At 32.7% G+C, this 72,089-nt stretch overlaps 3 protein-coding genes across 5 annotated transcripts; 1 reads left to right on the top strand and 2 right to left on the bottom strand.

Moving 5' to 3' along the window:
- Positions 1-24,395: 24,395 nt before the first annotated feature.
- LOC143072214 (hillarin-like) lies at positions 24,396-34,253 on the bottom strand. 2 transcript variants are annotated; one of them, XM_076247050.1, is made up of 9 exons: positions 34,226-34,253; positions 32,590-32,675; positions 31,758-31,889; positions 30,311-30,540; positions 28,391-29,510; positions 26,949-27,114; positions 26,056-26,336; positions 25,260-25,445; positions 24,396-24,510 (listed from the first exon to the last, which is right to left on the bottom strand). In XM_076247050.1, the coding sequence occupies exons 2-9, from the start codon at positions 32,665-32,667 to the stop codon at positions 24,457-24,459; spliced, it is 2,247 nt and encodes a 748-aa protein (XP_076103165.1). In that variant the 5' UTR covers positions 32,668-32,675; positions 34,226-34,253; the 3' UTR covers positions 24,396-24,456. The 2 variants fall into 2 exon arrangements, with proteins under 2 accessions (XP_076103165.1, XP_076103164.1); XM_076247049.1 differs by lacking the exon at positions 34,226-34,253 and adding an exon at positions 33,160-33,244.
- A 2,343-nt stretch (positions 34,254-36,596) lies between these two features.
- LOC143072212 (nucleolar protein 6-like) lies at positions 36,597-71,402 on the top strand. 2 transcript variants are annotated; one of them, XM_076247046.1, is made up of 24 exons: positions 36,597-36,746; positions 38,189-38,362; positions 39,524-39,640; positions 47,627-47,806; positions 49,227-49,395; positions 50,148-50,273; positions 52,621-52,790; positions 53,576-53,696; positions 53,960-54,123; positions 55,694-55,809; positions 56,451-56,628; positions 60,229-60,348; positions 61,142-61,293; positions 62,294-62,325; positions 62,462-62,658; positions 63,139-63,259; positions 63,526-63,680; positions 64,007-64,170; positions 65,580-65,732; positions 65,930-66,027; positions 66,753-66,970; positions 67,661-67,861; positions 68,780-68,881; positions 71,204-71,402. In XM_076247046.1, the coding sequence occupies exons 1-24, from the start codon at positions 36,729-36,731 to the stop codon at positions 71,357-71,359; spliced, it is 3,402 nt and encodes a 1,133-aa protein (XP_076103161.1). In that variant the 5' UTR covers positions 36,597-36,728; the 3' UTR covers positions 71,360-71,402. The 2 variants fall into 2 exon arrangements, with proteins under 2 accessions (XP_076103161.1, XP_076103162.1); XM_076247047.1 differs by lacking the exon at positions 62,294-62,325 and having other exon boundaries at positions 62,430-62,658.
- LOC143072213 (uncharacterized) lies at positions 40,514-44,621 on the bottom strand. Its single transcript, XM_076247048.1, has 4 exons — positions 42,636-44,621; positions 42,036-42,286; positions 41,652-41,829; positions 40,514-41,162 (listed from the first exon to the last, which is right to left on the bottom strand). The coding sequence occupies exons 1-4, from the start codon at positions 44,095-44,097 to the stop codon at positions 40,918-40,920; spliced, it is 2,136 nt and encodes a 711-aa protein (XP_076103163.1). The 5' UTR covers positions 44,098-44,621; the 3' UTR covers positions 40,514-40,917.
- Positions 71,403-72,089: the final 687 nt, after the last annotated feature.

Here is a 72,089-nt window from a genome sequence, read left to right as displayed (position 1 = left end):
CTAATATAAGATTTCCAGAAAACCAGGGGTTATTTTTAGTGGTACCTCCTTTCGGAAGCTCTCTTCTTTCTTATATGATTTTGAATGTATGTTGAAAATTGGCATGCAGAAAGGTGACACCTATACAATTCAGGATATACCTAGTTTCTATGAAGTTAAACTTAAGGTAAAATATTTAGAAAGCTGTGAAAATTGCAAAATTTGGTTGAACAGATAGGGACTTTTAATTGGTGGTATGACACCTTTTCCATAAATTTGTAATTTCCAAGGGGTATAACTCTCTTCAAAAAAGTTGATTGGCCACCATTATAGAAAATAACAGTAACCCTAGTTATTTGAGATCTCTGATGATTTGTGATTAGGACATTTCGACAAATCACGATCAAATTTTAACCATCTTGACACTTACTCATTAGTATGTAGTAGCAGAAAATGAATGCTTGACAACTGAGTTAAAGAACATTTCTACCCTCTTATATAAGGGAACAGCAAGTCTCATAAAGTACATAAAATGCAAAAACTGAAGTGAGATGAAAATTATCATGAAAGTCAGTGAAGTTGAAAATTAAGTAAGAATGATGTTTAAGAATGAAACATATTACTGAAGCCAAATTAAAATCTGTGTGGTTCCAGTTACCCTACCTACTTTACATTTTAGTCTTAATAAGAGCCTACCCTAAAGATTTAATGGGGGGATTTTTCATTAAGTCGGAATAATTTGCTCCCATAGACTCAATGTAAAATAAAAAAAATCCCTACCTATCTACAATGTACCCTACCTTTTGTTTAGATGTAACAAGTTGGGCTCAAGTCAGAATAAATAGCTGTGCCATGAGTGCATGATATGCCCTTCGTCTTGTGTAAGAAGTTTTATGCAATAAGCAGAAATAGTTTTGAGATATAGCACGACATGTGAAACTAGAGGCTCTTAAGAGCCTGTGTTGCTCACCTTGGTTTATGTGCATATTAAACAAAGGAAACAGATGGATTCATCACAAAATTATGTTTTGGTGATGGTGATGTGTTTGTAGATCATACTTTACTGATCATTTTTGTTACTTACAATTTTCTCTATCTGTAATGAACTTGGCCTTTTAGTTACAGAGGAAAAAACTTTGTAAAAACTTACCAAAATTTACCAAATTAATGAAAAATGTTAAAAAATGACTATAAAGGGCAATAACTCCTTAAGGGGTCAACTGACCATTTTAATAATGTTGACTTATTTGTAGATCTTAATTTGCTGAACATTATTGCTGTTTACAATTTATCTCTATCTATAATAGTATTCAAGATAATAACCAAAAACGGCCAAATTTCTTTAAAAATTACCCATTTAGGGGCAGCAACCCAACAACCAGTTGTCCAATTCATCTGAAAATTTCAGGGCAGATAGATATTTACAAGATAAACAAGTTAACCCCTTGTTAGATTTGCTTTAAATGCTTTGGTTTCAGAGTTATAAGCCAAAATCTACATTTTACCCCTACATTCTATTTTTAGCCATGGCGGCCATCTTTGTTTGTTGGCTGTGTCACCGCACACAGTTTTTAAACTAGATACCCTAATTATGATTTTGGCTAAGTTTCGTTAAATTTGGTCCAGTAGTTTCAGAGGAGAAGATTTTTGTAAAAGATAACAAAAATTTATGAAAAATTGGTAAAAAATGACTATTAAGGTCAATAACTCCTTAAGGGGTCAACTGATCATTTTGATCACTTGACTTATTTGTAGATCTTACTTTGATGAACATAATTGCTGTAAGAAGTTTATCTCTATCTATAATAATTTTCAAGATAATAACCGAAAACGGACAAAATTTCCTTAAAATTACCAATTCAGGGGCAGCAACCCAACAACCCATTGTCTGATTCATCTGAAAATTTGAGGGCAGATAGATCTTGACCTAATAAACAATTTTTAACTGCAGACAGATTTGCTCTAAATGCTGTGGTTTCAGAGTTATAAGCCAAAATCTACATTTTACCCCTATGTTCTATTTTTAGCCATGGCGGCCATCTTGATTATTTTGGCGGGTCGCCGCACACAATTTTTAAACTAGATACCCTAATTATGATTTTGGCTAAGTTTCATTAAATTTGGTCCAGTAGTTTCAGAGAAGAAGATTTTTGTAAAAGATAACAAAAATTTATTAAAAATTGGTAAAAAATGACTGTTAAGGGCAATAACTCCTCAAGGGGTCAACTGACCATTTTGATCATGTTGACTTATTTGTAGATCTTACTTTGCTGAACATAATTGCTGCTTACAGTTTATCTCCATCTATAATAATCTTTTAGATAATAACCGAAAACGGACAAAATTTCCTTAAAATTACCAATTCAGGGGCAGCAACCCAACAACCCATTGTCTGATTCATCTGAAAATTTCAGGGCAGATAGATCTTGACCTAATAAACAATTTTACCCCATGTCAGATTTGCTCTAAATGCTTTGGTTTCGGAGTTATAAGCCAAAATATACATTTTACCCCTAGGTTCTATTTTTAGCCATGGCGGCCATCTTGATTATTTTGGCGGGTCACCGGACACAATTTTTAAACTAGATACCCCAATGATGATTGTGGCCAAGTTTGGTTAATTTTGGCCCAGTAGTTTCAGAGGAGAAGATTTTTGTAAAAGTTTACGAACGACGGACGCCGGACAACGGACGACGACGGACGACGGACGCAAAGTGATGAGAAAAGCTCACTTGGTCCTTTGGGCCAGGTGAGCTAAAATAGAAACTCAATAACTCTAAAATAAAATTTTGAATCATCACCAAAAAATATACATATCTTAAGATTAATATAACTAAGAAGTGTGTAAAGTTTTAAGCAATAGTCATTAATGGTTTTTAAGATATGATGAAACATGTGAAAGTCCCCCTTTTTTACAAAAAAACTCAATAACTCTAAAGTAAAATTTTGAATCACCAAAAAGTATACAGATCTTTAGATTGATATAACTAAGAAGTGCGTTAAGTTTTAAGCAATAATTATAAATCATTTATGCGATACAAAGTGACATGTGAAAAAGAACCCCCCCCCCCTTTTATACAAAAAACTCAATTACTCTAAAATAAAAATTTAAATCATCACCAAAAAGTATACAGATCTTTGGATTAGAATAATTAAGAAGTGTGTGAAGTTTCAAGCAATAATCAGAAATCGTTTTTGAGATACAGCGCAACATGTGAAAAAAACACACCCCTGTTTTAGTTAGAGTCCTATTACTCAAAAAGTTTAAATCCTATTTTCACCAAAAAGTATACAGATTGTTTAACCATCATAAGAAACAACTATCTTCAGTTTCATGAAATTTGGACAAGGGGTTCTCAAGTTACAGTGTGACCTGTGGATTCTGGACAGACAAAAAAGTCATACAGTAAGGGACAGACGGACAGAGGGAAGCCAGACATTTGTATACCATTATATGTCACATCAAGACGTGGGTATAAAAAGTGGGGTATTCCCTGTTTAAGAGTATTTTCAACTACATATCAGTTGTATTTGTAAATACTTGAAGCATTTCAGGAACAACAACGCATGATTAACTGAAGCATTGTTTTTTTCTACAAATAAAAAAATGCAAATCTTTTATTTAGAAATCAATTGATCAAGCTACATGCTCCAGTTGTAACTGACCAGAACTGAATTATGTTCACTTCTATTGAAAAAAATCTATTGGTTGAATTTAAATACCTAAGTGATTAACTATCTTTTTGTCATCTCATAATTTAAAGATGAACCTTCTTTCCTATTGCTTCTTCTGCTTCTGTCAGATAATAGCCATAATCAACGAACTGTTTATACTGCCATGGTTTGGTGCACATATCAGACCACCCCTCTCCCCAAAAATTTTAAAATTTGATTCAGCTTTGTTATATGATACATATACATGCCTCATACATTTTAGATCTTTTCATTCATTTTATTCATTTATTAATATATAAAAATGTGCAACATCTTTAAACTGTCTTTTAATAATGTTAATAATTTAAAAAAAAAAATGACAACAGAGTAGATTGGGGGTACTGTGTTTTTATATTAATCGGTTAATTTTAATTCTAGCATTTACCGGTCTACTTGACTCATTTGAATTTGTCAACTTTTATTGGCATGAGAAATTTGGACTTGAAATGAATATGGTGGATCGCAGGTAACAATAAAAGACATTAATCTAGCCATAAACAGAAGGGATGTGAAAAGTCTGCTTAGCAAAATACAGGTTAAAGTCCCTAAATATACTTAAACTTCGTTCTTCTTTTTGTGGTATCCATCTATCCATCAGATTGTTTGGTGTTTACTTACTACTGCGCATGCGTACTAGGATAAAAAAAAAATATTTATAAAAGAATAGTACCAGCAAAAAATAAATAAATCCTAACATGACATGTGGTTTACATACCTACTAAGGTTTACTGTTCTATATTGTAGATAATTGTAGGTGTCAACTTTTCTCTAAAATATTTAGTGTAGCGGAAATTAACGTGGGAGGGGAGGAGGAGATCACATTTGGAAGCAGTTAATTCCATTGAGTAATTGTTAAAGGAAAAAAGGAACTATTCCAACAGTAATTTTATGGCACTGCGACAATATGGTCACGTGAACAATTCAAACGAGAAAACTAAAGGCCTTATTTTATTTATGTCTGAGACTACTATAACACATTATAGTAATCTCAGTTTATTAAGTACATTATGAGTTTAGTTGGATTTTTTTTAAGTCAGCGTTGTTGTAAGGGAGCTACCATTTGATTTTTATGGGGGGGCTAGGATGAAAAATTTTGTCCTGCATTTTTTTTTAGTTGTAATCTCTGTCCTGCCTTTTTATTTTTCACTCTATTCGGTCCTGCCTTTTTTTTTTAGTTTATCCTGACTTTTTTTACCTAAATTGTCATCCTGACTTTTTTTTTTTGCAAGTGTCTCATCCTGCCTTTTTTTTTTACTCAAAACTCCTGTCCTGCCTATTTTTTTCAAATTTCATCCTAGCCCCCCCCCCCCCCCCCCCCCCCATAAAAATCAAATGGTAGCTCCCTAATATGGATGGCCATTTAAAAGTATTTAGCATGCCTGTATGATAAACAGTCATACCTAGTCGCACTCCGGGTCATCTCAAGTTAATTGTATTGTTCACCAGTATGAGGGTTCCAAACCAAGCAAGCCGCATACTCTAGTTTTGGTCGAACATGTACAAGTGTCGTAAGTAGGTATTCCTGAGACTTAATGACGTTCTTTATGTTTGGGATAGATGTTTTTATATTTCTTTGAACCGTTGACAGTTTATGCTTTTGTTTGCATTTGCAATAATATTGTTTGTGTGTTGATCAAGTCCATTTTAAATCAGCTTAAAGAGTAATATCAAGATATTATGATGAAGAGATGATTTTATACAGTATGACTGCGACGAATGTAATTATGTTTGACGGTAGTTTTCTTGTTTGAGGCAGTTAGAGCTTTTTCCTAAAGCATGTAGTTTAAAGGTTTGATTGGCTTGTTTGCTTTGTTTGAATAAACTTTTACTCAAGCATCAAATAACACGAAACAAGCCGCAGCCCCCACCTATATATTGAGTGCAATGTAAATCTTTAAGTTAAATTATAATGCTTGAGCAAAACGTTATACACACAAATCAAGCAAGTTCATATTAAAACCTTTAAACTACATGCTTTAGGAAAATAGCTGTAACTCGTTCTCGACATTTAAGATCACTGAACCTATATATATATATATATATATATATATATATATATATATATATATATATATAAACGTTAGCGTGTAAAAATCAAATTACGCCGTTAGTTACAGCTAGGTCATTTTTATGGTACCGGCGAAGAAAAAATAAGACGATTGATAATATAAGGAAGTTCCAATCATGCTTTTATAGTAAAATAAATAACCATTTACCCGACAAATACAATACTACTACCAATTAATAGATAGCCGGCCCTTAACCATAAATCGGGAAATTAAGGACGAACTATAAAACAGGTCTTCACTAAAACTTTAAAGTGTGACTGAATATTGAGCACTAGACTATAACTTAATTCAAAATTAGTTTGTCAATAGTCTATATATATATATAGGTCGACTCAATGTATTCAAATAAGAGGAGGGGGGGACATTACACACGGCTTCCGTAAGACAGGTAACGGTCAAGGATTTGGAAAACGGTCCTCGGACAATCCAATTTTGAGATTGAAGTGTACATGTGATACAGATACTTGTTAAAGAGTTTGCAGAAGCGGATTAAAGGGGGGTCACATTACCCGTCCCGTTTTTATTGTGGGGAAAAATGGGTGGTTATTCAGGGAATCACTGTCAAAGCATGACTGGACTGGGCCTCCTTTTAAGCAGTCAGTAGGCTGTCAACGTATATTTGTTCCACCTAACAGAAGTTCCACTGGAAACTTTGTTATAAACAATGTTATAATACCTATTCCTGTTGGAAAAAATATTCTATATACCATTTATTCCATTAGGAACATATACTGTAATATTTATTCCTGTGGAAATAATATTCCAGAATATTTTTTCCTTTTGGAACTTGTATTATGAAGGAACTTCTATACCGTGACAAGTGTTGTTCAAAACTGTTAGACGTATTCTCTCATATATTTTTTCATAAATATAGCATATAGAATATCATATTCAGCGCATTTTTAAACATCCTGGTCTAGACATGTGTTTCAAGGGATGTGAATATGAGTTCGCACCGAATAAAAAACACTCCCTGATTTAGAATAAAATATCAAATCCTGACATCCCGAAATTCGAAAAAAGTTATCCCTGACCCCAATGTGTCAATCCTGAAATCCCGAAATTAAAAACACCCAATCCTGAAGGTCCTGCCCCCTCTCCTGTAACTTGCGTCTAAAAAGATGACTGAACTTTAAAATTTTCCTCTAATTTGCTCCCCTTGAACTCTATTTGACCCCTTCCCCTTCAGTTTCCTCTACATTTGTTAAAAAGTCATATATACTTTTTGGTCCATTTAGTACAGTAACAGCTGTTTTGTGATTTTGATACGGTTTCCATATATTTGTGTCTTTGTGTATTTGAATAGGAAGGAGGTTTTGGGTCATGTTTTCCTAAACATCTTATTGCTATTTGTCTGCCATGACTGGATATCACCCAGGTTCCTGTAAAATTTTGACTTCACAATGCAAAATAACTGATGCCACAATGGAAACGGGATTGTTGTATGACATCAATAGTTAAAGTGGGACAGATCATCTGGTCAGCCGACAATAGTAAGTGATATTAAGTGACTTGAATCTAAGAGTCATTTGCTTAAATCAGTTCCAATAATGCATTGGACATACATAAATATGTAAGGTTTTTCTGTTGGTCAAATGACAATTTGTATACGACAGCAAAAAATGTTTTTGCGTCGTATAATGGTATGATGTTGTCGTCGTCTCTTCGTCCGAAGACACATTTAGTTTCCAGACAATAACTTTAGTTTTAGTGAATGGATGATAAATTTTAAATAGAAGGTTCAATACCACTAAAGGAAGTTTGGGATTGATTTTGGGGTCGTATAAAGCTGCACCCTGCGGAGCATCTGGTTGTAATATGTACAACAATCAAACATCAACCCACACCAAACTGAATGTAATTGAAAGACATCTAGAGGTCAATATACAGTCTCCAACAGAAGACAAAAAAAGAGAAAAATATAGCGAATTTGGGAGAATTTATATTATTTCATGGCATGTACATGCATTTGAAATAATTTTAAAAGATATATTGTTTCAATTTTTTTAGTTTTAGGTTCCACCTAGCTACCATTTTAGAAATATTGGGATTTCAATGCTAGTCTATTAGAGGGATATTTGATTTTCATTGGTTGTACATGTAGATATGAAATCTTATTTTATCATCGTCAGATTTGAAAATGACTTGAGGAATGAATTGTCTGTAAAGACCGAATGTCAGTTTTAGTTTTATATATACTTTAAAATTTTAGTCTTGCATGTATATAATTATGTGTACATATATCACTGATTCAGTGGCAATGGTAAATAGACACTGACAAGTCTAAGATAACATTTTATAGTTCTGAATGTTTGTTCATTAGTTGACTAAAATTAGGTGGAGATGCGTTCTTATTTCCAAAAGAGGGGCACTCAACCTATATCAATTTGTACATGAAGCAAATTGATAGTTGCTATTGATACTGAATGATTATACCACAAGAAAGTTTTAACCTGTGCATATATACTTAAAATACGATAAAAAAAAATCATGTCTTTTTCAGGACATCTGATCCAACCATGTAGTATGGCATGTTATTGAGATATGGTTTTGGTCGATGGATGTTCGTGAAGGACCTGTAGTACAAAGTATATCACTGGATTTAGCTCTTTGTCTAAGTATATTATTAAAGTACTTTGCTTTGAGCTCAGTTCATTGTTATGCAATTCATTCTTTGTGAAATAAAGATTTGACAGTCAACTCTCATGTACAAGGATTTGTCAAAGAAGTATCACTCTATGTACAATGTAAGTAATAGGGAGATAAAAGCATTCTATTTCGATTGTTCATTAGCCAAATTAAAAAAAAAAGACCAAATTTATCTGACAATGCTACTCCCGCAAGTGTAGTAATTAACATTTACTGTATCAATGTTAATTCACACAAATTAAGAAATAAACAAATGAATGAAAAATGTTCAACATGTACGATAAAATATAGTTTAAGAAATCGATTAGGCCAGATAGGCCTTATAATTTTTTTTTTAACATAATTGAAGGACCATTTACACTTAGGACCAAGTCATTAGTAGGCAGTACAGATACCTAGCATCATATTGCTACAGTAAATGTTAATTACTACACTTTCATACCTCAACAAATACTGTATTGGTACATGTATCACTTATATTAGTATCTATAACAGAAAAAAATGAAAAGAGAATAATTTTGCATAACCTTTTGAATACTATAACTTTTTAGATATTTAGACATATTAAGACTAATTAAGCTGTTGATAATATCCACTTGACATGCTTGAAATTCTATCAGATTACGTTTGGAGCAGTTATTAGTCTTTGAAGCATGGTGATAAAGGTTCTTTTGGTGAAATCATTGTCATATTGGTCAAAATTTGTCTTTGCTTCAACCAGATTTGGAGGGATATTATCAAAGATTGATAAAAAAAAATCAGCACAAAGGTTCTCTTCCTAGATCATATAGCCCCAAGCATCATGTCAGGCATTGTCATTACTAAAAACCAATAAAATTGAGAATGGAAATGGGGAATGTGCCAAAGAGACAACAACCCGACCAAATAAAAAACAACAGCAGAGGGTCACCAACAGGTCTTCAATGTAGCGAGAAATTCCCGCACCCGGAGGCGTCCTTCAGCTGGCCCCTAAACAAATATATACTAGTCCAGTGATAATGAACGCCATACTAATTTCCAAATTGTACACAAGAAACTAAAATTAAAATAATACAAGACTAACAAAGGCCAGAGGCTCCTGACTTGGGACAGGCGCAAAAATGCGGCCGGGTTAAACATGTTTGTGAGATCTCAACCCTCCCCCTATACCTCTAACCAATGTAGTAAAGTAAACGCATAACAATACGCACATTAAAATTCAGTTCAAGAGAAATCCGAGTCTGATGTCAGAAGATGTAACCAAAGAAAATAAACAAAATGACAATAATACATAAATAACAACAGACTACTAGCAGTTAACTGACATGCCAGCTCCAGACTTCAATTAAACTGACTGAAAGATTATGATTTCATCATATGAACATCAGGCACAATCCTTCCCGTTAGGGGTTTAGTATCATACCATCATAACATATATGAGAAGAACATAACCCGTGTCATGCCAACAACTGTTTTTAGAATAAATGTGTTTAGTTCCGATGCAAAGACCTTATCAGTGATTCAATATTAACGCCAAAATATGCAATCTTTAATGACTTGACACATATTAGAATACATGTATTCTAATATGAGGAACATTTCAACAAAAAATTTTACTTATGATACTGATGATCCACCACAAAATAATATAAATAGAACCATACAAATAGTAAGCAAATACATATAAAAAAGATGTGGTATGATTGCCAATTCTCCACAAGAGACCAAAATGACACAGAAATTAACAACTACAGGTCACCAATTGACCATTGACAATGAGCAAAGCCAATACCCCATTATCAGCTATAAAAGGCCCCCAAATGACAATGTAAAACAATTCAAACGAGAAAACTAACGCGGCCTTATTTATGTACAAAAAATAAACAAAAAAACGAATATGTAACACACAAACAAACGACAACCACTGAATTACAGGCTCCTTATATCATGTTATCAAATCTATATATCATCTTCCATTTAGAAAAAAAAACCACATGAAAAAAATAACCTATAATGTGTTGCTCTCCTAGCTACAAAATGAATCCAAAATCAAAGATGTGGAATATATTCGATCATAATCATTTGGTAACTAATGTAATTACCGTCTCTTCCATACACGTCTTGAACATAAAAAAACTAAATATTAAATAAACAATACTCCTAATGCTCAGGTTGGTTGTCATCGTGCAACGCCGTTGATAACCCCATATAGTTTTAAACATATTTATTTATAGTGGGTTGGGAAACAAGTTTTGCAACTTATATTAATCCATTTCCACTTTGCGGGTGCGAGTGCTGCCTTGTAGCGGCATTAGCCTACTATTTTTCGAAATCTACAAGGGTGTCTTTAACGTGCAAGAGATATGGCTCTCTCTTAACACGGGTCAGCCATTTATCGTCCCCTTCCGACGGACTATCATCGTTTCCTCAAGACCATACTCGCAGATGGATAACACCATCACTGTGCTTAAACGGCTGTGGGTAACTCCCTTTTGTCATAAGACACTGAGTGTGTCCACACTTGTTTAGAATATTAAAATTCTATTTAAGTATTTACCAAACTTCCGGTCTACAGAGTGAGCGTCTTCTGCTATACATGCCTCATCCGACAAGCTAATCCATTTTGACTGAGTTAGTTTTGAATTATATGACAGTGAATAGTTATACCAAGTTTTAAGATCAGACGTTTTATTTTTAGATACAAATGTAGAAGACAATACAATCTTATCATATCAATACAATTACATAGCTATGTTGAGGGAACAACATGGGAACGGGATAACTATCTTGTGGAAACGACAAAGCATCTTGAGGGAACAACATAATTGTTCTTTCATAGCTGCATTTTGCCGCCGTAGTTTATATAGTTTGATTGCAGTCAATCAAAAGCTGTGCTTTAGCTTTTCAGACCTCAATCTTATTAAAATAAGTTCTCATCACTTGCTCCTCGATTTTTTACATGTCGCTCACACGGCGACATATAAAAAATCGAGGAGCAAGTGATGAGGACTTATTTTAATAAGATTGTTCAGACCTTTGTTGAATTTGAAAATGTAAATAAATAATAAATAGACGGAACATATCTTATTGAAAGCAAACGATGTGTGTACTCTAAGCAGTACTGAATTTGCGCTGAAGCTTAACTTAAACGGTACCACTAATAGTCGATAACCACTCTGACTGATTTACTACAATTAATAATTCTGAAAATGTATTTTCAAACTGAACATGATTTGTTTAATAAATGATCAGTCTTTTAAGATGGCAGACAGACGTATTGTAATGCTTCTTTTCCGTCGCTTTAAAAATAACCGAGGACATATCAGCAAGCAATCTTGTTGTGAATCTGTGCCAAAAATTTCACCAGTAACAGGATTAAGAGGACGAACATTTGATATTTCCCGGGGGAAGAGGATTGTATTCTTTATTTTAACTTCTTTCGCAACGCAATCTAATTTTCGACATGTTTTACATGTAGCACAGGTACGGCGTTGTTCTGTAATGTCCCCTGTAGTATTGAGAACAGACACTTTTCTTTGAAATGGACCCTAGTTATAGCTAGTCCACTACCTACAAAGCTGAAAGGGGCTGTAGGTTTGCACTCCGTCCGTCTGTCTGTCCGTCCGTTATCAGTCCGGTTAATCAGTTTCACGATTTCCCCCCGTTATTTTTGAATGTATAGATTTGATATTTGGTACATAGTTTTATCCTGACCAATTATTACAGATCAAGTAATTTATTATGTTATATAATGTTGAAAGAATTGTTTAAATAGAAAATTTTAAATCTTACTCAAAAACGCAAACGGAAATGAATATGCATAAAGAAACATATAAATGTAAAAAAAAACTGCTGTTCCTTGCGGGATAGAGTGCTCAAAAAGGATTCAGAATGAGATGAACAATTGAATAAATATTCCGAGACTTTATTCACTTTATTCTCTTCATTCACTCGTTATTCACTTTATTCTCTTCATTCACTTTATTCACTTTATTCTCTTCATTCACTTTATTCACTTTATTCTCTTCATTCACTTTATTCTCTTCGTTCACTTTATTCATCTTTAAATGAAATAATATTAATATAAGATAAAGGTTTGTCTAAAAATCAACCTACATGTTTTTTTCATATATTTTCCTGACCATACGAGTATTTGGACCGCAATTGTATGTGTTTATGTAACAAAAAATGTGTTCCGGTGTGACATTCGTTCCGCTGGAGCTAATAGGAAATATTATTATTATTTCACAGAAAATATGTTCCAGCATTATAATTTGTTCCGGACCTAATTTTATGATTAAATGAGAAATAAGTTCCGAAACAAAATCATAGCTCCGTGAATTTTGTTCCGATTAATATTATTATAAGAGTTTTTAAAAAGTTAAATAAATTCCTGTGTTATTATTTTTAAACAAACATATACATATTTTAAAAAATCAATGAACAAGTTCCGCTCAAACCTATTTTCACAGAAACTTTGAGAATCAGAAAATAAGTACCTTTGCTTACTTCTAACAAAATTGAACCATACTGGAGCTAGAAGCGAATTATTTCACTATTCAACTTTCATCAATGTTTGGGTAAAAATCATACTTTTGTTTTGTTTTTATCTTGTAAAGCTAGTGCCCCTTTAAATGCATTTCCCAAAATATTAAAAAGTTGATTACGCGGACGTCGGAGAAGACATCACATGAACATGTATATTTATACAGTTCTTCTCCGTTATAGATTTATTCGTATCCGCAAAGTACCAAAGTATGGTAGCCAGAAAAAGAAAACAAGTTTTTCTATTTCATACTTTGTATAACTTAACTCTGCAATAAAATATTACATTACTTTGTGAGAAACTATATATTTCCAGCTGGACCCCTATAATGGTTTACTTTTACATATTGTTACTTGGATGGAGAGTTGTCTCATTTGCATTTGACTCATACCACATCTTTTGATATCTACATGTATGTGCGTTTTTCAATAAAAACGTGATTTCTTGTCCCAGCCACTTTTTAAAAAATGTGTTTGATCTTTACAAGTATTTTTTTGTGCAGTCAGTACATTGAATTAGATTTAACATTGTTACGCAAAGAAACATACTATTTTAGCGGGATTAATAAGATATTGATTCCTGAATGGTTCAAAATAACCAAAATGGCATGTCCCTAGACCACCTGTTCAACATCCATACTCTAAAATATTGTAAAAAAAGTTAGAAATAAGGCTTAAATTAAAATATTGTTTGTTTGCAGTTTACCGACCGACCCTTGAAAATCCTCCCGACTGTGAAAATTTTATTGCTTTAAATTTGAAGAAATTTTTTTTAATACTTCTATTGACGCGATCCGGAACTTTGGGTCCTTTCCGGAAATGAATTTAAGTCTGGGTCAATTACGCATTTCAAGTTCGGTTTTTCTTAGCTTCCCGTCAAGCGTTCATGTGACCATTTAATGATAAAGCACATGGAAATTGTTTACAGGTATTTATGAAGTCACGGAGGAGTACTTTACGCTGTCGTCTCGTGTCAATTTTAAGACAAATAAGAAACAAAAAAGTTTATTAGTAAACTGTTTGTACAGATTCAGGCACATGTAATGATGTGGGATGATATCATTGACGATGATGCAGCGGATATTCATAACTGACACGATAACCATTCTGTCTCAAACAAATCGGGCACAGGCACTTGTTTCTATCCATACGAAGGTCGACTATCCATATAAATAGAAGAAGGTGGCTAACGAATTTTTTTTTAGGTCACGACAGTCTCCGCTTGGGAAGCTTTTTCTACCCTTCAACTTAATGCTAAAAATCCCTACCTTATATGAATCGATTCAGTGAATATTTTCCTTTAACACTAAACTAATTTCATAATCCCCACAGTGTTCCTCTTCACGGTAATCTACTCTCAATTCACTAAACCATGTCCAAAAGTTCAACTACCATCTTTTCAATGTATCTACTTCCGGTTGACATCGCAGTAAATTTATTTTGTTTTCATTGACTCAGTTTCTTTCCCCTAATTCTTATGAATCTGAATACGTTTTTTACCTCCAAAATAAAAGATCGATGAAATTCTTTAGAGTTACCATATACATTCCCCGGGAATTCTCTAGTATTATCCAATTCATTCAAATTAGTTTCCGACTTTCTGATTTTTTTTAATCACAACGATAAATGTACTTATTTCGGTGAAATTTCATCTTTAAAAATATATTGATAATGAAAATAATAAACTGGTAATTTTACAGAATCATTTCGTTTTTAAAAAGATAGCATTCTGCCCACAACCGGAAGTAGATACATTGAAAAGATGGTAGTTGAACTTTTGGACATGGTTTAGTGAATTGAGAGTAGATTACCGTGAAGAGGAACACTGTGGGGATTATGAAATTAGTTTAGTGTTAAAGGAAAATATTCACTGAATCGATTCATATAAGGTAAGGATTTTTAGCATTAAGTTGAAGGGTAGAAAAAGCGTCCCAAGCGGAGACTGTCGTGACCTAAAAAAAATTTCGTTAGCCACCTTCTTCTATTTATATGGATAGTCGACCTTCGTATGGATAGAAACAAGTGCCTGTGAAATCGGGTACAGAATCTGTGGAGCCTGACTTTATGGAACCAATTTCAGTGGTTAAATAATTCGACAGTAGCTTGAAGTATGGCATATTTTCTACAAATCGTTGTGAAGACAACAAAGATGAAACCACTCCTCCGTGACTTAAATTTTCATGGATATCTGTAAACACGCCTGTACGGAGGAAGGGCTCATTTGAAATGTTAATGGATATAGATCATGCCAAATCAATAAGAAGCAACCCTAACTACACAAAGATGTAGAGAGAATGAATGTTTAGCTTGAAAAATAAATATACTCTCTCTATATTAAATCTATCTTCGATTGCAACGAGTATGCTCCTTTAGGATAAGGGGGGCTGCCCCACTCATTGCAATTATTCTCTTTCTTACAATATTAAATATACCCAAACTGTGTGGCCTGTGTGAATTCAATTAAAACATGTCCTTAGGAGCTATGCTGCCATTTCCTTTTATGCATTAAAAACATTTCAGTACAGACCATTTACTTTTAATGGGGTGCTATGGATTTCACCCCAAACTTTAGATTTCTTTGGTATTCATTAAAGCCTGGCAAAAATATAACCTTATTACATATAATTAAATATTGTTAGAAATATGAAAACAGTCGAATGTCTTAATACTTTTTTTTCAAGTTGCCTTTTTTTCAATTGAGGAAGATTCAATAGTTATTTTTTTTTATTAAAAATACACTCTTTAATACATTGTCTTATAAATCTTTAATATCTACATTTTTCTGATGAAAATACTCTACTCATGAAAACATTCTAGTCAAGAAGCATACATGTCTGAATATATTTCTTTAAAACAGTTCTAGTCATAATGACATTCCTTGTTTATAAGTGTTCCAGTATTTAATAATTATACCATATTTTATGTCATAAATTGGATAATGACACTATGTTAAAGTTTCAGTTTTGGTTAAAAAGTTTTTTATCTGAAAATGCCTGTTCATTTGATGTTGGTTTTCAACATGTCCAGTGACAGTGTTTGTTGTTTTAAAATGTTTTTTTTTCTTCACAAGAAACTTGGTTTAGTGTAACTGCTTGTTTAAACTGTATTTTGGCTGATAAAATAAAATATTTTTCCTACCTACCGACCCTTCAGTCTGAAGGTACAGTCGGAAAACTGCAAACAAACATATTTTTAAGGTTGGCCTAAATGTTATTTTTACTTAGTATAAGTTCAAGTATGTTTAGAGCCAACATATCTTAAAAAGCAGCTTTTGACAAAGGATTTTTTTAGTTTAGAAGGTGTGTCCCTGACAAAATGTCCACTACGAAAATAAGTCATTAAATTTTGCTAATAAACAGTTTTATAAAATCAATCATTGTCAATGCTTGCAAGAGATATAAACATTAGGGTCTTACAAAAGAAGTGGTGCTTTTATAACGGCAGTTTAATTGTTGGCAAACAAAATTGAGCACATCAAATGGACCAGAGTGATGCCGTATTTTTGTTAATGTCCACAACGAAACTGGTCAAATCTCCTTCGGTATCTGGTTTTAAAATTATGAAAAAAATATCAGTGTACAGCTTAGTACGCGCTTTGATTAATAGAATCTTTCTTGTTACTATTGCAATATAGGGATTGTGGGGGAAAATAAAACATGTGAATACGTCCACGACCAAATGGTCACCTACGAATCAAGTATGGCAGAAATACGTTTCGTAGTTGACACTACCACTACCATGCAGTCGTTTTTTTTTACTTTTTTTTTCAATTATATTCGTGCAGAACAGATAATAAGGGTTAATTTTCTTAAAAGTTACGCGACACATGCCGCTAACGGGAGTTGTAAGTTGTAAGTAAGTTTCATGTAATTTTCAGTATACTTTTATCAAAATAGAATAGGGTTGATGTCCACTGTGGAACTTTTTGTCAAATACGAAACGGTTTTGTCTATTACGAAACTCGTCAAAATGTCCACTACGTAACATGAGTTGTACCTTCATACATGTATATAAAGTTCTGTCTAATCTTTATTGATAAAATATGGTTCTCCAATTCAGAAAAAATGAGATCTTTCTAGTATATAAAGTAAAACAAACTGAAATGTAAATAGGAGACATTAAAATACAATAAGATGTACGTTAAGAAGCAGTTTCGAAGTGAACAAATGTCCCCTACGAAACAGTATATAAATTATGAAAATAATATCATTTAAAAGAGCATTTAAGACTGTACTTTTTACTTGCAAACAGGTCTGTAATATAGGTATTCAAAATAGTTCTTGAAATAAAGTTTAAGAGAAGTTGATTTTCCATTTTTTTAAGTCTGAAAGTTACACTTTTGTTAAATTTCGCCAATATAAAAGTGCACATGAAAAGGTATAGATAAAAGTTTTGAATCCGCCAAAATAATACCCGCCAAAATATATTGTATACCTGATTTAATGAAAGTTTTTTACACCCACGAAAATAACCCGCTATACGGTAAACCACCGTTGCACATATACATTATATAACCATTGAAATGTGTTACATGTATGAATTATACCCTTATTTCTTCAATCAGATTTTTATGATACAAAATATATCTATATCCCTGCTGGTATTTTTTTAGTAATGAAAATACATGCAAAGTTTGCTGCAGAGTGTACTTGCTCCTTGAACACTAAAACTTGTAATTTTCCATATTTTTATGTAACACATTTTTCACTAGTCCTGGTGACAAAAGATTTCAATCCTGAAAAATATGAAATACTCTGTAAGATTTTGTAACGTGTAACCAGGCGTTGATATCCCAAACGTCCGTTCCAGTCAATACTTGGATCCGAGTTGTCTACAAACAATACGGCAATACTAAAACTACAACTATCTACGTTATGCACAATTCCCTTAAAATATACACACTGACTCTTTGTCGAAATAAAGTTACAACAGACAAATATATATACAATGTACAACTATAATACAATGGAACAGCCTGTCCTCAAGATGGGACGATGTGTCACTAAAAGACAGTATGGCTGGTACAGTCTGTCTGTATCAGACAGTGTGTGCTGGTACAGCCTGTCCTCCGAATGGGACAGTCTATCAATTCCAGACAGTGCGGGCTGGTACAGCCTGTCCTCCGAGTGGGACAGTCTGCTATGTCAATCCTATCAACGTGTACGTCCACTTTGTACCCAGTACAAAGTGTCCTCTGAATATCAAGGCTCTTCCAGCACTTAATATATCCGACGTACGCTCTGTTGAAGGATGCCAGCTCATCGACAGCCAACTGACAGCCTCGAATGCCGTTTCTCACTCTCTTATATACCCCAGGGCGAATATACTATTTTCTGGATAGGGGTGTTCTCTAAATGTTACCCTTACGGAGCATAGAGAGTCCCTTGCGATCACCCCTATAACTTTCGACCCTGCCACTAATTTCCCCGCCAAACGTCTAAATCCACACAACGCTTCTTTCTGTATAAAATATGCATATATAATACAAGATTCTTCAGATTTATAACCATAACGACCAATAAACATTACAATTTTATGCAGGAAATCCAGCATCTATGTTAGAGCTATACTTACATGGTTTAACAAGGAGATTATGTGCAACTGATGAAAATGGTCGATTTTCTGCTAGAGATTTTGATGTAAAAAGAGCCTTTGTCAATTCAAAAATAAAAGGTATAGTGCATATATATACATTTTTATAGTTCATTTGTATTTAAGTTTTAAACAGGATGATCTTGCAAATAAATATTTTTTAGATCAGTGTGCCTTACAATTTTACGGACGCCTTCACGAGTTGGTTGACCGTTATGGAATAACCGTTTCACAAATGATATCGGATATATTCCTTACGTCGTAAGTACAAGTCCATTCCCTTGAATGTGACCTACCGAATTAGACTATTTACTGGATTTGTTATAACATGAGTAACATAACGGGTGCCACATGTGGAGCAGGATCTGCTTACCCTTCCGGAGCACCTGAGATCACCCCAAATTTTTGGTGGGGTTCGTGTTGCTTAGGTAGCAATACACAGTTAGGAAAAAAACTTAAAATTGACACTCAAAATTTTTAAACACCCTCTTTCCCCTCCTGTCTTACAAAGAAGGCTTTATATGTGTGTTATGCATGTATATACTTATAGAAAGAGAATCTCCATAGATTTGATTTCTAATGGTCATAAGGGTGAAATATAATCCCTCTTGGGTGTAACCATGGCAACAATCTGCATTTCTTAGATACAAAATATAGCAAAAAAGGGGGGTGAACATGTCACAAAAGTCTCCAAAATTTGGTCTAAAGGAAAATTTCAATCAATTACAGTGATACCTTTCCTGAATCCATAGGTTTATATCTATCAAGTGGTCCCAAAAAAAATCATATGCTTATCTGCTCGTTTTTCCATAAAATTGAATTGAAAAGATCGAGCGCAAAATCTTTGTTGATAAACACTACAATAATGTATGGACCTATGAACGGTACGGATAGGAAAATACGGACTGTCAATCATATAAATGGCCTATAAAACATGTTAAAAACAATCTTAATGTTCATATAAACCCACTAAGAAGGCTATATTATTCTTCAATTATCTAAAAATCAATTTTATTGTACAAAAACTTTCATATTTAAAAAATTCACAGGGAATTAAACTAAACTTCTAACTGTGTATTGCTACCTTAGGCCGTGTTCACACCAAACGGCGTGTACAGTAAACATGTTTACATTTGGTTTAATGTAATGTACACTAGTTTCACATTAAATTTGTTCACATCTATACACCTGGTTTAGTTACCTGTACATAAGATTTGTTCACACTTGTAAACTATATGTCATTTAAATTTTAATAACGTAGAACCGAATTCAAATTTTCGAACAACTTTTCTAGCAGTCAGGGAACGACCATTTAACTTTAAAAAAAAAAAAAAAGAGGATGGATTTTTCCACAATTTGATTTTTTTTTTAAATATGGTCATACAGATGATTAGAATGAACAAATATTCTGAATTCAAAGTTTTCCCATACATTATAGTGTAAAATATTGAATTGGTACCATAGAAAAAAAAAATATAAACTTTGGCTCGAGAAAAAAATCGGACTTAGACACACACCCTTTTTTGAGTAAAGTGGTTGCTCCTTTAAGAAAGTAATTTTGGATGATTTGCTGTACTTTAAAGATGTCTCGATTACGCATTAAAAACGTAGGCTGCATCAGCGTGCTTACTGACGAAGAAAGAGAATTGCGATGTTAAGGATCACTACATTTCTACTCTTTTCTGTTTGTTTCAAATGGTATTTTTTTCCAAGGAGTTTTTAGCACGGGAGGGGGTCATTTTTTTTCTTATTGTATTTAAACGGATCTGAGATACTACACAAACAAACAATTAACCTCACCCTTTTTCAGTGATGCATTTATGAGTGAATCGTTGTTTGAGTAAAGACCAGTGGCAAATATTTCTGTCAGTGTTTACGTCCAGTCGATTCGGGAAGGCCTTTTCAAATGAATCATGTGTTCGGCCATGATGATGGATATGAGTCTTGATAAGGGGTCATTAAGGCTACGTAAAGTGTTTTTATAACGAATAAATATATCAAGTTTAGACAAATATTTCTGTAAAGAACTTTATTGATAAGTGTTATAAGTATCAATTTTATATAAAAATCGTTTCTTTTTTTACATATACAAATGTACATGGGGAAATTACAGTTCTGAATGCCTAGTTTTGTGTACACTATCGACTGCATGTAGACACAACATGATTTAAACTACATGTAAACATTGAGTTTTATCAATGGAAACGTAATTATGTTTAGTTTATGTGTGAGTTACACTATAACACAACACCGAGTTTAGGTCAATGTGAACACGACCTTATTCTTTAGTTTTCTATGTTGTGTCATGTGTACTATTATTTGTCTGTTTGTCTTTTTCATTTGTAACCATGGCGTTGTCAGTTTATTTTCGATTTATGAGTTTGAATGTCCGTCTGGTATCTTTCCATGCGCGTAGCTACGTTTACGTCAAAACGCCCGGGCGTACACTTGAATTTGGCAAAAAAAAAATCATCTCAATAAAATTAAAAGAATTAAATAATAGTACATCAACCTTCTATGTCTTTCTTCAATGGCGTGTAATTGCGAATAAAAGAGACGAACATTTTTATCATATGATATATTTGTTCATTTTCTGTCAAAGTCTTAATATACCGTGAATTCTATACTCACTTTCCTTTTCTTTTTTTTTTTTTTAAAGCAATTCATTATGTGCTAAGATTCGATATGCGGTTTTCATTTTTTGTCGAGCCATTGCCATTTATGTCGCAAAAGCGAGACATTTCGATCCTAAATTTCGTCAGCGGTGCCAATATTATAACTATGTACACTTAGGTTCAGTATGTTGTGAAAGTTTTAAGATATTAATAACTTTAATTGTCAAACCTTCGTAAAATTTTACGGTAGCTGGACAAAAACTGTTGATGGTCAAAAGAGTATCCAGAGTATAATGACGAAATTATATATGATGAGTTTTCCCGTAATTTATGGATAAAAGGAATTTCTTTTTGCATTTACAGTCTGAGGTTAAAATGTGTTACATGTCAATTACTTTGTTAAACATTCGTCGAATTTAATGAAACTTTATTGAAGGTTTTTTATGGTTAATTTCAGAAGCAAACTTTTTTTCGTTCAATTTTCCGTGTAACTGTTATAATGACAGACAGACTTTAATATCTTTACGCAATTTAAATCAGACGATCTGGAATTTTTGTCACGTTTGTTTCGAGCGACATTGATGTGTCCTTTGTAGACGATACGAGCATCTGGCGCAAGTACAAAATTTCAAAGCTGGTATCTATGATGAGTTAAATTTCGTGATAAATTTATAAACCTCCATAGTTTGTCATGAAACTTGTGCAGAAATTAATATTCCTGACCAAGACAAAATATCTAATGAAAATATTTGATTTGTTTAAATCCTGTAATGGACTGATAAATTATTTTTCGCGGGGAGAAATCCCAGGCGAGAACCAGGGTTCCATAGAGAACCCTTTACAAATTTTAATATTTCACCTAAACAACTTATTTACGAAATTTGCACATGAAAATGTGTTTTCGTTGATTGAGTGCTTTACCCCACGGCCCCCTAAGGCTTTAATCATATTTGAAAGTAACTGGTATATGCCAATGACCGTCATTAAATTCTAAATAAACACAATGAATAGATAAAACATCAAAAAGAAACAATTTTTAATCTAAAGAATGTTGTTATTGATGAGTTTTTATTGACAGGAATGGTAATATGTCATTCTCGATAACGCATAAACTTCCGGAGTCTTCACCCCCGCTAATCTACTACCAACAGGTTCTTTGGCCTGGATCCGCTTGGGCCTTCAGACCCCTCAACAAGTTTCGGGCGTACACGTAAAAATGACCTAGCTACGCCACTGCTTTCGTCCCTCTTCTTTAACAAAGTAGAGTGGAAATAGGAATATTTTATGAAGCAGATAGATATAAGTTTAAAATATTATAACACAGGTACGTAGTTAAAATGTATTTTGGAAATACTTTTTTTTTTTTAATTGAGTAAATAATATTTTGGCAATAATTGATATGCAATTGGTTTTTTTTTGTCATCTGAAAAACTATCATACAATTTTACGGAGCATCGCTAGGGACATGCAAAGAAAAAAAAATATTGTGCGCACAAAATAATATATTGTGCGCACGAAATAATATATTGTGAGCACAATTTTAAATATATTGTGCTCACAACTTAAACATATTGTGCGCACAATATGATATGGTGTGCGCCCAAAATTAGGAAAACAGTTTTCACTTGACCGTATCGACTCCTGACATGAATACTGAATAAATTACGTTTATTTCGTCTGAAACTTGGTAAACCAACAGATGCGTCGGAAGCCTCCACTTTATATCAGAGTTTATTAGATCGAACCTATGTAGACTTTCTTGTAACAAATATACAACTACTATTTGCACTTATGCATTATACTTTATTTCTGAAAATCTCAAGATTTTGTTTTGTGTAAAGTATGTCAAATCCACTGAAAACTGAATACACGTACACAAGTTTTTTTTATCATTAAAGATGACCATGTTTGTTTATGATTAAGTACTGTTTTGACCCAAAATGTACTGTTCGTTATTGAAATGTGACGGTGTGTTCAGTCTAAGAAATTCACCATGAAGTTGTGATCAAATAGAGATAAAACTGAGTACATATATAAATCAAAAGATGCAATATGAGTGCCAATGAGACAGCTCTCCATCCAAATCATAATTTATTAAAAGTTAACAATTATTGGTTATAGTACGTCATGGTCTTCATTACGGAGCGTTGGCTCACACATAAAAGGTCCAAAATGACTGTAACAAAACGATAAAAATATATGAACCACACCAATAAACGACTACCACTGAATAACAAGTTTCCGACATAGAACAGTATGCTAATTATGATTTAGATTTTTTTTAAGAGTTGTGTACAAATGTCAGTTTCAGGCAAAGTTATGGATTCATTCTGATTAAAAGAAGAGAGGGCAAGAGGTCACTGGTGGTATCTATTTTTGATCTATTTCATTATGGCGGGGTACCTAATCTTCCGGCGCCCAAGAGAGACGAGGGAAGCGAACCGTTACCATTGGCCGACGAAGATGTGGGTATCCATTCATGACACAAATTCAATACATCGACAGCAAAAAACATACACAAAAAAGCAAAGGAACAGCGCTTGTATTGCTTCATCTCAAAGTCACAGTACGGCGTTCCACACGGAACAAAACAAACTCACATTAGCCCTTAAACCGATCTAAAGTGAACCGGTCTAGTTTAAATCGATAAAAATGTCCTAGTGTGAACGGGGCCTTACTCATTTCAATTTACCACTCACTAGCACTGGAGAAGCCGCTGAATGAGAAAGTACACAGAATGTTGATTAAATAAAGGTGGAAGGATGAAGAGTATAGTAAAGGGAGAAAGTAAACCCTTGTTGGTCAATCTTAAAGTATTGTTGGACCCTTATAAATCCTTCTATAAGTACTTTCAGATATACAGATAAGATAGAATTTAAATAACTTACTTTAAACATCATAAAAGTTTCTAGAATGGAGAATCGAAACGGGAAATGTGTCACAAAGGCAACGCAAAAAACAACCTCTAAACCACTGTGTTGTTGTCTTTTTGACACATTCCTCATTTCCATTCTGAATTGTATTCAGAAGGCCTTTAAAACAATAATGTATACTAGTTCAGCGAGACATACAAATAAACCAAAATTAGAGAGGCAAACATGAGTTACAAAGGTTTTCGTATATATAGTACTCAGATTAAAAAAATATAGAGGATTTGATGTTTCCAGTACACATTTTCAATTTGAACTCGGAGCACGGAGTGAAGTTTGCAAGTCAAATCTCATAGAACAGCATATATTCAAATATATATATATATATTCATAAATCAGAATTTTATTAGACTAATATAAAACAATCTTCGAAATAAAATGAATTTAGGATTTTCTTTGTACTATTTCTGGGACATATTCATTTATCATAGTTGTAGCCTGAAAAAGAAAAAAAAGAAATTTATACAGTGAAAATTATAGATCACACATGAATAGGTTCAAAAACACGCAATACTAAACATGAAACAATGGCTGTTATAAAATGATTACTACATAAAAGACTAATTGTCGGTGTTAGAAATATGTAAGATATACACCAACACTATAGATTCATTCTGGTTTTTTTTGATCGACAAAGTAATCAGTTGATTGGAAAATTGATTGCACGATCGTTCATCCGTTCGCTTTACGTTTGACTGATTGGTTGGCTGTTCTTTCAATACGTTTATTGATTTATTGATCCACGAAGTGCCTCGGTTACAAAAACACAACATTGACTGCAAAATAAAATTCTTGTCATATAAAAAACTGAATGTTTTCATGTACTAGGTAAGATCATGGACTTTCTATACTAAGTATAGGGTAAAGAAAGTAAGATATATACCAAAATTAGATTCTATCTGATTGATTCAGTAATCGGTTTATTTGTAAATAGTTATTGATTGATTGCTCGTTGGTATGACTGATTGATCCACAATTTTGATTGATTGGCTGATCATTCGATACCTTGACTGGTTGATTAATCGATGAGTTTGTAACTAGTGTATTGGTGGTGTCGGATTGTAAATACAAAGTCACAATCTTTTTTGCTAATATGAACAAAAATTACCGAATCTTTACTTCTATACGAACATTTAAATGTTTGAGAAAGTATAGTGTATTGGAATAGAATGTTTTGCTATACTTGCCCACTGATAAAATGTTGCAGCACCAGAACTGGCTATCTGGACAGATTCTAAGTCATGTTTTGAAAGAATAAGTTTTGCTTTTTGTAGATTTGTCGTTTTTATCTTCGAAATATTTATATTGGTTATCTTTCTCTTCAGACCTTCTTTACCCTTTTTCGATATGAGTCCCTGGATGGTGGCCCATTTCTTAAAAAAAAAGGAAGAATGTTAATTGAATATCTAAGTTATATAGATATAAATTGTAGTACAGTACTTGTAATACACATGAAAAATGTTGTTATAGCAAATACAATACTTGTCAAATCCATGGACGAATTCAGGATTTTTAAAGGGGACTTAATTGTCGAAACGTAATATTTATGAAAAAATGTGATCGGGTTTATGCTTAAAGAGGATATATTTTGCAAGAAAAGGGAGGGGGGGGGGGGTGAACGACCTTAAGTAACGCCACATAAATCCGCCACTGATATCTATATCATTAATAATAATAAAGAGAAGAAATAACTACTCGACAGCTTTTCCTTGAATCTACCAAACTGTTAACAACGGGGGAAAATGTATATTAAGGTAGCGTCTAATTGTAACCCTCTGATCAAAATCAAAAAAGAAAGCATGGCAGTTGATCGCAAATAGTGTTCTCGCATGAAACTTCTCATGTTGGTTCGACCTGTTAAAGGTTTCAGCTGTCTATTTTTAGAGGTATCCTCGCAAAAGTATTTAGAAAATGCATCAGTTTTAGATATGTTACATTCTATTTTTTTTTAAAAGAAAGGAAAAGGAAATCCAATAAAAAGACCTTTAGCTCTCCTTCTTTATGACCCAGAAGAAGAAAGGTTGCTGCCATTACACCATGAATAGGCTTTGGTGGCTTAGGATAACTTCTTAGTTCTGATATTGTTTTCTGATCCATGTCTAACACAGCATGGTGTAATCTTTTTAGCTTCCTCAGCCTCGATCTCAATTCTTCTGCATCTTGATAAATCAATCCAAGATCCTTTTTCAGTGACGTTTCACTTAGGTTGTGCATAGTTTTATCTAGCTTTACCAAATCCTTGGTGGCTATAGCTTCTTGAATCTCTGAAAGGAAAGTGGATATGAAAAGTCATTGTTATATTTATTCAGTTTGGTCGAAAATGCATTAGTTATTTTCACTACCATACGGAGTATTTTTTTACTGGCTAAGATGGCACAAAAGTAGCCAGAAAAAAAAATGTATTAAACAAGAATTGGATGTATCAAATATAAGATAAGATATACAAATCAATGTATCGAAACATGAAACGTTTATTAATTACCACCTTAACTGTCGATGTATTACCTCTTATTTGGTCTTGGCTATGGTGAAGTTTTTGTTAGCTTTTTAACCTTTGCTATACGAAGTGTTTGTACATTTTAGAGCTGTTATTTCCTAACACATGTAGAGTAAAACTTGCTTGCTTTGTTTGTATAAACGTTTACTCATGCTTTGTAATTAAGATTGACATTTTATAACAATATAAATAAGCATAGTTAAACCTGTATATATTAGATTTTAAATTGATTGAACGTACAAAGTAAAAAATTATACAAATAAAGCAAACAAGCTAACCAAAGTATTGATCTACATGCATTTTGGAGTTAGCTCTAATTAAAAGTTTTAATTTCATTGTCTATTACTGACAAATGAAATTTTGGTTATCTTTTTGTTACCTTTATTAAGCCTTGTTAAGAGAAGTTTTCGCTTGGCCTTTGTGTATTCTCCTTTGTCTTTAAGACCTTTTGATTCAAATTCTTTAAGAGCTGCTTGTAAATTTGCTGGTGAGCCACTGTTTACTGCATCTAACAGCAATTTTCGAGTTTCTGCCATTTTAGGGTCCTATTTAATACAAAAATATATATTATTTCTGGTAGAACATGATTTATTCATAAGTTGTGATATTGGTTTTAAACCAAAGCTTTCCGTATTTGTGAGTACTCTTAGATGCATTTGAGACTTTTTTTTTTACTTCTGTACGTTGTTTTGTGTTCTTCATGCCAATCTGATGGGTTAAATCATTCATTTTCATCTCATTTTGCAGTTTGCTCTTATGTTTTGTTGTTGATATATCACTATCCAGGCGAAGTGGGTGGAACGTTTACAAGTATGTTTCATCCTCCATATTCTTTATTCTTAATGTACCAGTCCCAAGTAAGGAGAATGTAATCCAGTGTTTGTCATTGATTACTGCCTATTATATCCTTTTTATTATAGTATACATCAGTCTTTTTTTTTCTCATTTGAATTTTCCCCTCGTGAGTTATATAGTTAGTTACATCTGCGGCATTTGGTTTCTAGTTGATAGATTGATTGTTGTTTGCAGTGCTCACTATTTTCCTTATTGTTTTTTATTAGTGGAGGAAGCCGGAGTTTCCAGAGAGAACCACTGACATTTGATTGGTAAACCGACAATCCTAAATTAAGACTGGAGCAAAATGCACCTACCCCGGGCGGAATTCGCTCTCACAACCTCAGTGTTGACAGGCTAGTGATACAGTAAATGACTGCTCATACCACTCGGCCGCCGACGTCCCTAGTAGGTAGCTGTTTCATTGGCTATCATACTACATCTGCTTATTCTTTAATCAAATATTTATCGATAATTTAATTCCACATGAAAACTCTGTTCAAAACGCCAATGATGAATCAATTCAGGGGTAAAATAGTAAGTTAATGACATGTCTAGTTCATTAAAATATCTAAAGCAACATATTTGTAGTTTCACCTTATCTTTATGCAATCTGTAATAACCTAACTGTGGATTAATTAATATTCGTTGGATGCCAATTTTTGTTGATTTCGTTGGTACAGGGGAGCCACAAATATAAATGTTACTAAAGAAATCGGTAATGAGACTTTGCCAAAACCACGAAATTGAATATCCACGAATATGCAAATGTTCCACAAACCACGAAAATAAATGAATCCACAGTATTTTAAATAATGCATTACCAAAAGTCCCAAAAGGGAATAGATGCAAACTTTAAATGAATCATATTGAATACTCATCTCAGACATGATCATGCAATATTTGAACTTAATATCAGCAAACTGTATTTAATCAAAAAAACAATTAATCAAAGATCTGAGAGCACTGTATTATGGAACATCTTACCTCAATAACTGCAGTTCGTTCTAATAGATAATTACAAACATTTTCATACATCAATGTTCCTGTATCTTTACAAAAGATTTGAAGTGCATATTCCCCTTCTTGTGGTGGTTTCACTTTTACAACAACCTCGGCCTTATTCTTTGTCACTTTTACAAAGTCTGATAACTCTAATTTCGTTTTCGTTGATTGAGAGAGTTCTGCGTAGATATCACTGTCAGGATCAGCAGTAAATTTGAACAATGTCACTAGGGATTCATCGATGTTGACTTTTCCAGATGTTTCCGATAAAGCTATCAAATTGTGTTTTTCTAAATAGTCCCCTCTTGCACCCCATCCTATTTCCGGCACTAGAGGAAGAGGAAGACATTCATCCATGCCACGTTTACATGCCAAACAAAAATCACAGATCCATCCTGAATTGTTATGTTCGTGTTCATTAATATCTACACAAAAGATTTGCATTTTGTAAGTGCCAACAGCAACAGGCGGGAATCTCACTTCAAATATAGTTTCATTTTTCGAATAATAATGCAAAACAAACTTATCCAGAGAGGGGTATGCATATTCACCCTCGTCCTCAGGGTACCTTCTTCTAAATAGCTTATAACTAAACTTCAGCCTACTTTTATTTTTTTCTGGCATTTGTATTACAATTTTTATTTTTCCATCATTACAAACAACTTTACAAGATTCTGGTTCAATGATTTGTAACCCAAGTTTGAAAAAATGAGGTTGTAAAAACAGGTTAGTTTCAAAACCAGCCTTTGAAATAGGATCATCAAGTAGCTGCCATTTAACATCGTTTGGTAAACATTTGATAATAAACATTTCTGGATCTATTAAGAAATAAGAATCTTTGATCATAGGACTGACAATGTATGACCGACTTCCTATCCTGTCGCCTGAATGAAACTCTTGACAGTCCACCACTGTCCAAGCCCCCGTCTCATATCCATTCGAAGTCATTAATGACCAATGAGGATGAACGATTCTCCAGTTTCCATCCACAAATACGGCATTCCAAGAGTTCTTCATAGTGACGGTATCAATTGTGTCTCCAACATTATAGTTTACACCTTTCGCAAGACCGTGTATTACTACACAAGGTAGACCAGCTTTCCTGAAGTAGAAAGAATAAAATCACAAATAATATTACAAATTACTTATTCGATTCTCAACGTTTATGAACCAACTACTATTATTTATTATTTGACACAAATTGTTACAAACTGTTTTAAAATCTGAATGATTAAATAAAGAAATAAAGGCAACTTGATCTTACTAAAGTCTAGACCTACTACATGTATCACAACTCACGTATAATAAGGAAAGCGAATTCGATTCCGGCCTGAGATCTATACAAAAAGTCATCTACTAGTATATTATTTGGATTGATAACCAAAGAGACAAATATCTACCAAAAGCCTACAGAGCAGGATCTATGAACAAGAACAAGTCAAATCTAAACGTTTAAAACCTACACTATATATAGCATGCCGTAAAAGGCTCTAAGTTAGCAAAATGTGAAACAATTCAGAAGAGAAAACTAATGGCCTAATTGTTAACAAAAAAAAAAAAAAAAAAAAAAACCGAAAACCGAAAACCCGTAATAACAGACAGGAACAAATTTCTAAGATACATTTGGTCTCAAAGCTACTTTATCATTTCACCTTGTGAATTTCCGAAAATGCTTGTACCAAGCAAGGAATGTTTTCATTTGTTCCCACTGTGTTAACTGTTATCAGCATTTTTGCATTTGTTGTTCACTGTTTTTACCAAAATCGAGGTGTTGTTAACATGTTAATGGACCCCTTTTGCACCCCCCTTATTGACAGCAATTGATTTTATCAGTTTTTATGGACTTCCTTTTTAAATTTGCCCAAGAGTTCGGTCGGTAACCCGTATGTTTAACATAATTACCTGCACATTATAGCGAACAACTGAGCATACGTTCCTTTGCGCATCCGTATGGCGTGAAGGTGTCCGACAGGAGTATCCAGGGACGGTATATCTTTCTGACATAACAGGAGAGGGACTTTTTGTTGTACAATCCAACAGAATATTGCCCTCACTTTAGCCAAGTCGCTTTCAAGATTATTCAGTAAATAGTCTAATAGTGTTGAATAATCATTGGCTGCATTCAATGATACCTGCAATATAGAAGAAAAGTTGTAGACAAACAGTTTATTCTAATGTTACTTAATTTAAAAAGATGAGTTTGTTAAAATCAGATGATTTGAATTTATATAGCGCCTTGCTGGCCATGTGAAGAAGGCTGAGAGCGATCATTTAAATTTGTTTCTGGGTTGCTTTATCGTTGACCTTTACCCTATATTCATTCACATTGAACAGTAAAGAACTGCAAGCAGTGTAAAAAGACAATCACTAAATAAAGAACACGAAAAAACAAACACAACAAACAAAAAAAAAAACAAAAACAAAAAACAATCAAAAAAACAATTGAAACATGTTGTTCATATTCTTGAATTTTATTTTATTAATGCTCAACTTTTAGATAAACAAAATTAATCTAGAAGTTTTCGGATACCATTTTGTAATTTTAAAATTAGGTAGTTGCAAAAAAAATCGAATACAAGATCGAGTTAGAACAACGATTTGCATTACAGAACTATACAGCGCGTTGTTTAGATTAAGTACGGTTCTAGAACGTGAAAAAAAAAACCAGAAGAAAGAACCTTAAATATGCTCCTGTGTGTGTTTTTGGCTAGTTTATTTGCAACATTCAGTTTTTTTAACAAAGAGATACTGATGAAGTGAAGAGACTAAGGACATAGTCAAGAACGAACAAATATAGAATACCAGTACTCAACATACCTCACGAGGACATAGCCAAGAAAGAACAAATATAGAATACCAGTACTCAACATACCTCACGAGGACATAGTCAAGAACGAACAAATATAGAATACCAGTAATCAACCTACCTCAGAGGACATAGCCAAGAAAGAACAAATATAGAATACCAGTACTCAACATACCTCACGAGGACATAGTCAAGAACGAACAAATATGGAATACCAGTACTCAACATACCTCACGAGGACATAGTCAAGAACGAACAAATATGGAATACCAGTACTCAACATACCTCACGAGGACATAGTCAAGAACGAACAAATATAGAATACCAGTACTCAACATACCTCACGAGGACATAGTCAAGAACGAACAAATATAGAATACCAGTACTCAACATACCTCACGAACAAATATAGAATACCAGTACTCAACATACCTCACGAACAAATATAGAATACCAGTACTCAACATACCTCACGAACAAATATAGAATACCAGTACTCAACATACCTCACGAACAAATATAGAATACCAGTACTCAACATACCTCACGAACATGCTGTTCTATCTCTAGGAATTCTTCTGGTTGAAATATTTGTGATTTAGTTGAAACTGGTGGAGCAGGATCGGGATATGTAAGGCCGTCCTCCTTAGGACCAACCTCAACACCGGGCAGTGTCTGAAAGTATTTATACAAATACAAAATAAAATACAATATCTTCCATTCCAAACTATATGATTTCAATTTATATCGATCACAAAGAAGACAAAATAATCATAATGAAAATGATTCGATATATATAAAATACAAGGCGAGCCTTAAATAATTATAAGATGAAAATGGAAATGGGGAATGTGTCAAAGGGTCAACAACCCGACCATAATTGATTAGTTATGATTCTAAATTACTTAAAAAATAATTAACGTAAACGCAGAATGAAATTGTTAATTGGAAAAAAGATATACTATTGTCGATATAAACAATTGTTATGATAATTATACTGAACCATTTGTTGTGCAATAAATCCACATAGAGCTTCATTCGTTTATTGACTTTTCAAATTTATACTTAAAATCACAGATGACGAATTCACGAATCACCGTGTAAGGATATACATAACATGAAGCATATATTTTGTAATTTAAAGTCCATAAAATCATAGGATACCAAGTTAATCGAGTTAAGCTTTGTGCACTGTGCTGTGTACACTGAAAGAATGCATAATTTAATAAATATTTTCCACAGTGTGTCATATAGTTATATAATTACTTATTTCACCTTTTCTACATCCCTCAGTTCAGTTTATGCTTATGTTTTTTTTTTTAACATTCCTCAAATTTGTCAATTTTCTTATCTCTTACTTACACTGAATACTTACACTTAGGCTAGGTTTAGAATTTACATGTTTGAGTAGCCTTTTTGAACTTCTTTTAGATTTTAGCTGGATTGCTGACATGGCCTCATCTATAATAACATATGTCATATCAGTATATGAATTCTTTCTGATACATATTTATGATGTTTTCACACCCCTGCCCGAATAAGCCATTACATTGTAACCTATTAGATATATCACTTTTATGTATCCATAAATCCTGTGCCTGCTTTAACCATAAAGATCTTTGTCGTTGACCATCAGTATTGTCAAGGCATAAGATAGTCTGGTTATTAATTATACCACATTTAGACACTTTTTGATGAATTTGGAATACGGTAAAAGATGTGAAAAACTGAAGTTGTCTGTGGTATTCAGAAAATGCAAAAGACATTACGTAAGTACACTAAGATGAAAGACCTATATAATCAATTTCTTACCGAAACAGATGACCGTTAGATTTTGGTTTTGTCTTTTTTTTATACAGAAAAATTACAAAAAAAAAAATGAAAAGATACATCATACTATTTATATATTTTGCCAAGAAAACAAGCTTCACCGGAGTATACTTACTTGGAACCTACTTCTATCCCATTCTTGCTACTTGCTAATTTTATAAGGTGTCGGACTTTCGTGGTTATGCGTTACTATTATGACGTCTCAAGTGGCGTTATGATAGAAATGCCGACGTTGGTTCATCAAAATAGATGTAGCCGTTATTAGTCTTTTTTAATTGTATCTCTATTCATGTTTAAACAAATACGTAATTATGAAATTATTGATATTTTCACACAAAGAATGTACATGTACTATAACCTAGTTAGTCCTAGTATAGTACTCGTATCTGAACTTTTTGGCCAGGCTTCGTGGATTTGCATATTCTGAGAAAAAATAAGGTAGACGTAATTAAGTTGAATGTGAAAGTCGAGACAAACATTGTTCTACGTGGAAATAGCGTGGAAGAAAACAGAATCACTATTTAGAATTCAACAGTAAAGTTCAACTTGGAATACTAAGCAGGTGCATGAGACAAACCTTGATCAGGAAATAGACATTCAAAATCTTTACAAAACCACCAATGACCGATTCGTTATATTCTTATCGTATCGCAGTTATTCGATCTGCAAAAATGAATATTTGAAAGAGTTAACATTAAAAATAAAAGTGCTTTATTGTTAGAAGCTACCAAGCGACAGTGTTTCGGAATATGCATGTTGTATGCTCCAATGCGCCGCCTCATGTCTGAAATATTTGCCACTAGACGTTAAGCAATATATTAATTTTCATGTCTCATCGAGAAAGAAAATACAATGATGAATATACATAAAACAACAAACCAAATGTCCCATTGTGATTCATCTTTTTGAGGTTGTATTGTCTTGTATGATATCGGTAGCTTTCCGTTGATTTATTGTTTATGCGATGGTGCTTGCAGTGGCGAATCTAGAAATTGGGGGTCCACTGTATAATCAACCATTTTTTCCCCAGATAAACCCCTCTTAATATGCCTCTGGCCTGTGAGCGACACACAGGCCTTTAAAAGTAAACAAAAACAGATATTAAGCCAGGATACCAAGCAAGGTAAGGACTGGGATTTCGCCCATGGAAAACAGACTTAAAATATAAAAGAAATATTTACCTATATATTACTGCATGACGAAGCTTTTCATCAATTCAGCAATATTTGATATCTATTTATTTGTTTAGATAAAAAAATAAACATAATTTCATATCAATTTCATATCGATATCAGATAACATTACCCGACGACAAGTGCACTGATAGATATTTACATATCATATATTAACAGTAATGAAAAATTGTATAATGCTAATGTCTATAGCAAAGAAAAATGCAAAATGTTAACCCGTACTAAGCTTACTCGGAAATTGTTAAAAGGAAACTTTGTCCAAATGGTTTATCCAAGAAATGAATAGGAAAAACGTCCAATCAAACAGTGTTTAGACGCCTTCAATTTTTGAAAAGGGGGAAAAGACCATGACTATTTTTTAGAAAGTGGTTTCAGAGCAAAAGATTAAAAAACAAATCAACGAAGAACGATGAAAGGTAACAGAAAATCTCTCTAATGGCGTTCGACCAGGCGAGCTGAAGCTAAAAATTATCAGACGTGTTCACGATTAGGCCTATGGATAAAACTAATTATATTGAAGTGAATATTGCAACCCAAACGACCAAAAAAAAAAAAAAAAAAAGAACATATCTTTTTAATTTTGGTCAGTGGAATAAAAATGGTACTGTACATAAAAAACAACAACATATATTATATAACATGCATGATGAAATCACTGTACAGAAAAGCATCCATCTCGGCAAATAAAATGGATCTATAAAAAAAAACTAAAAAAGAAAAAGAAACTATTCACACGAGAGCAGTCACGACAAATTATGTTTTAGCGTAATTCATTTTCTTACATTGTGGCATTGTAAATTAATAGGAGGTGAGTTTCTCGGGCTTTACCTTAAACTCTCATGGGAAAATATTTTTTTTAACTCCAAATTAAAACAAAATGGTAAAAGATACAACACAGATATTTTAAATACATGTCTGATATGATCAGGAGATTTTCAAAAACGATTTCAAATTAAACTTTATTGATTCAACAGGAAAAAAAAGATTTCAATTTGGGTTCCTATTACATTTGGTAAAATCCTAAGATTAGTCCCGGCTTCTACTCCAATATCTTAATACATAAAGACAATTTGATTATCTGATTGGTCAATATTCAGCTGTGATGCAAACATGAAATTATGCATTATAGAATTAGTTTCCAGCAGCTGCGAGTTTTAAATCGTTACTTTGTGTATTTGGTCTTCTTAGTAATTGTTGTGCCTTTTGTCGAGCCGATTAGTCAATATAATATACGGCGATGAGGTTTATTGCCCGACATTTATTGCCAATGAGACGACTATATAACCACCAGACACCAAATGACATGTATGTTATAGCAATAATTAGTCATTGCACGGCCTTCAACAATGAGCACACCAAATACCCAATAGCAAGTTATAGTGACGGTCTTTTTCAATTTTGGTTTATGTGGTACTTGCTGTTACACCACTGTCCAGGGTTAGAGGATGGATAAACACACCGCGGCACAATATATCACCACCACATTATTTATGTGTCTGTACCGTCCAAGTCTAGAGCCTGCACTCTTGCAGTTATTGTCGTTGGTCGTTGCCAGTTATATATTTTGCTTTCCGAGTCGGATTTAGGGTAAATAAGCTTCGCCTAGCGAGCGGGGGCACACAAATGAAACGGCGTAGTTGTAACCCGGCTTCATTCGATCAACATGATCAAGCGAAAACAAAAAAGAAGGAATAAGCGATTTTTTTCGGTTTGAGAAAATGACCTATTAAAATGGTTTCTTAGTAATTTTTCCAAATTGAGCAATAGTAGTTTCATAATGGAATCATAACGTTTCACTGATGATAATAGTGATCTCTTTATTTGAGGATGGTCTCCGCGAATTGTTTAATCGTAAACTTTTTTACTGACCCTTTTCTTATTTCTATCGTTTTATTCTCTATCTTTGTTTACAATTATTTTGTATTCTTTAAAATTTAGAACCCCATTAATTTCTATTCTACATTTTTGGGCTTAGATTTCTCTATTTTACCCTTTATTAACTTTTCTGTTAACCTATTCCAGACCCTCATATTTGCAGTAAAATATCATATCTATAATTGTTGAGCGAGGCAAGATAAATTTTTTAATGTTTTTTCACTAAAACCTGGGACTATTATATACTACTAGTATAATAGTCCCTCCCAGCTAAAACTTTAAATTTATATTCAGATATATATGGTAAACTTAACTTGAAAAAAAAATGATAATGAGAAAATACGCCTACTACACACCCCTCCGTTGGAGCACCCACTGCCATACGTTATATATCATTCGATGTATAAATTGTAAATAGATAGATCTAGATACGATCAGCTCACTGACAAATCCGTTTGATATCCATGTATCCGGAAACTATTCATGTCTGAGTCCTGATCCTGTTTTGTGATGTAGAAAGGAGAAACACGTTTTCTTCATCTAAATTGTAAACATTGTATTTTAAAACAGTTTTTGATGGTATACAGAACAAAGAATAGAACAGCATATCGGCAATATGAAGAGGAGACATGAAGTATGAATATTTGGAATTATTAATGAATGAAATGCATGAAATCACACATTAAAGAAAATAGGGGGAGGGTGTCGAAATTTATGGATGTGTTACATCCAGCAGGCGATATACCAACCTTGAACGGGACGAAATTAGAAGATTTGTGTTGATTGTGAATTCTGGTTTGCTCTAGATTGATTTGATTAGCTGATTTTTTTAACTTCCTGGATTTATTTTAATTTGACCAGACCTGGATACTCTTGATAATGTAGGTGCATTGCATGCAGATGTCAAATCTTCATCAGAGGAAGCCTCTTTTACAAAATAAAATATGCCTCCAAAATAACTAAGTGTAGAGCCCTGTTTTACTTGTAAGTTTTTTTCCCCTGAAGTAGACTAAAAACAGAAATATTGTGATCACAATTCCATAAATACATGTCATGCCTGTAGGAAAGGGGGAGGGGGGGGGGGGGTAGAAGGGGTCCTGATCCCGAAATCCCGGGCTTTAAAACACGAAATCCCAAGGTCCCAAATTTAAATAAATTTAAATCCTGAAATTCGGAAAAAGAATTCCCGGATCCCGAAAGGGTCAATCACTAAATCCCAAGCTTAAAAACACCAGTCCCGACAAAGGTCCTATCCTCCCTCATGTAGGGTTTACAGAATAAAGAAAAGTTAAAAAAAAAGAAGTGAATACAGAAAAATTAGCCAATAAATAGGAACAGAAAATAATAGAGTGCATAAGTAAAAAGATTAACAACGGAAAAAAAAAAAGAATTAGGAAAAGAAATGCTGATTACAGTAACAGAAATGAATGATATACACCCATACATGTACAAATGTATGTACAGAGGATGGTAAAAGGGGGGGGGGTCTGATTCTATTAGATTACTCAAGTTTCTGGAGGTAATATAACACATGTAAGTAACACATAATCGTTAATTCTTGCAGTGATACTCCTGTGACCTGGTTCACTTTTCTTTCAGAAAAAACCACTGAGCATTTGATAACATATCTTTGGCTATTATTGTGTGCTCTCTTAGTCAGCCAAATTAAGTACTAAGGAACCATGTACTGAGCAAAAGTCAGCACAAAACTTGAAACACGAAAATAACCCTACGTGTATACCAGTCTCTGTACCGAATGAAGAAATTATATAATTATTGAACTACATGTAATAGTATAACTCTTCTGGAGAATTTTACAAAATAAAGATTATTTTTAAAACTTGTTTAAAGAGAAAATAAAAAGCCTAAAAATTTAAAGAATACATATTTTAAGGACCCCATCAACCCCCTTGTGCACACTTTTTTTTTAAATAGTCCAAATACAGATCTAGAGATACTGTAGTTTATGCAATTTCTGAAATTTTCAATAGTCTTGTCCAGATTTGCTATAACACTATGGATTTTTAGCCATTTCAAAGTCAATAAATACTTAATTTAAAAATTGTATGTTTGTAGTCAAATGAAAACAATGGTCCAACAGACGAAGTAGAAGCATTAACAGAGGATGTCCCAGAAAAAAAGACAAAGAAAATTGATAAAGGACAGTTATATAAACCACTATCCAGTGATGAACTTCATCAGCTCAAAGATGCTGAAAATTTATTCCATTCAAATGTTTTTAAACTTCAGGTAGTTTACTTTTATCAGGAATTCAAACAATCTGCATATAATTTTCTGTCATTTGCCGTTGTAACTAAGATAAGCAGTATATGAAATCCTTTTCCAAACTATGATTTTTTCAGCTGGTCCAAACATTTTTAGAAATATAGAAATGTTTGCTGAAAAAGAACACTTTTTATTTTATCCCAAATTGTATTAAATACAATTGATTTATATTTATATCTGTACTTCCATGTCTCAGGTTGATCTTCTGTAAAGACAATCATCCATATTTTTAAGTGCTTTAATTTCTGAACACCTGATCATAAGCACATACAATGAGTTTATGGAAAGTCACTGGGATACTTCTTTATTCTGTCAAGGCTACAAATAATAAACAAATCACAACTGTAATCCAGCTTATTACCATGACTGCTGTGAATAGAAAAATAATGCATATTATATAAAATTTTGTGATTAAGTTAATTTTTGAAAATATATTCCCTTATTTGAATACATTCATGATTGAGATATAAGATATTTGCAAATAAGTTGATTGCTGAGGAGTATGCTACCAAGAACTTAGTGAGAAAAACAGTAACTGGAAAAATAGGTTGGTTTACAGCAGTCATAAGGTATGATTGCCAATGAGACAACTCTCCACAATAGACAAAATGACGCAGAAATATTTTTCTTTTAAGTCACTGACTGTACAAGGTATGGCCTTCAACAATAAGTAAAAGCCATCCTGCATAGTCAGCTATAAAAGTCCTGAAAATGACAAATGTTAAAAAATTCAAAAGAGAGAACTAACGACCTGATTTATGTACAAAATGATGGAAAAAAATGATATGAAACAACAAACAACAACCACTAAATGACAAGCACATATATAGAATATGGCAGGGTTAAACTAGTTTGAAGGTACACAAACCCTTCCCTAATCTGGGACAATGGTGTCAAAGTACAACATAAGAGCAAACTAGATTTAATGTAAATCAGTTAAAAATGGCTAACTTGTCAGATCGAGACAAAGCAGAAATACATCTAACAAAAACACAGATTGGACGTGACAGCCACAGACATTGCACTTATATAAATTTTCTAGAATACAGTTTAATAAAGTGAAATTTATGACTGCTTTGGTAAAATTGTTTTCTCCTTGTATAGATGTATTTTTCTTCCTTTCAGATCACAGAGCTGCTGAATGAAGTCCAGTTGAAAGGGAAAAGAATTTCAAGGATCCATGAATGTATCAAGGATCTGAAATCAGTACTATTACACTTGCCGAGAGGAAAAGAACATGATGTAAGTTAATACATAACAAATATATACTGTACATTAAGTATGATTTTGCCAAAAAAGACTCTTTATATATTTAGTTACTGACCCCCTTCATATCCATAGAGGGTTAGTAAAATCAGTAAGAGGTGAGGCAAAGGCGTTTTGTATAAAAATAAACAATGAAACACAACAACAGATGATGTCACCATTAACAGTAGACATGACGTCATGTCTAACTGGCCCTATGGAAGCTCTACTGGCTTGGGTCCAGCGGGTGAGTGCTTAAGTTGACAATTGAATTATTGCCAAGTGGTCAAATTTATAAGTGTCAAAATCCATAACAGAATCTGTAGAACTACTAAAAATATGGTTGTCTGAGATTAGGGCTACTCCAGAAAAAAATGTATGGGGGTTGGAAGGCACATTATATTAATAATACATGGGTGATGAATATCAGGCCAACCTTAAAATTATGTTTGTTTGCAGTTTACCGACTGTACCTTCAGAGTGAAGGGTCGGTAGGTAGGAAAAATATTTTATTTTATCAGCCAAAATAAAGTTTACATAAGCAGTTACACAAAGCAAGTCTCTCCTGCAGAAAACAACATTTTAAAACAACAAACACTGAAAACCTATGTGAAATAAACAGGCATTTTCAGATTAAAAACTTTTAATCAAATTTGAAACTATAACATAGTGTCATTATCAAATATATGACATAAAATATGGTATATTATATTGAAATACTGGAACACTTATAAACAAGGAATGACTAGAATTGTTTTAAAAATTAAAGAAAAATATTCACATTTCTGACAGACACATATATATATATATATATATATATATATATATATAGACTTCTATATATATATATATATATATATTCTTCTTGACTAGACTGCTTTGATGAGTTGAGTATTTCATCAGAAAAATGTAGATATTAAAGCTATAGATACCTGATCAGGCTTATTGTTTATTAAAGAGTGTTTTCAATAAATAAAAATCAACCTGGAATTGAATCTTCCTCAATTAAGAACAAACATGGGAACTTAAAAAAAATATATTAGACAACTGATTGTTTTGAAATTTCTAACAATATTTGTAATTGGTTCTTTTCCAAGAACCTACAGAGCATAAACTCTGAAAATAAATGGTTTAAATTTATAAAGAAGTATCAAGAAAATTGACAGTTCTCTGTCAAGTTTAAAAAAAATATGGTCCTGTAAGTGTGTCTATATATACATGTTCATTCATGACAGTTTTTTAACGTCAACAATACATCCATTGATTGATTAATGTTAGTTTTTCTTGGGGTTTCTTTTTATAATGGGTTTCCCACTATTCTTGCAATCATTACAAATAGGGAGTACAACTTTGAATTTGGCAAGTTCTTCAGCATCTTTTTCAGAATTAGGTGATGCACAATAACAACAAATGTCCTTCTGTAGTCTTATTGGAGTGTTGTCAGCATAGTAACTAAATTCTACAGGAGTTCTGCAATCCATTTGCAGCCTAGTGTGAACTATACCATGAAGTGTGTCATCTGCAAGATAAATCACAGTAGTTTAAATTGCAACAAAGAAATTACAACATTGAATCCATTTCAATTCAAAATTTCCAATAACATTGAGAATGGAAAAGGGGAATATGTCAAAGAGACAACAACCCGACCAAAGAGCAGATAAGTGTCTTTATGTACCCTTAGTATATAAAAAGTAAGAAGATGTGGTATGCCAATGAGACAACTCTCCATATACAAATGATATATATGCATTCTATTTTTTTTTAAACTGCTTCCGACAATATATAAAAACATTGAAATTAATTGTAAAAAGTCTGTCGGTTCAATGTTGCCCATGATCTTTTCAAGCATTTATATTTGTCATTAAATACAACTTGGATTACCAGGATATTTAACTCTTTTAATATGCCTTGCACTTTTGTATGTGTAAAATAAATATAGCTGTTCTCCATGTCAGATTTGTTTTTAAATAAGGAGTACTTACAAAACCTAAATATTAAAGTTTAATACCTTCTGGAACAATGATACAGACACAGGTATAATCATGTTTCTCTAACATTCTATTCAATGTCCTGGCTTCTCTGCTTGTTAAGGATTTTTTAGCATAGATGCAACGTGGTTTACCACACTCATAACATGCAACTGTTCGTCTGACATTTTGTCCAACTAAACCAGCATTACGAATGCCCTGAAAAATAAACAACAGATATTCCAGTGTTATTTTAAAGTATTAAACATGTGTAAAAAACCAGGATTTGTATTGTTCATTTTTTTAAAGTTTAGTTTGCATCCTGTTTGTCAGATAATAAAAATATATTTATAAATCGATTCATGTCTTTATAGTACTAGCTTTTTCTTGAAGTAATTATTTATCAAGACTACTTAAAGTTTTACCTGCATCTGTTCAGCAACAACTGATGTCTTTGTATTTTTAGCTGAAGGTTTATCAGACTCATTTGTGTCAGTTCCTAGTACTTTTTCAAAAGGTTCGTAGTGATTTTTGTCAACTTGCATCATTGGATCTGGCACCCATGGAAATGTAATTCCTGATCTAGAAGGACGACAACAGTTGATATTTTGACATTTTCTTATCTGGAACATGTAGGCTCTCTGCCGGCAGTGATCCTCAAGAAATTTCATATAATCTGAAATTGAAAAGTAACTCTTTAATATTAAATAGTTTCTGTCATTGAAGATATAAAAAAAAAATGGAAATGGAAATTTCATGACACTGCCTGGTTCTTTGGCTATCATTTTTTTATTATTATTGTTTTTGGACTTCAGCACAAAAGGAGAGGAATTCAATCCTGGCAAATTTAAATTTTAAACCTTTTCATATCTATTTGTTTTCGTGTTCCTGTCAGAGTTTTAATAAATTTGGACCCTATATTTTGGTAAAAACTTTCTTCAAAATTCAAGAATAATTCTTTTTTTGCAAATGAGAAAACTATGACAGAAAAATGAAAATTTAAAATTAAATTCAATTGCCCTAACCTGCTTTCTTAGATACATGTTTCTCCTGATATTGTCCCTGTTGTAAAGTTCCATCAACCATTTCTTTTACCAAATGTTCAAAAGCCTTTACATCTGCTAGGTCTGAAGGTGTTGGACAATCAAATGGAACAGCTTTCAATGCCACCCTTTTGGTCCTTTCAATTAAAATATCAATAACAGTCTGGACAGATTCTATCCATGAAGTTTTCAATCTTGGGTTCTTTTCAGCTTTAGACCTAATCTCACTCATCGAGTTGGCACTCTTTATAATCTGTTCCATCTCGCTATTCATTTCACTTCTAGTAAAGGCAACATTTTGCGCAGCAATATTCAATAGAGACATGATACGTTCCGCTGGATTGACCCAACTGTTCCCAGGTGCAGTGCGCCCCGCAACTAGCATATCAAGATCTAGTTTTTTAAACATGACTATAAGAGACAACTTAACTGCGTGGTAAGTAATGCGATGGTCTGGTCCTCCATCAGAGAAGAGAATAACAAGTGGTGGTACTTCTCCAGATGCTTGTAACATTTGACATATTTCAGTTGCATGCCTCCAAGGTGAACTAGGCATAAAAATCGAGTCTTTGTAGATAACAGATACCTTTCCTCTGTAAAAAGTGTCGTCAATACTCTCAGGTATGGAAACATCTAAGGAAACAGAGGGAGTGACAGACCCCTTGGTCTGTAGATCATGATCCAAAGCTGAAAGGGAAACATTGGATGGAACAATTGATTTCTTTCCTCTTACTCCACTGGAAACTGCCATGCCAGGCTCTCCATAGTCAATTTTAGCCTTATCATCAATGCATAAAAGCTTGCAGCAATCTCGAAACTTTATAGCAAATTGTCTTATGTACTTGAATACAGCTGAACAGTAGTGATCATCCTGATGTGAAACACGCAACTGTCTTGTTTGGATTTTAAATTGAAGTGGAATTTTGGATTTATACAACTTGGCAGTATTTGCATGTGAATTCTTTGGTACAAATGCATAGAGTATTGATGACTCACTGGGAATAGCAGAACCTGGTTCCAGATCCTTCTCTACTTGTTCCTTTAAATCACGAACCGACAGGTAAGTAGCCATGTGCTCCACATTATGACGTCGCTCATCTGCAGCAACCATCTGTTCAACTTTTTGATGTAGGTTTTCAAAAAAATCATTGAACGTGTCCCCGGGTCTTCCTGGATTTATATGTCTAAGATCAGTAACTAGATCTGAGTCTTCTGCAAGCAAAGCTTGCCTTACTCTCTCATCAAGAGCTTTATTCTGGTCTGCTGTTGCATCTAGAGTAAGTTCCCTATATATAGCTCTCAGTATATGTGGTGGAACAGTGTTGCCAGTTGCAGATACAGGTAAATGACAAAATTTGGTGTAAAACTCTTTTCGCATTTGGCGAGTGTGGAATTCAGGTAAGCTAGGTTTTAGTCTAGATACAACTTTAACAGCTGATGTCATTATTTCATCATCCTTTCGTCCTTCAGGTGTCTTCCAGAAAAAGACAACAGTACCAAATGACCCCCAGGTGAGTATTTCATCATATCAACAGGAAATGACAGTTGAATATGACTGAAAAAGTAGAACTTTTCTACACTTGTTTTAAACAAACAACCAGCATGTAATTTTTCATCAAATAAAATGTATTGATACATGTCTTTTCTGGACAGAGCTTCTTCTAAAAGTGAATATTTCTGGTTCAGTTCAGATCCATCAAAATGGTGTAATGAGGAATGTTCATCAATTTGACGGACTGGTCTGCTTAATTGATGACGTTTCTGTTGACAATCATTACTAGAATCAAGAAATGATGCATACGAATCAAGAGACAAGGCAAAAGCTTCAAGATCCTTTCTCAGGTCACCCCATGTATGTGTGTAAGATAATGAAATGAAGGAAAACAGTGCAGAGCTGTGGGTCTTCAGTTTTTCAGAAGAAAGAAAGGGTGCTTTCTGTTTCTTTTTCTGCCAATCATTAAAATTGTTGAAGTTATCAAGGAAACTGAAATATAAGAATACAAGTATTCAAAACATGGCATCTGGCATGAAAATATAGGTTTTGATATTTGGTTTACCTTTTTTCAAAAGAAATAGAATTTGAAATTTTAGAAGAATATAAATGCAACTCTTTGTTGTATTCCAGTGTATAGTTTTTATATAATAAAGGTCATAACTTGAAAAGGAAAATTTGAAAGAGCTTTCTATAGTGATGCTAAACGTTATTTTAATTCAATCAGTCAAAGCAAACTTTAGTTATTGTATGACATACGAAACGCTGCCAGACAGACTGACAGACGGACAGACAGACGGATTGCTATACTAGGGTGCTGCAAAAATGTACGGGGATCTAAAAACATTTGTATTAGTAAATATACCTTTGTGGTATGGGATGAATTTCTTTCACCAATGCACTGCGATCCATTATCTTTTGTTTATTGCCATCTAAATACCACAGAATATTGACAAGGTGATGTATTTCTTTATGTATGGTACCTTCTATCATTGTACTTGGAAAACAAGCATTACACGTCCACATATGTTCACAGACCTCATTGAAAAGTAATTCTTTTCCTGTAAAAAAAATGTTAATATTTAAACTGCAAGGTTTACAAAAATAAGGAGATGACAGTGGTATGATTGCCAATGAAACAACTATCCACCAAAGTTCAAATAATGTGGATGTAAGCAATTATAGGCATTGAATCGTACAGCCTTCAACAATGAGAAAAAAACCCACATACTGTATAGTTGACTAGAGGCCTCGACATGAAAAAAAAAGAAACAATTCAGTTGAGAAAACTATAAATGCCTAATTTATAACAAAACAATTTACGAAAAACAAATATTACAACATAAACGAACGACGACTACTGTCAGAACTACAGGCTGGAGACAGGCACATAAAAAGTGTAGTGAAATCAAGAATCAAGATTATCCTTTTCATCTAGACCAAGACCCATCAATGTCAGACAGTTCCTAATTTAATATGGACAGGTGCAGAAAACATGTGATGGTGGAGTTTTATAAGTACCCATTGTCCCGACCATCCCCTTTTCCATTGACAGATATTTATATAATGTTTATTATTCTGGAGTTACAGGAACTTGCCATTTAAGAAGGGGGAAAGAGGTGCTATGTTTTTTTCTTCAAAAAATAAAGAGAATGGCAGGAGGGGAAGGTTGAAAAAAATTGTAGATCCAGCATTTCATATGTGTAATAAGGGTTACATTTTGAAACATATGTTGATGCCAGACTCCATTGAAACAAAAATTTTAATAGACTTCGGGGTGCAATCATAGTCCCCCTTCAAAAAGTAAATTCATGCCAGGTCTGTATTAAATGTGTTGACTGCATAAAATATTTGGAAGTTTCTGACAATTCCGACAGTTCACAAAGGCCACACAGTTTGGGTATATTTAATATTGTTTTAAAGATAGAGAATAATTGCAATGAGTGGGACAGCCCCCCTTATCCTAAAGGAGCATCCTCATTGCAAACGAAGATAGATTTAATATAGAGAGAAGATATTTATTTTTTATGCTAACCATTCATTTTCTCTACATCTTTAAGTATTTTGGTTGGCCTCCTATTTATTTGGCATCGTCGCTCCATAAGCAATTAAATGCGTCCTTCTTTGCAGGTACAGGCGTTGTTTCGCATTTGTTGTCTTCACAACGATCGATTGTAAAAACTGCATACTTTAGACTGCTGTCAAACTGTTTGACAACAGATATTGGCTCATTAAAGTCCGGTTCAAAACATTCTGTACCATATTTGTTTGACACTGACACGGTTATCGTGTCAGTTTTACGGATATCTGCAGCATCTTCGTCCATGATATCGTCAAATACATCATTCCATGTTTTGCTTTGTCTAAATCTGTACAAACGATTTACTACCACACTTTTTTGTTTATTATTAGTTTTAATATTTACAGAAGACGACACGGTGAAATACTCTTCCATTACTTCATGGATACCGGTAAACAATATCCATGTGCTTTGTCATTAAAGCGTCCTTTGAACGCTTGACAGGAAGAGAAGAAAAAACGAACTTCAAACGTGTAATTGACCAAGACTTTAAATCAATGCCGGAAAAACCTGACGTTCCGGATCGCGTCAATAGAAGTACAAATGTATTAAAAAAAATTTCTTCATAATAAAAGCAATAAAATTTTCCCAGTCGGGCGGATTTTCGAGGGTCGGTCGGTAAACTGCAAACAAACAATATTTTAATTTAAGCCTCAGAGCAACTTTTTACACTATAATGCACTATAATTCTCAATTACAATTGTCTGGGTGGTGGGTGCTGACAAAAACTGCCTTCCAACCCCCCAACCCCTATACATTTTTTTCTGGAATAGCCCTTATTAAAATGTATGCATTTAAAATATACTGTCAATTCATTTTTATCCATGGGATATCAATTTTCCTGGGTTTCGTGGAAGCAGGTGAACCACGAATTCAAGTGTTTAATGAATTACATATTTTTGAAAGGGTTTGTATACAGAGATTGCCAAATCCATGAAATCAAATATCAACGAATATATGCAAGATTTCAGCAATCCACAAAATTTATACCCACGAAAATAAATTAATCCACAGTACATTTGTAGTTGAATTTTGTAAAACAATTGCATTGTGAAAGAAGAAAAAAGATGAAGATTTTCAAAGGTATAACTTATACAACATGTACAATGTGGGTCTCATTGGGGTTTAAGCGTGACGCGGGATTGCCAATTTTTTGTAAGCGTGAAAGGGAAAGTCAAATTATTGTGCTGTGAAAACAGGAATTAAAGTCTAGCGGGACACGGGAAATTACAAAAAAATGAGACTTGCTTAGGTACATAGTATAAGTGGGATACGGGAATCTGACAAAACAGTAAGTGGGATCCGGGATCAGAACCCCCCAATGAGACCCCCTACAATGTTCAACCACTGCATGTGATGGAAACATCAATCAATCAATACAATGATCAATTTATTTTGTAGCTAGGAGATTGTAGCTGGCTACCTGACAAAGTAAAACTCCCTTTAATAGATCATGGTAGGACGATAAAGGGAAAATTCAAATTCCTTCCTCCTATAGATGTGCAAGAGATTGGCAGTTTCTCTACTGGTACCTGTCTGAGACCAAATCCATCAGTGGATCTACAATTGACAATTCCAAAGGTAATTTGATTCCTTTATATCAACCGAGTTCTTGAATTAAAACAAGCTTTTTATGCCCCCACCGTAACAGAGGTGCATTAAGTTTTACCCTTGTCCCTTCTGCGGTCTGTATGACCCAGACTATGCGAAATACGTCGGACCGTCGGACAAATCCGGTGAATAATGGATCGGTCTGGTAAAATTTTGTTGAATTCCGGTCCGAATGTCCGGTGTTTTTTTTTATGGAACATTCTAGCAAAATTGCCAAACGATCTCAAATTCATTTTCATCTTTATTATTCACCACAGCGATGTTTGTTTTGTTCAACCGCTAGCTTTATGCCGAACATCGACAACCAGTAATGTGTAAATCCGGGTAAAAACATATCTGACTGTCAAAACAACAATGGATGCCATCATTGGCACAACCGGAAATGTAAATAAAACCGGATCAGATTCTGGGAACGGATAAGGATAATTCCGGGTTTGCCGATTTAAATACAATAAATGAATAAAAATCCAAGCAGATCACAAAATTTAGCTATGAAATATAACCACAAGAATTGAAAACCAAAAGATATATGAAAAAGAAAGAAGAAACAGGAAATAATATTTTATACAGAAACTCTAAATTATGTTTAGTTCACAAACATTGTCAAAATCCAATAAAATGGGACATTACTCTTCACTGAAATGCATTCAAGCAATTGTGCACAACTTTCATAACAATATCCCCTCTTGTTACATCATTTTGTTTTAATTTTTGCATTTCGGGGAGGAGTAGGGCACAACAAAGTCATACATATGTTTGTTGTTTTTTGTCGGATAATATACAATTAGATGTAAAAAAAAATTGGTCTGGTAAAATTTCATTCGGTCTGGTAAAGCTAGGATGCTTACCAGACCGAATGTCCTGTAAAAATAAAATTCATTCGCATAGTCTGATGACCCAAAGTTGGTTTCTGCTGTCTTACTTTAGTTTGCCTCAACCAAATGTTATGAAACGTATACACAATGCTTATTACCACATCACAGATCAAGTTTGAATTTGGGTAGCTTCACTTGTACCATTCTAGAGCTATGCCCCTTTACAAATTGGAAAAAATTGCTAAATTAGTGTCAGTTCTCTAACTTAAGGTTCCTCAACTAAAAGGTATGACAACTTATACACAATACTTATTACCTCAAAACTCGGATTAAGTTTGAATTTCAATGCTGTCACTTGTACCATTCTTCAGTTACATCCCTTTATTACATAGTATAATATGCAAGCAGGGGCTTCATACATTTGTATGTGGACCATGGACACATTCCCCCTTTTTTTATTTAAGTTTTATAACATAAATTTGAGAATTTGGTGTTTGTGTCAAATATTTGGTTATTTTTGCTGAATTATCACTCATCATTTTGTTGTTATAATATTTGTTTTCCTTTTTGTTTAGGACTTTTTTCAACCTAAAGATTATATGAATCACAGATACATTCAGAAACGAGCATTATACTTGTCTGTCATTGCATTGAAGTTACAGAAACAGGAATCTGTGCAGAACGTGAAGTTTTCCTATCAGAACGGGAATACACTCAAACCAATTCTCGCTTTAGATTATAAAGGTATTATATAAATATATTTGTCAAGAAATTTTTATCACTATGAAATATATTCACCGCACATTTGTTGGCAATGCTCATTGCCAAAAATTAATTTTCTGATTTTCTTGTGGTATTATAATTTGTAACGTATATTATGTTACAGCATATTTTGTTTCAGATAATTCATAATTTATTATTTTTCATAGCATAATACAAAGGAAAAGGAAAGGTAATGTTTTAAAGTTTGTTTAAGACCCAATTTTGCAACTAAAACTGAAAGAGAAATTATAACTGTTTCACTAGTTTGATTTTAAACTTGGAGAAAAATAAAAAAAAAATGACACTTTATTAATTTGACAGCATTCAAAGCGCTTTTCTGGATTTGCCCTCATCAGTAATGCTCAAAGCCAAAAAAGGTTTAAAAAGCAATAAAAGTCTCCAATGGTGTCATTTTAATAACTTAAAGAAGCACAATTTTTTATTGATTTATGAAAGTACAAAAGGGTAACTGGTCAAAATATATTATGTCATAGTTGTTTACTGTAAATTTAAAATCTTAAAGACAATAACGACAGAAAATTAAATATTATAAATTACCATAGTTGAGAGAGTGATAGAGTAGATTGTTACCCCTCGAAAAACATTGTCAAATCTTTTCTCAGGATAAAATACTGCTTTAACATGCATCTTCTCAGCTATGTCTGATTTATATCTTATTTTATGGTATTGATATAGACTTTTCAATATTTAAATTTTAAAATTTTTGATTTTAGGAGAGGGCAAAGAGGTCACATTTCATCTTCATGTTTGTCCCGAGGAAGGGACATTCAAGTATAGCCGTTTCCATATCAACAAGAATAATGTTAGACAGTCATGGTTTAAAGGTCAAGAATCAGAAGGTATATACATGTATTTCAAATCCAAGAGGTATTGTGGTAAATGTACTTCAAATCCCTATTTTTTTTATATTAAACAAATGCTCAAAATTGTACAGTTCTTTGATTTTCATTGTTTTCTTGATAATTAACAATGAATTTGAATGGGAGCATATAGTTGGAACCCTAATTTTTTTATCAGGATTTGGCTTGAAACAGTTTTAAAATTTTAAAACTTTTAATTATAACAAACCATTGTTTATTAGTTTATTCCCCATCAATCATAATGTCTATTTTAGTCATTTGAATTTTTATTAAAAGTGAATATATTACTTTTGCAATCAAGAAAGAATCCACATTTCAATAAAAAAAGTTTTTTAGAATTTATGTTGAAAACAGTGATTTTGCTAGCGCTCGTCACTTTCGTATTTTACGAAAGGGTTTTCTCATTGACGAAAGTATTTCAAATCAATTTCGTCACTTTAATTTTGAAAGTGTAAAAAAAAAAATCGTAATAAAATCTATAAATCTACCTGTCTTCATGTTTTTGACAAGTTTATGACCTCCAGGTAATTAACATTTTTAACAGGTGTTACAAGTTGTGATTACAATTAATCCGCTTATCGCCATCAGGTGGGGCACTTATCCGTAATTTATTAATTAACCCCATAATTGAATGACCATCATAATTATTTCCCCAGGAAAATCAGTCAGTCGGCATTTCAACAACCAGGAGTATAATTTCGTCATTTAATCAAAAATGTAACAACCCGGACAGTTCGCATTTGAATTTCAATATTTCCCAAACGATCACAATCTGAAGTTAGTTTGTCGTAGATTCGTCATTCGAAGGCATTTTCGTCATGTTTGATTTAAATTTTCATCAAAAACTTTCGACAATTTCCATTTAGAATAAAGAATTTTAATGTGCTTATTCAAAAAGTTCACGAGAAATGTTTTAAACAGGTGCTTCCTGTATTGTGTTCTACGCATGCGTGAAAGTATTCTTTTGACTATTTATAGGCATTAAAAACGTAAAATACGAAATCATTTAGAATCAATTAAACGAGAGAGACAAATATATATCTCTTACTAAAGGAATTTAAATCGAAATATGAAATTTTTTTGATGAATCCGGACTCGTTTTGAATTTATTATCCACGTGTCACTTCCCGTTTTCGTTTCATTTTAAAACCGAAAGTAGTAAACGTGATCTATTGTTGATTTGTTTACAACCTCCTTTCAGTCATGATAATCGTTCCAAAAAGGATTTTATACATTTCCAACTTGATAGAAATGATTTTAAATTATTGACGAAGAAGTTTTATAAGGATAATGATTATGCAGTGATATAATCATTGCAAATTAATTTTTGCTGTGATTCCTTGTTTTAAAAAAATAGAATCCAACTTTTGTTGATCAGGAATGACATGTCAGAATCTTTCATAATAATGGCCAATACAGTCAAATCATACAATAACTGCCAATCATGCTGGTGCCTCAATCCCTTAAAAATCTGACTAAGTCAAAAGATGAAGCTAGTAATATACATGCATTGGTCCATTGCTTTTACACGAAATAAGGTTGATTTTAATAGCGTGCAAAAGTGACTAAAGCCTTCAAAATCCTAGCTTAAACCCTGGTTGAAAAGGTACATTTTCAATGCCCTGTGTTGAAAAATACTTTAGAAATGGACCAAAAGGTACTTTACAACTTTTAATCCTCAATGTCATATAACCTATGTTTTAACTTACAAATGATTTTGAAAATGCCCCAAAACAACATTTTTAGATTATTTTTGTTGACACTGTAAAGTTCTTAGCTGTTGGTCTAGATTTTATGTCTTACAAGGATAGTTGGTAACATTTACTTGGTAGAAGAATTTTTGATTTGCAATTTTTGGTTTTTTTTGCAACATGTTCAGAACAGGCAACATTGTTTGGATAAGATATAAACTGCAGTTTAAATAAGATTGTGAAAATTAAGAGACCCATATTATTTGATTTGAGCTCATTTTATCCTCATACTAGAAAAGCACTTTCCTTTTAAAGACCTCCTTTTAATGCAATTTTCAGCAATAGTGCTTTATTATTGTTCATTTTCCCCCCACCATACCTTAATATGAAATTATTTAAACTACTCTTCTAATCTTTCCATGAGTGATTTCCATCACTTTGATTGTTTATAAGAGAGGCCCACTGACTGCCATAAGAGGGGACCCAGTACATTCATGCTTCAGTGATTCCTTATATTACCAACCAAATTTTTCCAACTAAAAGGGGGCCCAGGGCCCCCTTGATCTGCCTTTGTTTTATAAGAGCTATTTAGATCATTACATGTGGTTGATACTAATTAAAAACTATTTTTTTAGAAGTTTCTTCAGAAGAACCAGCCACACCACATTACAACACGGCCATCTTGCAAGATCTTACAATGACCAGTAACAACCAGTGTATGAAATCAGCTCTACAAGATGCCAGCTCAGTAAAGGAAGGGATAAGTCTGCTCAGAATATGGTTACAGCAGAGAGAACTTGATGTTGTATGTTTTTATGTGATTTTGAATTTTTGAAAAAAATAGTCTGTTTCTACATGTGTGATACTGATTGAAATTTCTACATGTAAAGAATTGTTTGAAATTTCTACATGTATGGTATTGTTTGAAATCATTGCCCGTGACAATCTGATTAAAATACAGATCATGTGTTGCCTACAAAATGTACAAGGTTCTGAAAACGCTTTGTTCTACTTTCTGTTTTAACAAACCTTTTGGGATCCTCTGGTGTTGTCCTAATAATACAAACCTGATACAATTTGGAGGTAGAAATTGAATTTGTTAATGTAATAAATACCAGACCAGAAGGTAGGAGGGATTCTGTCAGATCCTTATAGATAAGATAAAGATAAAGATATTTTGTTTCCTAATCATAGGGCTCATAACAAGCATGTAATCACATAAAGACACAAATGTATTTTTTTTTTTTTTTTTATGAGGAGAGTCAGTTGCCTACATTGTTTATGTAGAATGAAGGATAACTCTTACTTCCAAGAAAAGAAAAAGAAAAAACAATTCAAGTGTAATGTGACAATGATAAGTGGACACAAGATATGTATTTCAATAAGATTGTTCCTAAGATCATTTCCTTTCTGAGATAGTGGAGAGTTGGATATTCTAAGGTTGTTAGATTACCTGGTTTCATTATATCTATGACTGTTCTTTTTCAAGAGTATGGTAAATTTTTGTATTTCATTATATTTATGACTGTTCTTTTTCAGGGCCATGGTGGATTTTCTGGTTTCATTTTATCCATGATTGTTATTTTTCAGGGCCATGGTGGATTTTCTGGTTTCACAATGTCCATGTATGTTATATATTTATTGTCAAGGAGGAAACTAAACAAAATGATGAGTAACTACCAGATTATGAGGAATACCCTTTTACAGTTAGGTATGTATCATATAAAGCATAGGAGGCAGTGAACTTATAATTAAGGTCTGTTTAGTCTTTGAAAGTACTACAAAACTATGTGAGGTTTATTAAAAAATAACTGAGGCTTTATATCACAAGCAAACACTCAAAAGAATGCATAAATTTGATTTTATACATAAATTACACAAATGCATAATGTTGTCAAATATCTTACAGCAAATAAGTTAATGTTAGTATGATCCAAGGAGATATAGGTAACTAATTTAAAACTTTTTTTGCAGCAAAAGAAAATTGGACAGAGGAAGGACCTGATCTTTGTGGTGATAAGTCGGACCCTAATCAACCTATGACAGACGATTTTCAGCAAATTTTTAATTGTGTATTTTTAGATTTAACTGGTTATGTTAATTTGTGTTCAGAAATGACAAAGTCAACGTTTTTAAGGGTAAGATGTGTGTCAGTAGTACAATCGGGGAATACTGTTGATTTATTTAGGGCTATTCCAGAAAAAAATGTGGGGGGGATTGGAAGGTAGATTTTGTCAGCACTCGCCACACAGACAATTGTAATTGAGAATTATAGTGTGAAAAGTTGCTCTGATACCCATCACCCATGTATTATTAATATAATGTGCCTTCCAACCCCCCCCCCCCCCCCTTTCCCATACATTTTTTTTCTGGAATAGCCCTTATTTGATTTTGTTGCTATTCAGGCTGCATTCAAGCCTATAGAACATTTGTATTTCCTTGAATATTTAAATTTGTGAATAACCTTTACCCAAGAATCAAATGTTTGCATCTTTGGAGAAGTACTGAAAGTTTGATTAACTAACCGAAGGATGTGAATTTTATTAAAAAAAACATATGAAAGGCAATATTTTATCTTTATTTTTAATACATAAAAACTCTGAGATTAATTAATTATTGAGTAGGCATATTAGTGTTCTCAAACAAGACTTATTTCCACTTATTCATGAATTGTACAAGATTGTGATCACTAATTTAAAAAAAAGATAAGGAGTGTTCAAAACTAGCACTTCTACTTTTAAGAAAAAAATCAGCCTTAGATTCTTGGCTACCAAATTGTTCTTACACCAAAGTCAAGCGTTGTTTCCATATTTTTTGTTTTTCATAAGGCACTCATTGGTTTTATACATTTCTTCTTATTTTTATTTATATTACAAACAAGCAATTTCAACATACATAAGGGTTTACAAATGAACAAATGAACACGGGATGTACTTATATGCATCGCAAATAAAGTTCTCAAGTATGTCTATCATATTTTAAGTAATTGATGAAGTTCCCCTTTTGGGATCCTAATTTTGTGTCAAATCTGTGGTCCTTATTCCAACAATGCCATTTTTTTTTTTGAAAAAAAACCGGACATCTCCTTAGTTGAAAAATTAAGAAAAATTAAGAAATAATTCATGAGGGCTTGAATATATCGTGATTTTACCACGGGTTGGCCTTTTATGACAAAAATTTACCCTGAGCGACAGCGAGGGGTTAAACATCGGCATAAAGGGACAACCCGTGGTAAAATCACAATATATTCAATCCCCCATGAATTATGTTTTGGATCGAAGTGCTCTAGGTGGAGGCAAATATTTGCAGTTCCCATAAATAAACGCACTATTAAATTGGCATAAAAGAATTGAGCAAAGTGAATTAGTTTCATGCTTAAAGTTTTTACAATAATGTATTTAGATATTTTTGGTGACTGATTTCATAATGAATATAAGCAGGGTATAAAAAACATGTCAAATGCCTTTTTATGAATGAGATACCCGAGGTCGTAGAATGATTACGTAAGAATATGAACATTTTACGGGAAAATACACGCTTGCCAAACCAAAAATCATCACAACAAGGAAACGTAAACAAACGATGCTAAAATGTGGTATAAACCAATTTTTTTTTTAAACATAGAAGACATTATAAATAATGTAAATTGTAAATTATTTGATGATGTGTATATACTGTATTAACATAAGATTATCTTTACATTTTAAGGTGAAGCATGAAGCAGAATTAGCCGTCAAAATTTTAGAAGACAAAACTGTTGATAGTTTTCATGTGTTATTTTTGATGCCTGTCAAATTCACTAGGAAATTTGAACACATTTTTCAGTAAGTTTTTCAAGTACATATTTCAGGATAGAAACTGAAAATTATTTTTTAAAACCAACACATTTGTCAGTCTTGTCACAAAATTGTCAATGCAAGCTTTATCATAAATGATTTTGTTTGACAAAGATTTCTGAGTTACTTCCCTTTGTTAAAAGTTTCTAAGTTTTATGTAGAAATGAATGGAAAATAAAACTTTAAGAATTGTTATCCTCTGAGAATTAAATAGACATTAAATTGTTGGTCTCAATTTGTAAATGAATAATTGTTAAGTCAAATAGTTTTGCAGCTTTCTAAATATTTGTTGTTGTCGTCATAATAAATGTTTATGGATAACTTATAATTATTATGAAAAAGTAACAGCTTTTAAACCTCAACATTAAAATCATGTTTGTATGTTCAGTTGACTCTGATATACTAAAATCATAATTCAGTATGTTTACATAGTACTTTGCACAACAGGTTTTTTTGTTTTTGTTTATAGAAGTTTTATATAGCTGTTGCTGAATTATGAGCATTCTAAAAAAAAATTAATCAAGTTTTGAGAAATTAGAAATTAAAATTATTCTTAAAAATTCCCACAGAGTTTTTTTATACCCTGCTTATCTTCATTATGAAATCAGTCTGTAATTTATTACTTTCAGTGTTACCTGTATAGAAGAGCTTAAAAACACTGTGGATAAATTAAATCTACATGATAGGCTATTGGACTATGGTGGAAACTATGTACATACAGTTATACCAAACGTTATGTCACTTTTACAGAGAGCACTGAATAAAAGGATTGATCTTGTTCAAATCAAACAATACCCACTGGCTCAGGTATGTATAGAAGTGTTATACATCTGCTGTGCACAAAAAAAAACTAAATTAGGAAAGGAAAGTCCTTGTGCATGTTGTTGCTGAATGGTGAATGAAATTCAACTACTGTACTGTATCACTAGCCTGTTAACACAGAAATTGTTAATTGGAACCCTGCATGTGGCTGGTGTTCTAGATTTAATATTTAAAATTGACAAGAATTGTCAGTTTTTGTCGAGCCTGCAACTTTTGTTACAGAAAGCTTGACATAGGAATAGTGATCCGGCGGCTGCAGCGGTGGCGATAGCTAACTTATTAAAAGCTTTATATTTTAGAAGGTGAAAGACCTGGATGCTTCATACTTTGTATAAGATGTTACGAAGTTTCCGTCAGTCACATGTCCAATGTCCTTGACCTCATTTTTATGGTTCAGTAATCACTTGAGAAAAAAGTTCAGATTTTTTGTAATGTTAAATTATCTCTTATTATAAGTAATAGGATAACTATATTTGGTATGTGCCTCTTGCCTGTCAGACAGATTTCACTTGACCTCGACCTCATTTCATGGATCAGTGAACAAGGTTAAGTTTTGGTGGTCAAGTCCATATCTTGGATACTATAAGCAATAGGTCTAGTATATATTTGGTGTATGGAAGGACTGTAAGGTGAACATATCCAACTGGCAGGTGTCATCTGACCTTGATCTCATTTTCATGGTTCAGTGGTTATAATTATGTTTTTGTGTTTTGTCTGTTTTTCTCTTTCTTTATGCAATAGGTCTACTATATTTGGTGTATGGAATGATCGTAAGGTGTGCATGTCTAGCGGGCAGATGTCATTTGACCTTGACCTCATTTTCATGGTTCAGTGGTCAAAGTTAAGTTTTTGAGTTATTATCTTTTTATCTAATACAATATACCATAGGTCAACTATATTTGGTGTATGGAAATATTTTATGATCTATATGTCAGTTGCCCTGGTTTTATTTGACCTTGACCTCATTTTCAGGGTTCATTGCTCAGCATTTAGTTTTTGTGTTTTGTCTGTTTTTCTTATACTATGAGCACAAGGTCAACTATATTTGTTGTACGGAAGAATTGTTAGCTGTACATGTCTGCCTGGCATTGTTCATTTGACCTCGACCTCATTTTCATGGTTCATTGGTCAATGTTTAGTTATCTTGGTTAATGTTAAGTTTATGTGACAGTTGTAATAAAGCTTTATATTTATTGTCAACATAATATCAATGATTAGTAAAGAAGGCGAGACATTTCAGTGTGTGCACTCTTGTCTTGTTGAAGGTCAGTGTTTCTCTAAGGAAACTTCAGCTTCCTCCACCATTTAAAAACTGACCGTCACAAACTAGCCAATAGTGTTGAAAGTGCTGTTGATATACCAATCAATCAATCAGTCAATCAATCAATCAATCAATCAATCAATCAATCGATCAATCAATCAATCAATCGTTCTGGTATTGATGATTTGAAACGTGTGGGTCTAAACTTAATGCATGTTTGGTCTTCCAAGGCAACCCTATTTTTGTCTGGGCTAATATTTTTTATCATCATTATAGCCCAGCTAGCAACTGTAAAATATTTTGAAGTGAACCCCTTCCCCTGCGATACAAACAAAAGCTGTTCCCAAACAGGAACCTGCTTGTCTTATCAAAGTGGGATAATTAATGAGAGAATATCGCAAACTAGTAAGTTCATTTTAATAACCCAAACCTGGTCAGTTAACTATGTTTTCAATACCAAGTCACAATTTGACATGTACCTCCTTCTCTATGCACGTGCTCTTATCCCTAGTTTAAATCTTCTTCAGTTATTGCATTATTGTGTAGGGATTTTTTCTAAACTATTCAATATGCATTGCTAAAGGGATGCATTGCAGTTTTCCAGGGAGTCATTACAACTATTGTCAAATCTTATGATATATTTCTGATGTCAAAAATTTAAATATTATATAGTTATGAATTCTTTACTAGACTCAATATTCAAAAGTAGGATTACCTAATAAGGCTATATTAGTAAATGTATACGAAAATTACATTTCAGTTTTATTTTATTAGTATAAAAATAGGTTGGGGCCCTAAAATTTTAACTGGACCCCTTATAAAAATGTTTGACAAGCTGTCCCAGGAGGAAAACAGTTAAGTTAAGTCCTTGATGTTTTGAATCAGATATCTGCTATGAATTTTCTGTTACTTACGAGTGATGTATACTAAGCAGGAAATCACATGTATCTTGTTGTTGAAATTCACCTTTGAACTTAGATTCTATGTGGAATTTTCTACTGTGAATTCGATATTATTGTGGAATACCAATATCCAAAGATTTTGTGGGTATAGGTAAAAAATGATTTAAATGTTTCCAAAGTAGCTGGTAGACCGTGGATTTTCACCTTTTATGTAGGCTTCAAGTGCCAGCTACTTCACTGACAAAAATATAAATTAAAAAAGAAAAAAATATCTTTTTCAAATGTTTACAGGCAGCTGAGAGAAGTATTGTCGCAAAGTCGCGGTCACAATAAACAAGGATGAAAAGTCAGTGTTTACCTTAAGCTAAATATATTTCACATGAATCCAGGTCACTGATTGATTGTCTATTTAAAGTCAGAATGCATCGTTTCTTTTCAAAAATAACAAGAGAGACAATCCGGTGGTCATTTAATGATAACAATAGAGACAATCCCATGGTCATTAACTCGTTGGTTTTGGCTTTTAGAACATGAAGACAATCAGATAGGATGACAATTTTATGTTATGGAATAATATTAGTCAAATAAAAGAAAGTGTAGTAGATCATGTTGTCGAGAATCTGGAAAACATTATCTTTAGAAGTTTTATTTTTCAAAGCCCATATGCTGTTCAGAGAATCAAGGTCAAAAACGAAAGTAGAATAGTGTGTTGACTTGACCACAAATAAATAACATTTCCAAATGATTTATGTATCAGATTTATTGAACAGTTAACAAAAAAAAAAGAAAATCAGAGGATATATCAATTTTCTGTCAATGCTTGAGAAATAATTGTATGATTTAAATACGCCAAGGATTTGTATAGTCTAACTATACAAATCCTTGAATACGCGTAACAGTCACTTAGTTATGCAAAATGAATCGATCAAGATTTCTTACAAATCGGATTATTATATAAATAAAACTCCTTTAAATGCAAAATTTTAATCATAAGTTAAAGAAAATAAAAAACAAACCATGATTACATAAAAAAAAATGAAATTTCTTTGAGATTTTTTTTTATTCTTTAATTTCATACTTAAAAAATGGTCATTTGAAAGAATACATTAGGTGCCAGGAGATTGCAAGAACGCATGTTATGGTTACAGTCACCTATAATTGTAATTAAGCCTACTACTTCAATTTCAAGGGAAAGCCCTGAGACTAAGTAGAAATTTGCTATAGGCTGGTTTGTAGACTTTGAAAATCTGCCAGATCAAATGTCCATCAAAATATTTTTTTTTCTTTTTACAAAAATTGGTAAAATGTATAAAGGAAAATGGATGAATCCTCAGTATCTGTTATTTTCCATTGATGTCTATTTCAGTGGGATATTAAGGACACACCACCATTATCTATTATTTTCACCGATGTCTATTTCAGTGGGATATTAAGGACACACCACCATCTATTGAAGACCAGAAGGTAACCATTGGTATTTCATTGAATCCAGAATTTGCATTTTCATCAATAGATAAAGGACCACCTGCAGATTCACCTGAGGTAATAAAGGATACTGTAAATTTCAACATTTTCAGTTATAGGTTACCTCCCTTATTTCATGAATACATTATGTGTGGAAATAATCCGTGCAGGAATTGTTTGTACAATCACCTATATTAATTTGATGGGTTTGTTTTATATTTGATGCTCAAATTTGACTATCTCATCAAATGTTTATGCATTGAAATTTGAAAAGAAAAATTTACCTTAAAAGGGTCTCAAATGAACACAGCAATGTTGTAAAAAATGTGATTTTTAATCCAGATTTGATCTGACAGCTTTTTGTGTTCCACTTTCCAAATGTTTGAATGAAATGACATTGAATTACTCTCAAGACTATAATTTTTTGTCTAGACTAAAATCAACAAAATCAATTTCAAAGTGCATGGATATGTTAAATATATTTTTTGACGTCCTACAATAGTTAGTGGGATATTTTGTTTTTCAGTCTATGTGAGTTCCTCTATGCATATGTCTGACACGTTTCAAATTAAACTTTGGGATTAGGCAGATTATTATGACATTGTGGTCAGATTTTGGAATGTAAAATTTTGTCACTTTGTGTCAATATTGTATAATGGTGTATTTAACCTTGGTAATTTCATTTAAGGTGCCAAAATATGGCTATAGCCAAACTATTCTAATTTACAGTAATATAAAACTTGAAATCTTACATACACAAGATGATAGTTTTGAACATAAAGTGATTAGAGACAGAATTAAAAAAAGGTAACAAAACAACTAAAATAGAATGATTTGTTTTATACTTATTATATACTTTATACACCCCTAGGCTAAAGAATTTAGAGAATTTTGGGGAGAAAAATCTGAGTTGAGAAGATTTAAAGATAGCAGTATTACTGAGGCTGTCCCTTGGACAACAGAAAAATCTATGGACAGAAGAAGGATTATTTGTTCATATGTTGTTAAGGAAGTAATGAAGAGGTTTGTGTTTTATATTGAAAAACGTGTTCTGTTTACAAGCATAGAAAATACAACCTTGAGTTAAAAAATAAATTCAGTAACTTGAAAATGTCTGTGAGTGAATATGATGATGAAATGTTAATAGGGCTATTCCATTAAAATATATTTGGGAGGGTAGGAAGAGAAGTTTTTTTTAAATGTGGGTCATGCATCATTTTTATGCCCCTGTCATGGCCGAGGGGACATTAAGTTTTACCCTTGTCTATCTGTACATCCCAATGTACATCTGTAAATTCCATTCTCTTATTTTAGTTTACCTCAATCAAATGTTATGAAACTAATACACAATGCTTATGACCTCAAATAACAGATCAGGTTTAATTTTTTTTCAGTATGCACCTATATATGTATCTAAAAAAAATGGTTCTTGGTTGTCAGGATATTCCCTTCCTACCCTCCCACATGCATTTTAATGGAATAGTCCTTAATATCAAAATAAATATTTTTTCAGATGAAATTTCCATATTTCTTATGTTTCTGAAATTGATTTTTAAATTTTATCTAATAAAAGCAGTTGATAGTAACGGTTCACTGCAATGTGGAGGAAAGGTTAGAAAATTGATGTACACTATTTGGTATTCTAACCAAGTTACATTTGTAGTTTTCATTTGATATTGTTCAAATCAAAATATTTTTTATAGACCTACATCATTGTTAACCTATTTTTCAGATGGGCCAAAGTTACTTGTATAACATACATTGTATATAAACTTTCATCATTGTTGATTTTTTAATTCAGATTGGCCAAAGTTACTCGTATTTCATATATGGTACAGCTTTTTGGAATTTTGGGTCCTCAATGCCCTTCAACTTTGTATTTGTTTGGCTTTTTAACTATTTTGATCTGAGCGTCACTGATGAGTCTTATGTAGATGAAATGCGCGTCTGGCGTATAAAATTATAATCGTGGTACTTTTGATAACTATATATATCCCTGCATCATTGTTGACCTATTTTTCAGATGGGCCAAAGTTACTCATATATCATACATTGTATATAGACCTACCTAATTATTGACCTATTTTTCAGATGGGCCAAAGTTACTCATATATCATACATTGTATATAGACCTACCTAATTGTTGACCTATTTTTCAGATGGGCCAAAGTTAATAGTATATCATATATTGGAGATCAGCTAGATCAGGTTCTTTCACTACCCATTCAGTCCTATGAGAAGAATTATGTTTATGGTACTGGGGAAGAACAACATTCATTTTTAATGCAGTCATATGACAATTTATGTAAAGTGTTACGTAATCTAAAAGATATGCCATTGACGATAAACTCAATACAGGGGACATCACCTGTGTTTAGGTTTACTGAGGTAAAATTTTTTAATCATGAAACAATTTTTAGCTTAAGCATAGCTTTGTCAACCAAAAGTTAATATTATATTTAATTTAACATTTTCTGTACACATTATGTAAAACATAAATTCTTGGACTTTAAGAATAAATATCGCCTTCATAAATAGTAAAAAAGATTTGACAATTTCAAATCTTTATTAAAGTAGTATATACAATTTTGTACATCACACTATTAAGAAGCAGGCATTATATAGCTCATATATTGTTCAAGATGAAAAATGTTTAAATTTAAGGCTTAAACATGGAAGTAAGTGAAAAAGAACTATTTTGTCAAACTTTTCCAAAATGCAACACATTTACAGGCAAAAAGCCAAAATGTTCTGGTCTACAACCACAAATAGGAGGAGTATCAAACAAAATAAATATTAAATTAAGGTCTTATCCAATATAGCCCTTTTAACTTTGACCTTTTGCTTTACTTTGTTAACTTTTCATAGGTGTTCCCTGCATTGCCAGCCACATTCTTCTACCATGCTAGAGTAAGCAGTGACAAAAAAGATCTAAGATTATTACCTCAGTCTGATAAACCATGTCCACCTTACACAGCTGTTACTAAAGGTATGATATATTTCTATTTTACAGAGCCTATCAACTTGATCAACTTTTATATGTTTTAATTGCGCCATTATTTATGAAATTCTTTGATTAAAAAATATCTATTTTATGTCATTTATTAATCTTTGAAAAACAAAAATGGCATTTTGATCATGTAATTAACCCAGTGAAAAAAAAATTTGTAAAAGTAAACTTGATAAGGTATCTCTAAGACTAGAGTAACCATTTTTATTCTGTTATTCCCTCATTCTTTGTAATTTGTTTTGCAGTGATATGTTTATTGGAAGGTAGTGGGCACTGGCCTGATGATAAAAATGCATTCAAAAGAATCAAAGCTGCCCTGCACATCAAATTTGGAGAAATACTTGGTGACCAACATGATTTACCTGTCGCTATTGATATTGACCATGTAGATGTCAGATTTGTATGTATTCAATGATTGAAATATATTTCTATGAAAATTGTCATGGATATCGATAAATAGTTATAACTTATTTTACATGTTTAAGTTTCAAAAACAAGACCTTGACCAATTTTTTAATTTACTTGTGCTCTTATACTTAAAATTTGTGTGCATTAAATGCTTTTACAAATCTATGGAATTACAAAAAGAAGTATTCAATTCTTATAATTAAAGTTTTAGGATGAAAGTTAGATCAAGCTTTTTATATATTTCTGTGCATTTTTGGATAGCAGATGCATTGATAGTAAATTTTGCTTAATTTTGATCAGTCCAATTGTTACTTCTAGGAGGATTATGTATTCAGGTTAGAATTACAATACTTGAGAGAAATAGCCTTACTGAAGAAAGTTACCTCCCCTGATGGAATGGTGAAGTTTGTAGACAATGATGAGGCACTGAGATTGGAGCAGGACATAAAACTACTTCCCATTCTTACCAGTACATTACATGGGTAGGTAATATTATGGTATCTTCAAGGTCGCATCATTGATGCTAGATATCTAACTGGTACTCAACTTTGTTCCAACTATTTCATTATGAGGTTGTGTTAGTGTAAAAGTAGTTTTGGTTCAAAAAGTATGACTATCATTTCTGAAAATAGAAACATAGTTAAAAAAAAGAAAGAAAAATCATTAAAAAATATGAAAAATTGGTGTCATATTTCAGTTGATATTCTCATAATTAAAGTAAATGCTGGTAGACTCAATTATACACATTTGTTAAACTTTTATTACTGTGGATTCATCTATTTTCGTGGGTACCAGTTTTCGTGGATTGAGGAAAACTCACACTTTTGTCTATATTTAATTTTGTGGTTTTGCCAGTCTTTATAAAAGCCAATTGAAAATTTCCAATTCGTTGAACATTTAAATTCATTGCTATCCTGTACCAAAAAAATCCATGAAAACTAGTATCTAACGAACAATTAATGAATCCCCGGCACAGTACTTTTTTTTTTTTTTTTAATTTCTGACAATTTTCACTCTCTTTTAAAATTTAAAACAAAAAGTGTAATTTATTAATCATTCTTATAGACTTGCAATATAGCTTGATTCAGTTATTTTTAAATAGTGGATTAAACTCATGAAATAATGTTTTTCCACATTAAAAAATGGATCATTAGATTTCATTGGAAATTATAATAAACAACAGAAAATATGTAAACTTGATATTGCTGTATCAAATATTTCCAAAGTTTGTTGCAAAGCTATGATATGATATCTTGTGTATACGTAGACTCAGGGAAATACAGTAAATGACAGATAATTATTGTTCTGTCTTGGGCGCAGAGAGTAAAACCATATATATGTAGATCATTTATTCAATAAAAACATTTAATGCGTTAGGAGCTGACAGATCATGAAGCCACATACATTTGGTGAAAAGATCGTAATTCACCAAGGGAAAAGGAGAATGATAATGTTCTTCGTAATTATGTTCAAAAATTTATCAAGCCATGCTGCAGGAAGTGTAAAAACAATGTTTAAAACAAAAACAAAGTCGGATTAACCACAATTATCAAAAAATACAGGTTGCGTATAAAGAGAGATAACTCTTAACGATATTCTTGGCATTACAATTATAGAATATTGTTTGTCATCTCAACGAGATTAATTTTCTTGCTGGAGCCGAAACTTTTCATAGCACATGCGCCCTTAGTTTCTAGCAATAATTTTTCATATAACTCTAAAGGAAATTATTAGTCAGTAAGATCAAAAGTAAGGTAAATTTCATAAAATAGCAATAATCCTTTTTCACAAAAAATCACATACTTCATGAAAGTATTGAAATAAGATTAACTATTTTTACAGTTCATTCCAGTTTATTCCAGAATAAAAAGTAATTGCTATTTTATTACAGGATACAACAGAAGTTTAACAGTTTTAGTGGCTCAGTAAGACTAGTCAAACGTTGGATCTCATCTCAGCTGTTGGCAGATCATGTTCCTGATATAGCAGTAGAACTAATGGTGGCATACTTGTATACAAGTCCTGGGCCATACACTGTGCCATAGTAGGTTCTTATAATAGACGTTACAAACATTACTCTTCCAATAATGGGACACTGTTTATAGTATGTCCTCTAATAGGGTTAAGGTCATAATGATTTTTCGCTTTCAATATCTTCAAACACTCAGGTTTATTAAAGTTTTATAAATTTTCACAAATGAAGTGGGAGACTGTTATATTGTTTATTTTTTTATTTTTCAGTAACCCTCTAACTGGATTTCTCAGATTTTTGCATCTAGTATCTACTTTTGACTGGAAGATGTCTCCTTTGGTTGTCAATCTTAATGCAGAGCTTAAAGGTACAGTTTTATTATCAGCACCAGAGTAGTATGGTGAATAATTGAATAATGTTTGAATATGTTATTTAAATTATGACTTGCTAAGAAATTCTAATATGAAAATCAGGAATTTGATCAATATGCAAGTATGAGCACAATAAGAGGTAGTTGGAATTCTAATATTCTGTTTTTAAACTTATCCTGAATTTTATAGATACATTATCAATTTGAAAGTTGAGCATTCTAATAAAAGCTTTGTAAAAAAATAAAGTTCACTTACATGATTGATGACTGATGTTATATATTTAAAGATTATCGTTTGTCATCTCAACCGTTTGTCATCTCAACAAGATTGATTTTCTCTTTTGAGCCGATATGGCCGAGGCCCCTCCCCCCCCTACCCACATTTCTTGGAAAAATTTTGTTGATTATTTAGGGAATCACTTAAGCATGACCGGAGGCCCCCCCTCTTAGGCAGTCAGTGGGACCCCACTTATGAACATTTCTGGATCAGCCTCTGTGGGACACCAATTGCCATTTGCCAGGGAAAGAACAATAATATTTTGAAACAGGTCAACTAACATGAATTGTTTATTCTATTGCATTTTGGGTTTTAATAATCAAAGCATTGCATTGCAGTACCTCTGGAAATCATTTGGTATACATCATTTTATCATTATTGATTAGTATAGCCCTTTTTTCACTCTGAAACAAAAGTTTTATTTTGTATCAATTTTTTTTTTTAGTTGAAGATTATTCAGAAATCACATCAAATTTTACTAAGTCTAGATCTAGTCATCCAGTCATGTTTATTTCTACGCCACAAGATAGATTTCAATCTGTGTGGACCAAAAAACATCCTACACCTATGATTTTGCAAAGACTTGTTATCTTGGCTACTGAATGTCTTCAGATAATAGAATCACAGATTGGAGAAATTGGACCTTCAGTTCCAGATTTTAAGGTAAACATGGAAAATAAAGGCAACAGTAGTATACCGCTGTTCAAAATTCATAAATCGATAGAAAAAATTGTGAATAATTACTATGAAAATTATTATTCTTCATATCATGTATATGTTACATTGTTATGCATTATCTATACATTTGTATATAAGAACTCTAGTTGAATACAGTATTACTGTGAATTCATTATTATTCATGGGAACTAATTTTTATGGATTTAGTGGATCACGAATCTGAATGCCAATGAAATACAAATTTTCTGTATGTAAATATATAGGATTGTACCAAACCACAAAATCATATATCCATGAGAGTACAAATTTAACTTAATTCACGAAAATTGGAACACACCAACATAAATGAACGGACAGGACCTGATTTTTTAATGGGAGAAAGACAGTTAAATCCTTTGTCACTTCAGTTTTACGGATTTTCTAATGTAAATTCTTTAAAAATGCCGCTACATTGACAACAAGGGGTATTTGATTTTTTTATCTGACAACCCTGCATACCATCTGGTATCTACTTAAGGGAACTCTACCGGCACAAAACATAGGAGATGTTGGTTCAGATGCTCTTTATTTATTATCTTTAAAAATGGTAAAAAGGAATAAAATAAAACTTTGTTTACATGCATCTGAATAATATAAATGTTGTTTTTTATTTATATATTTGTATATATTTTTCAGCAAATATTTCGCCCCGCTGTTGACGATTTTGATCTTTTGATTCACCTTCGAGGAAAACAACTTGCCTGTGACAGAATGATGATTGACAGACAGAAGAAGTTATTTAACCCACCATTGGGTGATAGTTTGGACAGGAAATATAAGAAAAACCTGCCAGTATATGACTACGATCCAGTGCAGAAATATCTACAAGAACTCAGGGTGACTATATGTTCTCATTCTTAATTTTGCTTAAGTACTTTTTATGCCCCACCTACAATAGTAGAGGGGCATTATGTTTTCTGGTCTGTGCGTCCGTTCGTCCGTACGATCGTCCGTACGTTTTGTCCGTCTGTCCGTCCATCCGTCCGTCTGTCTGTCCCGCTTCACGTTAAAGTTTTTGGTCAAGGCAGTTTTTGATGAAGTTAAAGTCCAATCAACTTGAAACTTGGTACACATGTTCCTTATGATATGATATTTCTAATTTTCAACCCAAATTAAACTTTTGACCCCAATTTCACGGTCTACTGAACATAGAAAATGAAAGTGCGAGTTTCAGGTTAAAGTTTTTGGTCAAGGTAGTTTTTGATGAAGTTGAAGTCCAATCAACTTGAAACTTAGTACACATGTTCCCTATGATATTATCTTTCTAATTTGAATGCCTAATTATATTTTTTACCTGATTTCACGGTCCATTGAACATGGATGATAGTGCGAGTGGGGCATCCGTGTACTTTGGACACATTCTTGTTTAATGATGATTTTTTTTTATTTGAAAAAGATATGCTACTGTTGTAATTTGTAAGTAGGTATACAATAAGGTGTATTCTACTCATGATAACTGTTGTAATTTGTAAGTAGGTATACAATAAGGTGTATTCTACTCAGGATAACTGTTGTAATTTGTAAGTAGGTATACAATAAGGTGTATTCTACTCAGGATAACTGTTGTAATTTGAAAGTAGGTATACAATAAGGTGTATGCTACTCAGGATAACTGTTGTAATTTGAAAGTAGGTATACAATAAGGTGTATTCTACTCAGGATAAATATATTCCCACAGCTTATTACAACTGCAGCACCATTCGTTGTTTAATTAACTGATAACAGTTATGTTATAATTTTATTTTCTGTTTGCAGGAGAAGTACAGCAACTTAGCCCTGTTTTTCTATGATAGATATGGTGGCCAAGTAATAGGTGTACTCTTCAATCCAAATGCTTTTCAGCCAAAAGAATTTTCAGTAAGTGTCTATATTACATAACAATCTAAGAGGTTATCTAACTTTTTTTACAATTTTATCAAGTTTTTGAGGATAGGATACCTTCCTCACTAACCATCCATATGAAAGGTAATGTTGTTCACCAGGAAGTAAAACTGACAATAATACTGATGCATGATGGGAATGATAACTTTTATTAACATTTGAAAAAAAAGATTGAGAATTTACCTTATAAAATATATTTTTATATGACCGCAAAAATTGAAATTTTTTTTGGTCTTATATTGGTATGACGTTGGTGTCGTCGTCGTCTGAAGACATTTGGTTTTCGGACAATAACTTTAGTATAAGTAAATAGAAATCTATGAAATTTAAACACAAGGTTTATGACCATAAAAGGAAGGTTTGGATTGATTTTGGGAGTTTTGGTCCCAACAGTATAGGAATTAGGGGCCAAAAGGGTCCAAAATTAAACTTTGTTTGATTTCATAAAAAAATGAATTATAGGGGTTCTTTGATATGCCAAATCTAACTGTGTATTTAGATTCTTAATTATTGGTCCTGTTTTCAAATTGGTCTACATTAAGGTCCAAAGGGTCCAAAATTAAACTGAGCTTGATTTTAACTAAAATTGAATTCTTGGAGTTCTTTTATATGCTGAATCATAACATGTACTCAGATTTTTTATTATGGGCCCAGTTTTCAAGTTGGTCCAAATCGGGGTCCAAAATTATTATATTAAGTATTGTGCAATAGCAAGAAATTTTCATTTGCACAGTATTGCGCAACAGCAAAAAATCTTCAATTGCACAGTATTTTACAGTAGCAAGAAATTTTCAATTGCACAGTATTGTGCAATAGCAAGAAATCTTCAATTGCACAGTATTGTGCAATAGCAAGAAATCTTCAATTGCACAGTATTGCGCAATAGCAAGAAATATCTAATTGCACAGTATTTCGCAATAGCAAAAAATTTTCAATTGCACAGTTTTGCGCAATAGCAAGAAATATTCAATTGTACAGTATTGTGCAATAGCAAGAAATCTTCAATTGCACAGTATTGTGCAATATCAAGAAATCTTCAATTGCACAGTATTGTGCAATAGCAAGAAATCTTCAATTGCACAGTATTGCGCAATAGCAAGAAATATCTAATTGCACAGTATTTCGCAATAGCAAAAAATTTTCAATTGCACAGTTTTGCGCAATAGCAAGAAATATTCAATTGTACAGTATTGTCCTGTTTTCAAATTGGTCTATGTTAAGGTCCAAAGGGTCAAAAATTAAACTTTGTTTGATTTCAACAAAAATTGAATATATGGGGTTCTTCAATATGCTGAATCTAACCATGTATTTAGATTTTTAATATTTGGGCCCGGTTATCAAATTGGTCCACATTGAGGTCTAAAGGGTCTAAAATTGATCATTATTTGATTTCATCAAAAATTGAATTCTTGGGGTTCTATTGTATGCTGAATCTAACCATGTATTTAGATTTTGGATATTGGACCATAATAATTAAATGTCCAATTTAAAATTTTTAAGTTTAAGTTTTAAGACTACATTCATTCTGTGTCAGAAACCTATGTTGTGTCAACTATTTAATCACAATCCAAATTCAGAGCTGTATCAAGCTTAAATGTTGTGTCCCCAACTGTTCAGGGTTCGACCTCTGGGGTCGTATAAAGCTGTTTCCTGCGGAGCATCTGGTTGATTTATCTAAAATCCCCCCCCCCCCCCCAAAAAAAAAATAAAAAAATAAGATATAAGAATTTTTTAGGTAAGTCATACTTTTTTCTCTGTTGATCGAGAATCAAACTGGTGAATGCTATAGGAGGACCAGATAAGTGATTTGAAGGCTCACAATTGCACACCAGATAAAAGTATAGTGTTTATGAGACTTGTCAGTTGCCCTAGATGCAAAACGTTGGAAGCCCAAATCCAATACAAAATTGAAAAGCATTAAAAATCAAAATCCAAAACAGTCGTGAAAAATCTATGCCTTGAGATATAAAACTTTGTAGTTTGAATAAAATCAACATTTTATAAAACAGCTACTTTACAGAAAATGAACTTTTAAATGATATTTTATGAGAACACAGTAATACTGACTACTGGGTATTGTAATATAATGAAGAAAAGTAATGAAATATTGTTATTTTTCAGTATACAATCAGATTGCTGAAATATGTAAATTGCTCCAAATTGTTTCTCCTACTGAAATTTCTTAAAATTTCTACAGTTTTAGAAATAAAGAATTTCATCTTTATTCTTCTGAGTTTTTTCAAACTTAATGAAATTTTAATTTTTGTCAGTATTCATTTTGAAATTCCATTTTTGTAGGTAAATCACATGTTGTGCAGAAAACCAGAGACATCACAGAATGGTCATACAGAAGTGATAATGAAACCGAATATTGCAGCAATTAGAGAGGATTTTGCTATTATCGGTGAAGGACTTGTTGCTAGTGTTCAAATGTTGAAATCTGATTTGAAATAAGTAATAAAATATGCAAGGACATTTGCACAAGCAATTGAAATAACTTATTTATGTCTGAATTTGTTTTCCCGATGTGACTGCATTATGGTTATACTAAAAAGTGCAATAACAAAATACTGATACAAAAGTTTGGTTTTTAGTTAGTAGACAACTTAATGGGTGATGTTATCTATCTTCTTTTCTCCTGAGGAGCCTCTGTATTAAGTATTTCTGATATAAATAAGGGAACAAACTGATGCAGTAGTAAGACAGATTGTCTTCAGAAACTTATATGTTCTCCATGTTTACAAAAGAAACATATTGTTATGCCATTCTCAGAGAACTTTTCAAGTTGTTTATAACGTATGATTTAACTATTCCAAAAACCTTAATTGTATACAGTGTAACCTTCCTAATCTGACACCTGAGTATTCCAACATCCTTCTTTAACTGACACATTTTCATGGCGCCAAAATATGCATATCCTTGCAGAAAAAACCTGAGTATTCTGACACCCTTCTTAATCCCACATTTTTTTCTGGTCCCCCCAGTGTGTTAGAATACCCAGGGTACACTGTATATCTACATTGGGAAGTTTCTTTAATATAGCAGAGTAGGATTTTAATGTGAGTAATCTATCTATGTATAACTGTTAAATTATTAAGTCAGGGATTTTTTTTACCATAAATAAAAAAAAACTTTCACAAAATAGGGTACTTTTTGATTGTAAAATCAGTGCTATATTGATCTG

The sequence above is a fragment of the Mytilus galloprovincialis genome, chromosome 4 (genome assembly GCF_965363235.1).
Source record: "Mytilus galloprovincialis chromosome 4, xbMytGall1.hap1.1, whole genome shotgun sequence".
NCBI classification, from domain to species: domain Eukaryota; kingdom Metazoa; phylum Mollusca; class Bivalvia; order Mytilida; family Mytilidae; genus Mytilus; species Mytilus galloprovincialis.
The sequence above is the reverse complement of the archived record's forward strand: the minus strand, read 5'-3'. Positions and strand labels throughout refer to the sequence as shown.

Excerpts from the sequence above, each read along its gene's own strand:
- LOC143072214 (XM_076247050.1), bottom strand. The coding sequence starts at position 32,667 with ATGTCAGCAATCCAGCTAAAATCTAAAAGAAGTTCAAAAAGGCTACTC. Across the intron at positions 30,541-31,757 it reads TAGAACAGCATGTTCGTGAG|GTATCATTGAATGCAGCCAA; the intron begins GTATGTTGAGTA and ends TCTATATTGCAG. Across the intron at positions 29,511-30,310 it reads TTGTTCGCTATAATGTGCAG|GAAAGCTGGTCTACCTTGTG; the intron begins GTAATTATGTTA and ends TTTCTACTTCAG.
- LOC143072212 (XM_076247047.1), top strand. Across the intron at positions 38,363-39,523 it reads CAAATGTTTTTAAACTTCAG|ATCACAGAGCTGCTGAATGA; the intron begins GTAGTTTACTTT and ends TCTTCCTTTCAG. Across the intron at positions 61,294-62,429 it reads GTTAAGGAAGTAATGAAGAG|ATGGGCCAAAGTTAATAGTA; the intron begins GTTTGTGTTTTA and ends CCTATTTTTCAG.
- LOC143072213 (XM_076247048.1), bottom strand. The coding sequence starts at position 44,097 with ATGACATCAGCTGTTAAAGTTGTATCTAGACTAAAACCTAGCTTACCT. Across the intron at positions 41,830-42,035 it reads TTGTTGCTGAACAGATGCAG|GGCATTCGTAATGCTGGTTT; the intron begins GTAAAACTTTAA and ends TTTATTTTTCAG. Across the intron at positions 41,163-41,651 it reads CTGTATCATTGTTCCAGAAG|ATGACACACTTCATGGTATA; the intron begins GTATTAAACTTT and ends TTTATCTTGCAG.